The sequence below is a fragment of the Pezoporus occidentalis genome, unplaced genomic scaffold, assembly GCF_034315485.1.
Source record: "Pezoporus occidentalis ecotype Australia unplaced genomic scaffold, CSIRO_AGI_Poc_V1 ctg329, whole genome shotgun sequence".
NCBI classification, from domain to species: Eukaryota; Metazoa; Chordata; class Aves; order Psittaciformes; family Psittacidae; genus Pezoporus; species Pezoporus occidentalis.
The window spans coordinates 225,736-291,439 of record NW_026915257.1 but is presented as its reverse complement, the minus strand read 5'-3'; the positions used below and the strand labels follow the sequence as shown (position 1 = coordinate 291,439).

At 60.5% G+C, this 65,704-nt stretch overlaps 8 protein-coding genes across 13 annotated transcripts in view; 4 read left to right on the top strand and 4 right to left on the bottom strand.

Annotated features, from left to right (window-relative positions):
* Positions 1–5,454: 5,454 nt before the first annotated feature.
* On the bottom strand, positions 5,455–19,026 carry SENP1 (SUMO specific peptidase 1). Of its 4 annotated transcripts, none has more exons than XM_062629121.1 (16): positions 18,792–19,024; positions 17,234–17,306; positions 16,967–17,132; positions 16,005–16,164; positions 15,627–15,730; positions 15,304–15,551; positions 15,087–15,141; positions 14,856–14,894; positions 14,682–14,766; positions 14,238–14,390; positions 13,916–14,047; positions 13,303–13,506; positions 12,337–12,416; positions 7,015–7,099; positions 6,587–6,682; positions 5,455–5,723 (listed from the first exon to the last, which is right to left on the bottom strand). In XM_062629121.1, the coding sequence occupies exons 1-16, from the start codon at positions 18,885–18,887 to the stop codon at positions 5,661–5,663; spliced, it is 1,839 nt and encodes a 612-aa protein (XP_062485105.1). In that variant the 5' UTR covers positions 18,888–19,024; the 3' UTR covers positions 5,455–5,660. The 4 variants fall into 4 exon arrangements, 3 of the variants coding, with proteins under 3 accessions (XP_062485105.1, XP_062485106.1, XP_062485107.1); XR_009966710.1 differs by lacking the exon at positions 5,455–5,723 and adding an exon at positions 10,687–10,754 and having other exon boundaries at positions 6,619–6,682; positions 18,792–19,025; XM_062629123.1 differs by lacking the exons at positions 5,455–5,723; positions 6,587–6,682; positions 7,015–7,099 and adding exons at positions 7,193–7,334; positions 10,687–10,754 and having other exon boundaries at positions 18,792–19,025.
* A 1,215-nt stretch (positions 19,027–20,241) lies between these two features.
* On the top strand, positions 20,242–28,566 carry PFKM (phosphofructokinase, muscle). Its single transcript, XM_062629120.1, has 23 exons — positions 20,242–20,376; positions 21,855–21,953; positions 22,562–22,635; positions 22,739–22,816; positions 22,936–23,125; positions 23,320–23,485; positions 23,619–23,663; positions 23,748–23,856; positions 23,926–24,021; positions 24,124–24,216; positions 24,297–24,422; positions 25,933–25,997; positions 26,079–26,142; positions 26,220–26,366; positions 26,605–26,675; positions 26,759–26,846; positions 26,924–27,076; positions 27,161–27,325; positions 27,450–27,511; positions 27,598–27,709; positions 27,899–27,998; positions 28,173–28,278; positions 28,419–28,566. Exons 2-23 carry the CDS (start codon positions 21,863–21,865, stop codon positions 28,564–28,566), a joined length of 2,349 nt encoding a protein of 782 aa, XP_062485104.1. The 5' UTR covers positions 20,242–20,376; positions 21,855–21,862.
* Positions 28,567–30,110: 1,544 nt separating this feature from the next.
* On the bottom strand, positions 30,111–33,594 carry ASB8 (ankyrin repeat and SOCS box containing 8). The gene is made up of 3 exons (XM_062629138.1): positions 33,381–33,594; positions 31,714–31,818; positions 30,111–30,835 (listed from the first exon to the last, which is right to left on the bottom strand). Exons 1-3 carry the CDS (start codon positions 33,495–33,497, stop codon positions 30,203–30,205), a joined length of 855 nt encoding a protein of 284 aa, XP_062485122.1. The 5' UTR covers positions 33,498–33,594; the 3' UTR covers positions 30,111–30,202.
* A 3,033-nt stretch (positions 33,595–36,627) lies between these two features.
* Positions 36,628–37,191, top strand: LOC134168947 (zinc finger protein 853-like; the record flags this gene model as incomplete). Its single annotated transcript, XM_062629115.1, has 1 exon — positions 36,628–37,191. A coding segment is annotated over one exon (510 nt), but the record flags the coding sequence as incomplete, so codon positions are not given.
* Positions 37,192–41,965: 4,774 nt separating this feature from the next.
* On the top strand, positions 41,966–43,909 carry LOC134168961 (zinc finger protein 22-like). The gene is made up of 3 exons (XM_062629137.1): positions 41,966–41,974; positions 42,325–42,421; positions 42,997–43,909. The coding sequence occupies exons 2-3, from the start codon at positions 42,346–42,348 to the stop codon at positions 43,803–43,805; spliced, it is 885 nt and encodes a 294-aa protein (XP_062485121.1). The 5' UTR covers positions 41,966–41,974; positions 42,325–42,345; the 3' UTR covers positions 43,806–43,909.
* Positions 43,910–45,795: 1,886 nt separating this feature from the next.
* On the bottom strand, positions 45,796–49,134 carry PFDN5 (prefoldin subunit 5). The gene is made up of 6 exons (XM_062629141.1): positions 48,979–49,134; positions 47,085–47,187; positions 46,860–46,891; positions 46,614–46,688; positions 46,168–46,273; positions 45,796–46,079 (listed from the first exon to the last, which is right to left on the bottom strand). Exons 1-6 carry the CDS (start codon positions 49,048–49,050, stop codon positions 46,000–46,002), a joined length of 468 nt encoding a protein of 155 aa, XP_062485125.1. The 5' UTR covers positions 49,051–49,134; the 3' UTR covers positions 45,796–45,999.
* Positions 49,135–49,564: 430 nt separating this feature from the next.
* Positions 49,565–61,820, bottom strand: ESPL1 (extra spindle pole bodies like 1, separase). Of its 3 annotated transcripts, none has more exons than XM_062629116.1 (30): positions 61,711–61,820; positions 60,512–61,609; positions 59,910–60,014; positions 59,624–59,747; positions 59,260–59,396; positions 58,829–59,022; positions 57,825–58,067; positions 57,483–57,627; positions 57,140–57,284; positions 56,902–57,041; positions 56,662–56,796; positions 56,455–56,574; positions 55,649–55,820; positions 55,335–55,463; positions 55,065–55,221; positions 54,643–54,752; positions 53,262–54,361; positions 52,825–53,185; positions 52,559–52,702; positions 51,883–52,096; positions 51,593–51,777; positions 51,364–51,491; positions 51,168–51,290; positions 50,926–51,081; positions 50,677–50,847; positions 50,494–50,598; positions 50,286–50,398; positions 50,113–50,196; positions 49,863–50,027; positions 49,565–49,769 (listed from the first exon to the last, which is right to left on the bottom strand). In XM_062629116.1, exons 1-30 carry the CDS (start codon positions 61,789–61,791, stop codon positions 49,568–49,570), a joined length of 6,486 nt encoding a protein of 2,161 aa, XP_062485100.1. In that variant the 5' UTR covers positions 61,792–61,820; the 3' UTR covers positions 49,565–49,567. The 3 variants fall into 3 exon arrangements, with proteins under 3 accessions (XP_062485100.1, XP_062485101.1, XP_062485102.1); XM_062629117.1 differs by having other exon boundaries at positions 50,286–50,395; XM_062629118.1 differs by lacking the exon at positions 50,926–51,081.
* A 3,624-nt stretch (positions 61,821–65,444) lies between these two features.
* BCDIN3D (BCDIN3 domain containing RNA methyltransferase) overlaps positions 65,445–65,704 on the top strand; it is a 3,443-nt gene continuing 3,183 nt past the window's right edge. The window contains exon 1 of the mRNA XM_062629139.1: positions 65,445–65,641. Within this exon, the coding sequence (XP_062485123.1) occupies positions 65,450–65,641 (192 nt within the window). The 5' untranslated portion in view covers positions 65,445–65,449. The remainder of the gene's footprint in view (positions 65,642–65,704) is intronic.

Here is a 65,704-nt window from a genome sequence, read left to right as displayed (position 1 = left end):
TAATGTTGAGGGGTTGGAGGAATGAGCCCCAAACACCCCAAACTGAGCCATTCACCCCCCTTTTGAAGGGGCATCAGCCCCCCCAAAGTGTTTGGAGAAGCAAAGAAAAAGGGGTGAAGTGACACACACACACCCCCCCCCCCCCCAAGGCACAACCCTTATACAAGACATCAGAGAATCGCCAGGGTAAAACAAGCTTCAGGGCTGGGAGAAACCCCGATCCTGGGGTACAAAGAGCGCCCCAAACCCTTCCTGGGATGGGGGCAGAGGATTTTGCCCCCCTCCTCCCCCCCCCCCCAAAAAAAAAGGGGGAATAAAGCTGTGGGAAGTAGTGCCAATGGGGGGGGGGGGGCGGGCACCGGCACCGCTAATGAGAGCCGTGATTGTCCCACATTAATGAGGCTGGAAACAGGCCGCTGTCATCTGTGGGGCTGGGGGGGGGGGGGGGAGGTCTTGGGGTGTCGCAGGGGAGCGGGGGGGGGGGGGTTGGATAAAACCATCGGATCAAGCCCCTGCCCCTCCATTTTGGGGCCAAATCCCATAAGTTTGGGCCAGGTGATGGTAAAAAGAGCAATTTTAATGAGCCTCATTGGTGATGCGGCCTCGATGCTTTATTGGGGTGCAAATCAAAAGGGGGGGGGTGATTTGGGTGCTAGGGGTGCTCTGACACTGCTGTCCCCATCCCTGTCCCTGACACCGGAACCAAGAGCCCTAAGCCAGCGCAGGATGATGGCACCCCCCCCCTTGGGGGGGTTCAGCACCCCCAGAGGCAGAGCTCAGCAGTGGTGGTGGGGTTATGGGGCAGGATCCATCCCTGGAGGGGGCGGGGGGTGTTTCACGGGCTATAAATACCTCCCAGGTTAAACAAACCCCAAAGCTCATCCCTGCTGCAACAGCCCCACTGTTCTGCATTCCAGATCCCAAATTATCCATCCCAGATCCCAAATTATCCATTTTGAACCCCAATTTATCCATTTTGAACCCAAATTTATCCATCTTGAACCCAAAATTTATCCATCCCAACCCCCAAATTAACCCAATATTATCCCTCCCAAACCCAACATTATCCACCCCAACCGCTAAATTACCCATCCCAAACCCACCACTATCCATCCCAAGTCCACAAGGAGACCCCAAAAGCCACCCCAAATACGGTCAGGACACAGCCCTCATCTCGGTATCCGGGACCCCAAACCCACTCCAGCTCCGAACCTGGAGGTGCAGGAGGGAATTTCACCCCTTTGGAGCAAGGAGCAAGGAGCAAGGGAATAACGTGGGATTGAGCATCCTTTGATGCCGGGTTTCCCCCCCCCCCGCCTCCAAAGGCATCTATTTGGGGTGGCAGGGAGCCAGCACCCCGAGCGCTGCCCCGCGGCGCGCCGGGGCCGGGGCACAGAGCGCGGCTTTGTGCCGGGACGAGGATGCTGGAAAAAGCAAGGGGGGGGGGGAGGAAAAAAGCAGGAATTAAATAAATCAAGGCAAAAAACACCCAACCCCCCCCCCCCCCCCCCCCCGAAAGCGCCGTTTCGGCCGGGGCTGCAGCGAGGGTCCCGCGGCTTGAACGGAGACCGGGCTCGGGGCGGCTTGGGAAGGGAGAGGAACTGAAGCAGCGGGATCGCGAGGGCTAATGAGGGATTAACGGGTGAGGGGGGGCCCGGGGGGACCCTGCCTGGGGGCTGTCGTTAGCACCAATTACAATCAGGAGTGACCTGGACTGTGCAGCCCCCCCCCCCCCCGGCCTCGGCTGGTTTAGGGACCACAAACGGCTCCGCGATGGTGCCTGGGGGGAAGAGGGATGCAGAGGGATGAGATGGGGGGGGGTCCCGCCCCTCCCCAAGAGGGAAACTGAGTCACGGCGCATCCCAACCCGCAGCAGGGCTGGATCCTGCATCCCGGCCGGATCCGGTGGATGGGGTTGGGATTTAGAGCCCATGGGAATGGGGGTGTGGGGGGAGATTCCAAGTGATTCCAGCACCCCAAGAAAGCAAAGATGGGGGGGGGAAAGAGGGATTTGGGCATCACCTCCCTGCCAGGTCCCTAAATATCAAGAATTGGACCCAAAGCAGAGTGTGCGTCTGTCCCCCCCTCCAAAGCCCCCACAGTGGGGTGCGGAGGAGCCCAAAATCACCTGGAGCTCGGATGGAAACTCCTCCTCAGCCCATTGCAGGGCTCACAGTAGGCGTCGAGCCCTGGGTTTGGGACCTAGGGATGTTCATGTGTGTGCCCCCCCCCCGATCCCCCTGGCACAAGGGGCGTCTGTGTCCGCACACGCCGTAAATCCGGGCCTCGGCTGGGCAGCGCTTCCCCGACAATGCGGATGCCAATCCCAACACGCAGCCACAAAGGGCACTGCTGTCCCCAACGGCTGCCTTTTATCCCGTTCTTTTTCCCTTCCCGGCAGCTGCGATGGATGCGGCACCGAGCGGTGGGAGAGGGATCAGTGCTCATCCCCGTGTCCTTGTCAGCATGGGATCACAGCATGGGGTGGAAGGGACCTTGAAGATCATCAGGTGCTCTGCCAATGGGATCTGGGGTGATGGGATGTGCCGGGATACCCGGGGGTTCCAGTGAGGAGGTCCCATGGAGAGGAACATCCCCAGGCATGGTCCATGCATCCGGACTCCCACCGGTGCCTCCTCCCTGGTGCCTGCCCCTGAGCATTGTTGGTGATGTGACAATGGCATTGATGGTGCTGAGCTCTGAGATGAGCTCTGGGGCAGAAGCTCTTCCCTGGGAGGGTGCTGAGGCGCTGGCACAGGGTGCCCAGAGAAGCTGTGGCTGCCCCATCCCTGGCAGTGCTCAAGGCCAGGTTGGACACAGGGGCCTGGAGCACCCTGCTCCAGTGGAAGGGGTCCCTGGAGCTGGATTGGGGCTTTGAGGCCCTTTGAACCCAAACCTCTCTGGGCTTCAACCCCAGGCACAACCACTGAGGGTCTCGTAAGGACCCCTTGGGCTGGGTCCTGCCTTTTGCTTCAGGAGGGAAGGATGGAGATGGGTCCCCGGGGCAGGAGGAACGACCTCACCTGCAGAAGAGCAGCCCCAAGCCTGATCCTTTCCCATAATAAGCCATGGAGGCTGTGGCTGGTGCATTGCTCCAAACCACTGCAGCAGCATCCAGAGCAGCACCAGCTCCCGAGCCCTTTACCCGCCCCAATTCCCCAGGGATTTAACGGGAAGCCCCCCACGAGCCCCCTCCTTGGGAGATGCAAATCCCACCCTGAGGGCTCTAACAGCGCACGGAGCGGGACAGGCAATTCCCGACTTCCAGGCACAGCTCTGGGAGCAGATGAATGGAGCATTGAGGCCAGGCTGGGAGACAGCACCAGGGTGTTTACAGAAGCCACGTGTGTGTGCGTGTGTGAGGAATGTCAGAGCCGCTCACAACTGCTTCTTTGGGAGCAGCGGGCGAAGGCCTTGCTCATGTCTAGGAACAAGGATGCAGGAAGGAGGCAGAAGTCAATATGACCTGAAAATCCCCAGCCCGGGCCCGCTGATTGATGCTATTAATAAGCCAGGAGCAGGGGAGGGATCAATGCTCAATGCAGCTCCGGTGGCCGCAGAGGGAGGGTGGGAGCCTCGCCGGGGTCCCAGGCACAAACCGCCTTTGACGGGGCCGTTCGCTCCTCGGCTGCGCCGGGAGCTGGAGGCCAAGGCAAACAAGGGATGTGTTGATTCTGTCCTGGGACAGTGTAAGGGGCTCTTTCAGGCCCAGAACTGCTCCTGGAGTGAGGCAGTGGGGCTGGAAGCTCCAGCTCGGGGCGGGGGGTAAAGCACTAAAGCAGGTTACAGGGACAGGAGCCCCCGTTCCACCTCCCACAAGCAGCAGAATCAAGGGTGATAACACCCATACAGACCTTTCAACTGCATCTCACAGCAGCTCCCGCTCCCTCCTCCATCCCATTGGGCTGAAACCGCTGCCTGGAAGGGGATGGATGTGAACCAGGTGGTGAATTGGCACCAAGCAGCCTCCTCCATACAAGCGCTGCTCCCACCCCCTTGCGCAGGGAATCCAGCTCCTTTTACCCAGGCACCCACGAAGAGAACAGATCCGGGGCTGCTCTTTCGCTTCAGATCTTTACTTGCAGTCAAAGATAGAAAAAGAACTCGGTATAAAACACACGGAGGGGAGAGGGGAAGGGGCAGAACCCAGCCTACAAAGAACACAACCTGGCGGGAGCAACGGGGGAAGGGGAAAAGGGAGAGGTTTGGTACAAAACTACTGTTACAGGTAGAGAAAAACGTAGAAAATATCCTCCCTCTTGGAGACAAAAGTACAAAAGTGGGACCTTGGCTCCATCCTCCCTTCCACAGCGCAGGGAAGCAGCAGGTTCAGCATCGCTCCCTCTCACATGGCACCAGCTGAAAGCCTGAGCCCAACGCCAGGCCTGGAGGAGCGAGGGGCTCCGGGCAGGATGGGCACAAGCAGGGGGGCAGCCCCCCAAAATCCCACTTTTTGGAAGGGCTGAAGCACTTCCGAGTGGTTTGTGGCCCCCCCCACCCTGCTCCTGCTCCCGGGTGGACTCGGAGATACCTTTGGGAGCGCTTCGCAACCGAACTCGGTGGGGCTTTGCCTTCAAATGCAACCTCTGGGCGTGCATCAGCCTCGAGCCCCGGGCAAAACATGTGCAAAACATCATGGAGAGAAAGAGGAACCATTCAGCCCGCGCCACCACCCCAGATCCTGCTCCAACAGAGCCCAGATCCCATCCCAAGTGGCCCTCGCACCAGGCCAGAGGTGCCGGAGGCTGCTGCAGCCCCAGCTCCTGCGCGGAGGCGAAGGCAGGGGAGAAGTGAACCCAAGCAGCCCGACCCCAGCACCCTCAGACTTGGTTCTGTGGCTCCAGGGACGTTTGGCAACGCGCACAAAGCCAAGGGAACGGCTCTAGTTTTGTACCTGAATATCTGTAAACACTTGGAGGCTTCCAGACCTGGGAGATGAAGTCCTCAGGGAGGAAAACACCTCCGGCAAAAGCTGCTTTGACCAAGTTGCTTTCAAAGATCCCCCAAGTCCTGCCCTTGAGGGATGCCTGACCTGCCCCAGCCCTCTGAAACCCACCACCAGGTCCCAAGCACCAGAGGTACCAGGTTATCATCCAATGGGTGCTAAGGGGCAGAGCTGGTGATGGGTGGGAAAACCCTGGCTTTGAGGATGGAGGGGAGGTGATACAGGAGTAGAGAACCCACCAACCCCACATCCCTCTACAAGCAAATCCCTCCACATCCACCCCCAAACAGGCTTTTGCCCACCCCATTCAGTGCTCCCCCAGCACACCAAGAGCCCAGAGCCACCTCGAGTGCCTTCCCCTCCCCTGAAATCCAGCCAGAGTCACACCGTGACCCCAAAGCTGGCAGCGAGAGCTGCCAAAGGGAAAGATGAAAAGCTCCTTGGATGTTGAAGCTGCCCCCACAAAGTCTCAGCACCTGAAACTGCTCGTAAAAAAAAAACCAACAAAAAAAACCCAGGTCTGGAAATACAAAACCCAAAAGAGCAAAGGGAAAAGCAAGTGTGCTTCTGAACACTTGGGTTGGTCTGTGATGGCGCCTGATCAACGGCAGGATGCAGAGCTTGCTCGTGGGGGGCTTGGAAGCCCCAAGGGCAGGTCCATGCTCAGGGCACTTGGAGAGAACCTCGCAGGGAAGCGGCTTTGGGCTCGAGGGCATCAGAGGAGCTTGCGGTGGAGGATCTCCCAGGCCATGCGCTTGCGGAAGTACGGCATGTGTTGCTGTGGGGGGAGAAGGGAACACACATCAGCCTCTCCAACACGTCTGGAGCACGAACCAGGCTCCCCTAGAACCATGGCATGGGACCTTAAAGCGCCTCCAGCCCCAGTCCAGCTCCACGGACCCCTTCCACTGGAGCAGGGTGCTCCAAGCCCCTGTGTCCAACCTGGCCTTGAGCACTGCCAGGGATGGGGCAGCCACAGCTTCTCTGGGCACCCTGTGCCAGCGCCTCAGCACCCTCACAGGGAAGAGCTTCTGCCCCAGAGCTCATCTCAGTCTGCCCTCGGGCAGGTTGAAGCCATTCCCCTTGGCTTGTCCCTGCAGATCCCTGTCCAAAGCCCCTCTCCTGGGTGCAGCTTTGGAAGTGGTGCCTTTTCTTAGGGCAAAATATATGGAAAACAGGACAGTGGATGAGATCTGGGTAATAACAGAACTGATGATGTTCTCTAATCATCAGAAATAAAATATTCATGCATGGGATACTTCACAGAGGCCGACAATGTGAAGTAACACTGAAATTCCCCAAGATTTGGGCTACAACACCCCACTTCCCCAGGGAATTTCGGTGTTTATGGCTGTAAGTGGTGTTCATTATGGGTTTGAGCTTCCCCCAGTGGCATTAGTGACCTGCCCCATGGATTGGAGTACATGGGAGACCCGAGGATGGCTTGAGAGAAACCATCTGCATGATGCAAAGAGCTGCCCCAGTGCCTTGTGTCACCTCTGCTCCAAGAAGCTCCCCTATGATCCCCACATGGGCTGGGGGCACTTGAAACCCACAGGGAAGGAAAGAAAGGGCACTTGGAACATCAGAACATGGACCATCGCTCCCTGAGGATGAGGGACACATCGGGATGGGCTTTACCTGGGTGAAGTTGATGGGCTTGTCTTTGGTAATGCAGTCGGCGTATTTGCAGGCAAACATCCCACAGTCACTGCCATTCATCTGCTGCGGGATCTCCTGGGGGCAAAGGACACAAACCCAAACGTCATTCCCAGAGGAGCCGCTTTCCAGCTCCTAAGGATGAAGGGCTCCAAGCGAAGGACCTCTCTCCAATGAGTCCTCATGGGGCCAGTGTGAGCAAGGGGGGATGAAGACAAGAGGGTGAGCAGCAGGAATCGAGGTGGCACCAGAGCACCCGGCTCCCTGCTTCCATGTGGGGCTGATCTGCAGCAAAGCAGCCACTGAAGAGCTGGGATTTGTGAGGGACACCAGGAACGCATCCATTGGGAAAACCAGCCAGGAAAGGTGCAGCAGAGAGCCCAGGAGACCCTCTGCCTGCCCGCACCCACCTGACTCTTCTTGCTCAGCAGCGACCAGCCATTGGTGTCAAACTCCTTCCTCTTCTTGTCAAGGCTTTCCTGTTTTAGGTATTGCCTGTAGGAATAAGGGAACAAAGAGATGCTTACTTCGAGGAGAGGGGAAGGCAGCCAGTGGGCTCTGTGGCAGTTTACCCAGGACACCTCTGCCATGTTTGCAGAATTAATGCAATATGGAAGTCCAATATTTTCGTCTCGGTATTGGCCATTTCAAACAGGGCTCCACAGACCTGGGCTTTGAGGCAGGCAAAGCAGGACCAAGAAGGACTGCAGCCCTCATCCAAAACAAGTACCTGCCAAGCAGAGAGTCAAAACCACAAATAAACCAGCGAGAACAAACCTAATTCATCACAGGGTGACTCAGGGCAAGGAGAAGCTCAGCAGCCCCAGGGATGCCTCAACAGGCGCCTGCAATGGGAGAGCGGAGAGCTGGGCTCCAGCTCCAAGGGTGCCCTGCACACTGGTACCTCCTGAGGGTCTTGTGTAGCACAAAAGGGAGGCAAGAGAAAATGTGTCGGAGCTTTAACAGCATCCAGCAGCTCTGGAGCAGTCACTCCATGGGTAAAGCATCCCACGATGCTCCTCTCCAGGCTGGCAGTGGGGTTCAGCTCGCTGCTGATGATCTCCTGGAGCTCTTCTCTCACATTTCCCTTCCACTCCTCCTTGAGGACTTCTTGCCACCACAGAGGGCAGACAGCAAGGGCTTGCAAGGAGGAAAAGCAGAGAAGGTGACCCTGCTTTTCTCAATAAGGTGCAAGGCTTGGGGATGGAGGGAGGCAGCCCTGGGAAGAGCCACGCCACAGTCCTCTCCGAGATGCTTTTACAGGGATTGAGTCAAGCTGGGAGCACACACGGGAGAAGGAGCAGGGTGGGATGTCAAATACTTGCACAAGCCTTCAGCAGGGGCCTCAGAGCCAGTCCTATTGCAGCCCCTGGAGCTGGAGGATGAGGAAAGCTCACGGGTACTTCCCCACCTCCTCTGCTCAAGGAGGCTTCCACCAGTTTGGCCTAAATGAGGCCACGGAAGAACAGGGAAGTGTGGAGCTTTTCCTTCCTCCTTGATAAAGTTTAGGAACTCCACCAAGACCATCCCAAGCTGCTGCCACACTCTTCCCTGTGCAGGTATGAATATCCTGAACTATTCTGCTCACTGGGAAGTGCAGAAAGAGAAGCTCAGGAAGGACACAGACAAAGGTGGACTAGAAGGAGCCCAAGGAGATGAGGTGATGGGCCCAAGGTGTTGTTAATGGCCCTAAAGGAGCTCCTCTCTGTTGGCTGCTGGTGTTGTTAAGTGACATGCAGCTTCACAGGCACCTTCTGCTCAGGCTGGCTACCAGCAGGACCAGGAAGGTCTACAGAAACCAGCTCCTTCACGTTTGGCATCTTCGCAGAACAGCCCGAGGAGCTTTCTCACTCTCGCAGCTGCGATCAGAACACTTTGGAAAGGAAAAAGCAAGGGATTAGATGCTGTTGGCTCGAATGGAGGGGTCAAGAGAGCATCTGGCATGGAGAGGGAGGCGGGTTTGGCTGCCAGCATGGGGAGATGTGCCATCTTTCAGCAATCTGATCCACAAAGACTTGGCTAAATCACATCTTGCTGTTAGTAAACGCCGCGACGCGATGGGAGAAGGGGTGATGTGACCTGCAGACAAGCCCCATAGATGCAGGCTCAAACTTGCTGCCTTGGTGCCAGTCAGTGGGGTTTCTCTATCAGAACTCCAAAGAACTACTCAAAGAACTCTTCTGGGCCAAAGACTCCCTGCAACACCCAGAGGCCACTGAACAGAGCTCTCGAAGTGGCAGCAGAACAGCCCAGCAGCGCCTGAACATGAAACCAGCCCTGTCCTAGTGACGGTGCCTCTAGAAAACAGCCAGAAACAAACAGGTTTTGCTGGATATAGAAGTGTCAAGGAGGGGAGTTTCCTCCTGGCAGTCCCCTGAGAGCAGATCAGGTCTAGACAAGCGTTTTCTATCAGCCTTCATTAGCTGGATGCTCCCAGTATCCCGGCTCAGGGTCTGCTGGCTGCCAGCAACTGCTGTAATTGCTCTTGGGAAGCTTCTGCTTGGCTTTGACTTGGCTGCAGTTTGGACAAGATCAGCAGGGCGTAAATCTCAGTCCACAACCAACCCCAACCAACCTTTTACTGAGCATCAGAAGTCTCCATATCCCATCTCCACAAATAAAAACTAATGGGTGGGGAAGAACCTTCTTGCACCAGGTTGAGAATAAGGGCGAGCTGAGCCTCCAGCGCAGAGGAAAGCAGCAAGTTATCTGCACCACACTACAAACATTAACATATCAACAGCCTCACTGCAGTAATAATAAAGTCCTGGCAATCACTGCCTACTCCAGAAGCCACTTGAACCCTCAGCTAAAAAAAGAGCAGCAGCCCCCAGCCCCCTCTGTTCTGCACGATAAGAGACTGGGAGTGAAGCTGTGCTGATAAATACAAGGATGCATCACACAAGGAGCCTCCAAGCAACATCTCTACATGGACATATGGAGTGGAGGCAGAGAGGATCCAAGCGTGAGACTCGTCTGGCAGCCAGGGAAGAAGCCAGTGATGCTGAAATGATGCTGGAGCTTTGGTGGCTTCAGCACATCCATTTTCACCTGCAGCTCCCACAAGCCGCAGCTGCGATGCCGACACACGCAGAGCAAACAGGGAATTTGGAGTATTTCCTGGGAGAGGAAGGAATAACCAACTGTGTGCAGCTCATGTTAACTGTGCCCATCACCTGGGCCTTCTGGCTTCCCAAAAGCAGCCTCCAGCAATGGGCAAGGCGATCAGCAAGCATGAGATCACAGCATCAGTCCTGACTCGGAAACAGCCTAAACCCCCTTTGAGGAGGCTGAAAGCAAATGCCTTGACTTCAACTCATGAGACAACTTCACGAGGCAGAACTTAAGGGATGAACTTTGTCAGGACCTCAAGGGGAAGCAGCCTGACCTGGAATTCTGAAGTGGAATTACATGCCGAATCAAAGCCCAACATGCCTGAGATGCCCCAGCAATCACTGCAGGCTTTCCTATGCCTGAAAGGGATTCTGGCCCTCCACGGTGCTCACAGACACACACAAAAACCTGAGCAGGTGCCTCAGGGAGTTGCTGAAATCAGCTCCACAGCAGGCTGCTAAATGTCTGAGAGCCTTGAAGCAAAGGGCACATGAAGGGAAGCGCTTCAACCACAGCTGCTAGCAGGAGATAAGGAGATTTCGCAGGCATGAGGTGCTTTGTGAGCTCTGCTCCCTGAGCTCTCCTCCCATCTTCCTGCATGAGAATCAAGTTCTTCACTAATCTTAACAGGTTGGTCTATGTCTGCCCCAAAGCACAGCCCTTTCCAGCAGAGCTGAGCCACCGAGCACCGTGTTTCCCAGAGAGAAACCCCCAAAACCAGAGGCAGCTTCCCTAAAATCCTCTCCAGGTCTCACCCCCAAGCCCAGATGCTGAAACAAAGCAGGGCAGCCACCAAAGCGTGGCCACGTGGGGTCCCTACTCACCCCTAACCAGGCCAGGGGCCCTGGTATTTAATCAGTTGCCTTCCCTGGGCCTCAGTTTCCCTCCTCTGTAAAGTCTGGCCAACAGGACAACACTCACCACCTTTAGGAAGCTCTAAAGATTGAAAGCATGAAAGGGTCACTAACCATGAATAGGACCTCCGTCCCTTCTTCCCGGTGTGATCCTCCCACTGCATTCAACCAATAAAAGCCTCCTAAAAGGAAACAGAGGGAAAACAATTATGTCCAGGGCAACAGTGACCTGAAATCCTGGCTCTCTACCACTCGCCCTGCATGGCTGAAACACTCTGTATGCTCTGATATCCCCTAACACCACGCTGGGGACCTGCTTCCTTCTGTCAGAGCCCTCAACAAAGCACGGGAAGGAGTCCCTGACTTTCCTTGCACCTCTCAGGTGCTTCACTTCACTGGACATCCTCCAATCAGAGAAACTCAGGCTGAAAGGAACTGATTATTCCCCAGAGCATCCCTGCCCCAGGGCTCTGCCTGCCCCATTCTAATTGCAGGAGCCACACAGTGAACCTAAGAATTGCTGCCCCAAGCCATTTCCAAAGCCTTTAGGCTTTTCCCTTCCCTTTAGACCAACATCCCAGAGCAGGGTGGAAAAGGGAAAGAGCTGCTTTACAGTTCTTTACATTAACCCAGCACACGCAGGCTGCAGAGCACCTGAGCAGGAAGATAAAGGTGCTCAATGGACTGGAAACGGCATTTGCCTGCTCTTTCTCGTTATTCACATTCCTCAGCTGAATGAGTGACACCTCTGCTGCCAAACTCAGCCTCATGCCAGAAGAGCTGGGATCACATTCCCAAGTCAGCATGAAAGCGAAGCGGAGACGAGAACCAGAAGCGACGGCAGAGCTGGGGTCAGCGCCGGAGCCACGGAGCCGGCGACTGTGGCTCCTAAATCCCTCCTCAGTGTGATCTGTATCAAGCCTGACGGCCCTACGTGAGCAGGAGCCTTCACAAGGAGCCAAGGAGCAGCTCGGTTTTAATCTCACTCCATTCAGGAGCGGCTTCCAAGCATGGGAAACCAGTTCTGGATCTGAACCACCAGCACCTCCCTCGAAGAGCAGGCAGCTCCGCTCCATCCTGGAGCATCGCTCAGGATGGGAAAACCAAGACCTCCTCTGCAGTTTGAAGCCACTAGAACAGCTTTCACCCAGCTCTGGTTTGGGGGGCATGGCACAGCGTGTGACACCATGCTGGAGCTCAGTACAGAAGAGACCGTGCACACCTTTATCCACGGCCTGATGCAAGAGACATTCCCACATCCTACATCCACCATCGTGCTCTCCAGAGCCTCTTCAAAACAAAGGGCTCAGCTATGGAGTGGATCTTTGCCACAGGCAGGAAAAGCTCCCACCTGGAGGAAGGAGCCAGGAGGTGCCATTTCTTCAAGAGGTTGCAGGATAAGGGCAGGACCCTGACCCCTCAGGGTGTGAGAAGCTGTTTTCCTTCTAAAGATAACGCCCAAGATGATGCTCTAAGACTGACAAAGCCTCATGTGCTTAACAGAAAGGGTCTGAAACCTGCCTATACCCATGAAGGTAACCCCAGCCTCACTGAGGGATCTTCTGGGAAGAGATGAAGACAAGACATCAGCACAGGACACTCACAGACCACCTCTGTATCTGCAGACCGTGGTGACAACCAGGATGTTCCTCTGAATCTTCCTTTCAGGACCCAGAAAGGGACTGTCCCCACGGAAGGGTTGTGGCTTCCAGAGCAAAGAGGCTGTCCCGTTTTTAAACAGGCCCAACTCAAAGTGTTACTCACAACAGGATCCTGCAGGCTTCACTGTTTATTCCACCCATGGAGTCGTAGTAGGTGATGGTTTTCTTCCTGAAGTCTACAACCTACAGAGAGGGAGAGATCTGTTACCAACACAGAGCACAGGGAGCTCCCCCCTTTGCTGGCACACTCTGCTGATAAAAAGAAGTTAAGTTTAGAGCATTTCATAGCAGAGAAGGATTTCAGAGGGCTTCTAACAGCCTCGGTACTGCCCTCCCCACACCCCCCCTTGCTGCTGTGTTATGAAACCACTTGAATCGCCCCATCAGGCTCTCCTCACATCACCTCACATCACACAAGAGCACTCTGTTACCCTCATTGTTCACCGTTATCCTCATTGTCCAAGCCTCAGATAGGTTTACAGAGCCTTTGCTCCACCTGACGTGTGCACAGTGAAGCAGTTCAAGACACAAGTGTCCCCTCAAAGTGCTCTCTGAGGGCCCCATTTCCACCTCCCACCCATGTGAGCGCTGCCCTTGCGGGGAGTTCAACAGCCCTCAGAGGAGCTTTGAGCTAAGGAGGCTGAGCCAGGCTTCAAAGCCACGTGGGAGGTGTCACCACACAGTTGCCAGCAGCCAAGGGACAGAAGGAGATCAGGGGCAGGAGGGAGGGAAAGGTGCTCAGCATCTATCACCTACATCTCTGAACTGATCCCACGGCAACGTCTCTAAAGGTGAGTTTGTGGGAACTGGAAATGAGATCCTTCTCCAGAGAAGGACTTGGCCTAAGGTGACCTCCCCAGCTGCCTGCTCCTCCTTTAGAGACTGGAAACACACCCAGAAGTTATCCTTTTACTTGCTCTGCACCTCAATTTTGGCCACAAACACGGAACTTCCCCCCCACACCCTGCACCCACTGACATGAACCGGGAAGTTTTAGCCTCAGTCCAACATGAATTTGTAAGACTAGAAACTCCAGCTCTATCCCACTGGGAATAAGTGCAGCACTCACTGCTAGGCACCAATGCACTCCCAGATGGATGGGCACCAGGAGGAGATCCACAGAGAAGATATCCACTTTTTTAGTCCACCGCTTCACCGCCTGGTACCCCGCTGTTTTTAACTTGGTGAAGAAGAAAGTATTGAAGGCGTGAACGGCCGGCAGCCCCTTCTCCTTGCTCCTCTCCATCAGCAGGTTCATGTAGAAATTGATTATCTGGGGAAGAAAAAGCAGGCAGGACACATCAGAGCGTTGACACCTCTGTATAAGGCCAAAACCAGGTCAGGAATTGGGTTTGCCTCCATCCGGCCCTCTGAAGAGCTGTTCCTTGAAGGAACGGCTCCACAGCCTTCAAACCTTCACAATCCATGAAAATTTAGGGATGCAGCTTTCTATAGTGAAGGTTTACTTGGATTTTTGGCCCTGCTCATGCCCATGGGCAGTCCCACTCCTCCCAGTATTAGCTTTCTTGATCTATACAGCTGTTTCTCCACAGGTTATCTGCTCCAGAGCGGCAATCACAGCCCTCAGCTGCAATTCCTTCCCAGTTCTTTCAGCCCAGAGAGGGCAGAGCCCTTTGTTCACTTCAACTGAGTGGAATAAGAACACCTCAGCAGGTCCTCACCTCGTCGTTGAGCCAGTTCAGGTTGTTGAGGGTCTGGATGTCTTTCCGAGTGATTGTTAACCGGAAAGCTTCACTGAGGACCTCGTCCTGGTTCCCACCTCGGAACACGCTCTTGATTTCCTTTTCCATTTCCTACAGGGAGGACACAGCATCAGAAGGGAGAACTCCTGCTATTCCCATCACAAAGGCTGGATCCGAACCCAGCTTTAGTTCCATCTCAAAGGACAAACTTGCTACAAGATGTACACGCAGAAGGGAACAGCTCCCTGTTCCTGCGCATGGATGGCAGGAAATCATGGTTGGATTTAGATCCTGGACTTACCTCAGTGATTTCAGGGAACTCCTCTTCACCATCGGCTGACTTGGCATCCTCCTTCTCTTCTGGGACCACCGTGACAGGGATTTCCTTCTCCAAGGGGACTCGAAGATTCAAATCCACCCGATCCTGCACGGAGTGCTCCTGTTCCTGCAACCGCTGGAGGACAGACCTTCAGATTAAGGTGGTGTCCAAGGAAGTCACACCGCCAGGGCTTTAGAGGGAGCTACATGGGGTCAGTTCCCTCAGGAAATACAGACAGGGACATGGAGAGGAAGCATTTATCCTGGCAGTGACACTACTGAGAGCGCTGCCACGGGAAGGGGAAGCAACAAAGACCCATGAAGGAGTGGAATTTTGTCATTGTTCCCTTTCCAATTTGCTTTCTATTCTCTGGTTTGAAGTTCCAGCCCCACAAAGCCAGTTCCTGCAGCACCTGCCCCCTGTTACCTGGCTCTGCAGCTGTAAGGCCAAGGCTTTCTGCTCCTCTATTTGCCGCCACCTCTCCCGAGCTCGCGAGTCGTAGACGCTGGTCCTGAAATCACAGTTCACGTGAACACATCAGTGCCTTATCCCTGTAGGATATTCCATGGCAGGAAAAAGGAGCAGAAAACATGTACTTACAGTTCTTTGATCCATAGTTCTGCCTGGAAGAACGGGAGGCTGGAAAGGGGGCAAAAAAGAGAGGTGTAAGTGCTCTCCATGTGGGGAGAAAGGAGTTGTCTGGTTTGTATTAGCTGAGGACAGCCCCACTGCTAGAGCCAGAGCTGGTCACCTTCCCTCTGCATTGTCACCTCCATGGAACTACAAAAGCTCCATGTAACCGACCCCTTCCTCCATTCCACAGCCTCTTACCTCGGTGCTGGGGTTCTGGAATCCTTTACTTTGAGCAAAATGACAGAGTCCGACCCTAAAAAGAGCAAAGTTTAGGGAATATTGTTATCAGCACCATGACCATCCACTTCCCCAGTCCAAATACAGACGGGGAGGGAAAAAGTGGGTTTGACACATACATTTAAGTCCAACTGCCCGATTTTGGGTTTCATATTGGGTTTGCTTGGGGTTATTTTACCTTCAGACTGCGTGCTAGATGCTGGTGGGTTTTCTTGCTGCTGCTGGGCTCTGGAGTTACCGGACTCAAAGATGCTGGAGGAGTAGCTGGGGGCAGAGTAGAGCGATGGTTTGTGGGACGCCTGCTCCTGTGCTCTGAGGACGCTGGGTGCTGAAGTGGCTGGTGCAATGCTGTGAGCTTCAAAGAGCTTCGAGTTCTGGCTGGGAGCTTCTTTCACGACAGGTTTGCTGGAATTGGAACACCGGGACCTAGGAACAACAGAAAGTGAGATCCCAGTGGATGCACGTGGTGCTGTTGGCTGGGGAAGAGCACTGGACACTCACAGATGGAAGGGGAACAGTGAAGAGGGCTTGGACGTGGAAAACTGTTTTCCTGTGACCATCTGAAGCAACTGCCTGTAGATCTCCCGCTCTTCCTCTCGCACAGTCTGCAGGGGAACAAGCAGAGTCTCAGCAACACAGCTCCAACATGGACACTGTGATCCCCACGAAGCACATGAATACATCCAGGGGTACTGAAGAGTCCCAGCATCAGCCTGGCTCAGACCAACCGCAGCTGAAGGCTGCACACGGGCAGAGCGGAAGGCAGCACCTGCCTGGCGCAGGGAGCAAATCCAGCCCAGGAGAAGCACTCACAGCCACCTCAGGTGCTTCATGTTCCAAAAGAGGAACCCCCCCCGTCCCCACGGAGCAGCCCCTCACCTCCTCAGCCGTGCTGATGAACCGCCGCGGGGTTTTCTTGGGGCTGAGCAGGCTGCGGCGGCACGGGCCGCTCCACGAGGGGCTCTGAGCGGGTTTGATGGGGAAAGCGGACGCATGGCAGTGGTGGTTTGATTTGCCTACGAAACTGTTGGCTGTCCCACTGCGAGGAGACGGCAAACACCAGCTTTTAGTTGAGGCCAGGAGGCTTTCAGCCCCCAACTTCATCCTTTTCCAACCCAACTCAACCCAACCGCACGCAGGAATCGGTGGTTTAAGAGCCGTCTCCCGGCTCTGCCTCTCCCGCGGCTCCATCCTGCACCGCTCCCGAGGCCTGTGCGGCCACACAGATGCCACCAGATGGCACTGCGAGGCCGAGGAGCCCCAACCTGCAAAGCCCGGCCAGACCTTCCCGCCGGCTCCAGCTCCCGCTCCGGCTTCCATCCACGCACCACAAAATGGCTGAACCCTGCCTGGAGACACCCAGGAACAGCAGGGTCCCCCCCTCACCCTGCTTCTGCCCACCCCCAGGCTGGGAAAATACACATGGATCATGGAATGGCTTTAACCTGCCCGAGGGGAGACCGAGATGAGCTCTGGGGCAGAAGCTCTTCCCTGTGAGGGTGCTGAGGCGCTGGCACAGGGTGCCCAGAGAAGCTGTGGCTGCCCCATCCCTGGCAGTGTTCAAGGCCAGGTTGGACACAGGGGCTTGGAGCACCCTGCTCCAGTGGAAGGCGGCTGGAGCTGGAGGAGCTTTAAGCTCCCTCCCAACCCAAACCAAGCTGGGATTTCCCCAGGGAGGTTATAAACACCAAAATACATCAACCAACCTCCACCTACACTCCTGTGAACACACCCTGAGCTCACTCTGCATCGATACCAGAGGTCTGCGGGGGTAAAATCCAACACCCCCCCCCCCCCAGTGCTCCGTGGGGAGGGTTAAACCTGGAGGGAGCTGTACGTACCTGGGGCTCTTGCGAGCATCCAGGTAAGAGCCTCGGCTCACCCTCGGCTTCTGCGGCACAGAGGAGCCCAGCGCCGGGGCCAGGCCCCTCCACTGCCCGTTGCTGGCGTTGGGGCCGAAGGCTCGTGGCTCCCCCGGCGCCCGGTAGCTCTCAGGGCTGGGGACTTCTGCAGGGGAGAACCACAGCGGTCAAGGGAGAGCCCCAAGCTGCTTTTTTGGAGGGTGAGAGGCAGAAGCTGCTGCTGCAGGGCAGGAACCAGCGCCTTACCTGGGCTGTAATTGAGGGCACAGGAGGCGTTGCCAGCAGGACAGGTGAAACCGCTGATCTTGGTGGGTAAAAACTGCAGGAGAAGATGCAGGGGTTGATTAAAGCAGCCCAGCTCGACCTGAACCCCCGGGGTGACAAGCACAGGGGAAGGAGACAGGGACAGCTCCTCCCCGGTCACGTTGTGATCCATCAGGAATCACTGGTGCTGAACTACAACGCAGTCAAAGCAGCCCTGGCTCTCCCATTCCCCCCCTCCAAATCCTCTCTGCTGGGCATGAGGAGACTGAGGAGAAAGCAAACTTCACCTCACCTGTTGCAAGGCAAGGCACAGTCAGCATCACGGCGATGCTGGCCCTCGACTGCACTTGTGAAGCTGTAGGGCTGAGCACACCCAGGCATGGGTTTCCCATCCATCCACCCACAGCCAGAGCCCACACGGGGTTGGGGTGTTCCACGCCCACAGGAACAAGGGGCTCTCACAGCACCCCAAAGGACCTCAAGGGAGCCAAAGGAGAGGCAAAAGGGAGCCAAAGGAGAGGCAAAAGGGAGCCAAAGGAGAGGCAAAAGGGAGCCAAAGGAGAGGCAAAAGGGAGCCAAAGGAGAGGCAAAAGGGAGCCAAAGGAGAGGCAAAAGGGAGCCAAAGGAGAGGCAAAAGGGAGCCAAAGGAGAGGCAAAAGGGAGCCAAAGGAGAGGCAAAAGGGAGCCAAAGGAGAGGCAAAAGGGAGCCAAAGGAGAGGCAAAAGGGAGCCAAAGGAGAGGCAAAAGGGAGCCAAAGGAGAGGCAAAAGGGGCCCAAAGCAGAGGCAAAAGGGGCCCAAAGCAGAGGCAAAAGGGGCCCAAAGCAGAGGCAAAAGGGGCCCAAAGCAGAGGCAAAAGGGGCCCAAAGCAGAGGCAAAAGGGGCCCAAAGCAGGCAAAAGGGGCCCAAAGCAGAGGCAAAAGGGGCCCAAAGCAGAGGCAAAAGGGGCCCAAAGCAGAGGCAAAAGGGGCCCAAAGCAGAGGCAAAAGGGGCCCAAAGCAGAGGCAAAAGGGGCCCAAAGCAGAGGCAAAAGGGGCCCAAAGCAGAGGCAAAAGGGGCCCAAAGCAGAGGCAAAAGGGGCCCAAAGCAGAGGCAAAAGGGGCCCAAAGCAGAGGCAAAAGGGGCCCAAAGCAGAGGCAAAAGGGGCCCAAAGCAGAGGCAAAAGGGGCCCAAAGCAGAGGCAAAAGGGGCCCAAAGCAGAGGCAAAAGGGGCCCAAAGCAGAGGCAAAAGGGGCCCAAAGCAGAGGCAAAAGGGGCCCAAAGCAGAGGCAAAAGGGGCCCAAAGCAGAGGCAAAAGGGGCCCAAAGCAGAGGCAAAAGGGGCCCAAAGCAGAGGCAAGAGGGGCCCAAAGCAGAGGCAAGAGGGGCCCAAAGCAGAGGCAAAAGGGGCCCAAAGCAGAGGCAAAAGGGGCCCAAAGCAGAGGCAAAAGGGCCCAAAGCAGAGGCAAAAGGGAGCCAAAGGAGAGGCAAAAGGGGCCCAAAGCAGAGGCCAAAGGGAGCCAAAGGCGCCTCCCCCCCCAGCCCCGTCGGGGTCGACCCGCACCTTGCTCTCCGGCCGCGGGGCGGCCCGCGCGGGCAGGGGGAAGGCCTCGAACGCGGAGCCGGGGCCGGCGCGGCCTTCCCGGGCCTCCATCCTCATGGGCTCCGCGGCGGCATCCGAGGGGCCGGGCGGGAGGCGCTGGGGGTCGCGTCTGAAAGCGGAGGGAACCGAGCAGCGCCTCAGGGCAGCGGCGGCTCCGGGGCTGCCCCAGGCCCGGCCCCACCGGAAGCGGAAGTGCCCAACGGCCGCGCGCGCTTTTCCCGGGCCCGGTAGCGGCTGCCGGCAGCGAGGCGGACGGAAGCGGAAGTTGACACCAGGCGCGGCGCCGCCGGAAGTGACGCCAGAGAGGCCCTATAGGGTGGTGGGGGAATGTCACCCAATGGGGGTGTTACCCTATAGGGTGTCATCCTATGGGGGATGTTACACTATAGGTGGTGTCACCCTATAGGGGGTGTTACCCTATGGGAGGTGTCACACTATAGGAGGTGTGTCATATTATGGGGGTGTCCCACTATGGGCATTTTCACCCTATGGGGGGGTGTCACCCTGTGGGGGTGTTACCCTATGAGGGGTGTCACCCTATGGGAGTCATCTCTGGGAGGCTGTAGCCCCATGGGACAGCTGATTCCATTACAGCCAATTCCGTTATACTTGATCCCTACAGCAGATCCTGTTACAACCGATCCCATTACAGCTGATCCCACTATAGCCGATCCCATTCCAGTCGATCCCATTCCAGTTGATCCCATTACAGCTGGTCCCTACAGCTGATCCCATTCCAGCCAACGCCGCTACAGCCGATCCCATGACAACCGATCCCATTACAGCCAATTCCATAATAGCTGGTCCTTACAGCTGATCCCATTGCAGCCGATCCCATTGCAGCCGATCCCGTTACAGCCGATCCCATTACGGCCAATCCCATTCTAGCTGGTCCCTACAGCTGATCCCATTCCAGCCGATCCTGTTACAGCCGATCTCATCATAGCTTCTCCCTACAGCTGATCCCATTCCAGCCGATCCCGTTACAGCCGATCCCGTTATAGCTGGTCCCTACAGTTGATCCCATTCCAGCCGATCCCATTACTGCTGATCCCATTATAGCTGGTCCCTACAGCTGATCCTGTTACAGCCAATCCCATTCCAGCTGATCCCATTATAGCTGGTCCCTACAGCTGATCCTGTTACAGCCGATCCCATTCCAGCTGATCCCATTATAGCTGGTCCCTACAGCTGATCCCATTCCAGCCAATCCCGTTACAGCCGATCCCATTACGGCCGATCCCATTATAGCTGATCCCTACAGCTGATCCCATTACAGCCGATCCCATTATAGCTGGTCCCTACAGCTGATCCCATTCCAGCTGATCCCGTTACAGCCGATCCCGTTACAGCCGCTTCCATCCCAGCCAATCCGGTTGCAGCAGCCTCCGGTGCCGGTGCCGGGCTATGGTGGCCGTCCCCATCCCCGTCCCCGAGCTGTCCCCCGAGGCCTCCCGGCTCCTGGTCTCGGCGCTCCTGGCCCTCGCCGCCGGCCTCCTCCTCCTCAGCTTCCTCCCGCCCGCCCCGAGGGGGGGGCCCCCGCCAGGTCAGTGCCCGCCGGTACCCCCAGGGGGGGCACTGGGACCAGTAACGCCCATAGACTGGTACCGGTAACACCCATAGACTGGGACCAATAACGCTCATAGACTGGTGCCGGTAACGCCCATAGACTGGTACCGGTAACGCCCATAGACTGGTACCGGTAACATCCATAGAGTGGGACCGATAACGCCCATAGACTGGTGCCGGTAACATCCATAGACTGGTGCCGGTAACGCCCATAGACTGGGACCAGTAACGCCCATAGACTGGGACCAGGGACGCCCATAGACTGGTGCCGGTGACGCCCATAGACTGGGACCAGTAACGCCCATAGACTGGGACCAGTGACGCCCATAGACTGGCGCCGGTAACGCTCATAGACTGGGACCAGTAACGCCCGTAGACTGGTGCCAGTGTGGAGTGCAGTCTGGTACCAGTAAGGAGGGCAGACCAGTAATTACAGGGAATACAGACTGATACCAACAGGGAATATAGACTTGAACCAGTAAGGGGCACAGATTGGCCCCACTAAGGAGCACAGACTGGCTCCAGTAAGGAGGATAGACTGGCCCCAGTAAGGGGCACAGGCTGGTACCAGTAAGGAGCACAGACTGGCTCCAGTAAGTAGGATAGACTGGCCCCAGTAAGGAGGATACACTGGCCCCAGTAAGGGGCACAGACTGGTACCAGTAAGGGGCACAGACTGGTACCAGTAAGGGGCACAGACTGGAACCAGTAAGGAGCACAGGCTGGCCCCAGTAGGAAGCACAGATTGGCCCCAGTAGGGAGCACAGACTGGCCCCAGTAAGGATCACAGACTGGCCCCAGTAAGGAGCACAGATTGGCCCCAGTAGGGAGCACAGATTGGCCCCAGCAGGGAGCACAGATTGGCCCCAGTAGGGAGCACAGACTGGCCCCAGTAAGGAGCATAGACTGGCCCCAGTAAGGTGCAGAGACTGGTACCAATAAGGAGCACAGACTGGTCCCAGTAAGGAGCACAGACTGGTACCAATAATGGAACAGACTGGCTCCAGTAAGGAGACAGACTGGCCCCAGTAGGGAGCACAGACTGGTACCAGTAAGGGGCACAGGCTGGTACCAGTAAGGGGCACAGACTGGCACCAATAAGGAGCACAGACTGGTACCAGTAAGGAGACAGACTAGTACCAATAAGTGGACAGACTGGCCCAGTAACGAAACCAGTAATGAAACAGACTGGCCCCAGTAAGCAGCACAAACTGGCCCCAGTAAGGACACACCAGTCCCCTCAGGGCCGTCCCCCCCTTGCCGGGGAGGGGACACCCCCCCCACCAGCGGGTCCGTCCCTCCCCCTGGGCCCATGTAGGGGCCGGTGCCAGTCGGGGGGAGCAGTCGGTGGGTACCAGCGGTGGGTACCAGCGGTGGGCGCAGTCGATGGGTGCAGCCGGGGGCACCTCGCTCCTTCCACCCTCTCAGTTTTGCCCAATCCCCCTCTTTTTCCAGCCAAGAAGATGGCTCAGAACCCGTCAGGACATGGACACGCCGAGAACATGGGCATCGGCAAAGCCATTGCCGTGCTCACGTCCGGGGGGGACGCGCAGGGTAAGGGACACCCCAAAACCCAGGACCGGGCCCCTGCTTTGGGGAGAAATGGGGTGAAATTGGGGTTTTGGTGGCCGGATCCTGAGCTGGGTTTGGTGCTTGGGTGCTTTTCTCTGGGTGGTGGTTTTGGGGGTGACCTTGGAGGGGACAAAGCCATGGGGAGAGTCAAGGGGGAGTTTTGGGGTGCAGGGGGGGGTGCATGTGCCCCATGGAGGTTAAAGGGACATCAGCAGCATTCGGGCACCAAACCAATGCTGGGGTTTCCCAAAAGTGCAATAATTCAGCCCAGAACTTGTCCTCCATCCAAGTGGCCTCAGTGGGGGGGCACTGCAATGGAAGGTGTGGGGGGGATTCCAGCCCATGGGGGTCTCTCCCTATCTCTCCCCCCCCCCCCCCCCCCCCCCCCATGGTGCTGTCACCCCGTGTCATGCGGCACCGCTGGTAAATGTCACCGGGGCAAAAATAACCCAGGCAGCTGCAGGGCCGGAGCTGGGGGGGGGGGAACACGATTTGGGGGGGCTGAGGTGGGTGTACGATGACTTTGGGGGTCCCTTGGGTGATGGGGGGGTCCCAGAGTGACGCTGTCCCTGTTCCCCCCCCCGCCCCAGGCATGAACGCAGCCGTCCGTGCCGTGGTGCGGGTCGGCATCTACACCGGCGCCAAGGTCTACTTTGTGCATGAGGTTGGTGCTGACCCCCCCCTCTATTCCCAACGCACCAAAGAGCTGGAAGGGGGGGTTCCTGACACCAGGATGCGTGTGTCCGTGTGTGTCCCCCCCCTCCCAGGGCTACCAAGGGCTGGTGGACGGTGGGGACAACATCAAGGAGGCCACGTGGGAGAGCGTGTCCATGATGCTGCAACTGGTGAGCGTGGTGGTGGAGGCGGCTCGGTGCCACCCGGCGCCTGGCATAACCCACCCCGGAGCTGGGAGCGGGGTGGGAAGGGATGAGCAGACGGATGCAGGGCTGCTGGGGTCCCGCAGGGGGGCACGGTCATCGGCAGCGCCCGCTGCCAGGACTTCCGCACGCGCGAGGGACGCCTCAAAGCCGCCCGGAACCTGGTGAAGCGCGGCATCACCAACCTCTGCGTCATCGGCGGCGACGGCAGCCTCACCGGTGCCGACACCTTCCGCGCCGAGTGGAGCAGCCTCCTGGATGAGCTGGTCAAAACGGGTACGTGTGTGAGCCCCACAAGTGCTTCTGTGGGGTGAGAAAGGGGGTTTGGAACCAAAACGTGCGGGTTTCATGCGCAAAACATGGAGTTTTCACACACAAAATGCGGGGGTTTCTTCCCATTTTGGAGGTTTGGCCCCAGGGGATGTTCGAGGGGGGATGCAGAGGGAAAAGGGGGTGTCCCAACATTGCAGGAGGGATCACGGTGGAGGAGGCGAAGAAGTCGAGTTACCTCAACATCGTGGGCATGGTGGGCTCCATTGACAACGACTTCTGCGGCACCGACATGACCATCGGCACTGACTCGGCGCTGCACCGCATCATGGAGATCGTGGATGCCATCACCACCACGGCGCAGAGGTGATGGGGACCCCCCTGTGTCCCCCATGCCAGGGGGGACCCCAATGTGGTCCAATGCATCGCATCCCAAGTCCAATCCATCCCAAGACCCATGGGTCTGTGGGATGAAGGATGAAACCCGTGTCTCCCGCAGCCACCAGCGGACCTTTGTGCTGGAGGTGATGGGGCGCCACTGCGGGTACGTCCCTGTGCTGCCACCCGGAGCACCCATCAAAAACTGGGGTAAACCCCCCCCCAAACCACCTCTTTCCCCCCATTGCAGGTACCTGGCGCTCATCACTGCCCTGGCCTGCGGTGCCGACTGGGTCTTCATCCCCGAGTCCCCCCCTGAGGATGACTGGGAGGATCACTTGTGCCGGAGGCTGACAGAGGTAGGATGGGCTCCAGTGGGTGCCTTGTCCCCATCCCTGTCCCCGTTGTCACCCCCGGCTTCCCCCTAGACCCGCCTGGGTGGCTCGAGGCTGAACATCATCATCGTGGCTGAAGGCGCCATCGACAAGCACGGCAAAGCCATCACCGCTGATGACATCAAGACGGTGAGCAGGGGCGGGGGGAGGTGTTCCTTTTGGTCCATCCCCATCCCAGCCCTTTCCCGGTGCTGCTGTGGGGCCGGATTCAGGCGCACCTGTGTCCTGCAGCTGGTGGTGAAGCGTTTGGAATACGACACCCGGGTCACCATCCTGGGCCATGTGCAGCGCGGTGGGACACCCTCTGCCTTCGACCGCATCCTGGTAGGCAGCTCCCAACCCCCAGCCCTTTGGGATCGGGGTCTGGGGGGTCTGGGGGTAACATCCCAGCCCTGTCCCTGCAGGGGAGCCGCATGGGGGTTGAAGCTGTCATGGCACTGCTGGAGGCGACCCCCGAAACCCCCGCCTGCGTCGTCAGCCTCTCGGGCAACCAAGCCGTGCGCCTGCCCCTGATGGAGTGTGTGCAGGTGGTGAGTAGGGGATGGGGCCTCCAGGGGGGTCAAACCCAATGTGGAAACCCACCCAATGCCATATAAAGCCATCCAATACCATGAAAACCCACCCAGTGCTGTGCAAACCCATCCAACGTGGTGCAAACCCATCCAATGCAATTCAAACCCATCCAGTGTAATTTAAACCCATCTAATGCAACCCAACCCCACCCGGTCCTGTGCAAACCCACCTAACAGGGTGCAAACACACTCAATCCAACCCAAACCCACTCAACCAAACCAATCCAAGCCAACCCAAACCCAAACCCACCCAACCCAACCCAAACTCAAACTCAAACCCACCCAACCCAACCCAAACCCAAACCCAAACCCACCCAACCCAAACCCAAACCCACCCAACCCAACCCCAAACCCAAACCCACCCAACCCAAGCCAAACTCAAACCCAACCCCAAACCCAACCCCACCCAACACAACCCAAACCCACCCAACACAACCCAACCCAACTCAATCCAACCCAACCCCACCCAACACAACCCAAACCCACCCAACACAACCCAAACCAACTCAATCCAACCCAAACCTACCCAATTCATCCCAACCCAACCCAAACCTACCCAATTCATCCCAACCCAACTCAACCCAACCCAAACACACTCAACCCAACCCAAACCCAACCAACGCAATCCAAACTCAACCAACACAATCCAAACCCATCCAACCCAACCCAAACCCACCCAAACCCATCCAATCCAACCCAAACCCACCCAACCAAACCCACTCAACTCAACCCAACCCAATCAAACCCAACTCAATACAGCCCAAACCCACCCAACCCAACTCACTCAACACAATCCAACCCAACTCAATCCAACCCAAACTCACCCAATCCAAACCAATCCAACCCATCCCAATCCAACCCAACTCAATCCCACCCAACCGAACCCACTCAACACAATCCAACCCAAACCTGCCCAACCCAACCCAACCCAACCCAACTCAATCCAACCCAAACCCACCCAACCCAACACAAACCAATCCAACCTAACCCAATCCAACTCAACTCAATCCCACCCAAATCCACCCAACCAAACCCACTCAACACAATCCAACCCAACTCAATCCAACCCAAACCCGCCCAATCCAACCCAACCCAACCCAATCCAACCCAACCCACACCCACCCAACCCAACCCAACTCAACCCCACCCAAACCCACCCAACCAAACCCACTCAACACAACACAACCCAAACCTGCCCAACCCAACCCAATCCAACCCAACTCAATCCAACTCAAACCCACCCAACCCAACCCAACCCAATCCACACCCACCCAACCCAACTCAATCCCACCCAAACCACCCAACCAAACCCACTCAACACAATCCAACCCAAAGCCACCTAACCCAACAAAACCCAATCCAACCCAACCCAAACCCACCCGACCCAACCCAACACAACCCAATCCAATCCAACCCAAACCCACCCAACCCAATCCAACCCAACCCAAATGCCATTTGCTCCCCACAGACCAAAGACGTGACGACAGCGATGAACGAGGGCCGCTTTGAGGATGCCCTGAAGCTGCGGGGCCGGTGAGCACCCACACCCCGACCCCACAGAGCACCCTGAGCCGTGGCCACCCCAGGGTCCCTCACACGCCTCCCCCATTGCAGGAGCTTCCAGAACAACTGGAACGTTTACAAGCTGCTGGCGCACATCCGCCCACCCTCCACCAAGGTACGGCCACAGGGATGGGGTAACGGGGACCCCCCCCGAGCCCCACAGATCCCCCACACCGGCTCTGTCCCCCACAGAGCGGTTACACACTGGCTGTGCTCAACGTGGGTGCCCCGGCTGCTGGCATGAACGCCGCTGTCAGGTCAACCGTGCGCATCGGGCTCATCCATGGGCACCGCATGCTGGCCGTGCACGATGGCTTCGAGGGGCTCGCTGAGGGCAAGGTGGGAGCCTTGGGAATGGGGGGGGGGGCAGAGGTCAGGGAATGGCCCCCCAAACCAGCAGACACGGCCTCATAGGGAAAGGGGATCCCCTAGGATGGGGAGGTTCAACCCCAGCCCCACCATGGTTCATCCTGCTGATGGTCCTGGCATGGGGAGCACTGGGTTACCCCAGTAACACTTTGATACGGACCCCCAAATCCTCCTCCTGTACCCCTTTATCATGCTGCTTTACCCCCAGATAGAAGAGATCAGCTGGGAGCGCGTTGGCAGCTGGATAGGGCTGGGAGGATCCAAACTGGGGACAAAGAGGTAATGTGGAGGGGGGGGTCCCCAGGTTGAGCCCCCCACCCCGGGCAGGATCAGCCACAGATGCTTCTCCCCCCCCCCCCCAGGACCTTGCCCAAGAAATACTTTGAGGAAATCAGCATCAACATCAGCAACTTTGGCATCCATGGACTGATCATCATCGGCGGCTTTGAGGTGAATGGGGTGGTGGGTGCAGGCAGCGCCGGCACTGCACCAGCACCAGAGCAGCACCAACACCCCATGTCCCCCAGGCTTTCACGGGCAGCCTGGAGCTGATGGAGGGAAGAGCCAAGTTCGAGGAGCTCTGCATCCCGCTCTGCGTCATCCCCGCCACCGTCTCCAACAACGTCCCCGGCTCCGACTTCAGCATCGGCGCCGACACCGCGCTCAACACCATCACCACGGTGCGGCCCCGCGCCCCCCTCCCCGTGTAACAGCAGCATTCACCTAAATCCCTTTATTCCACCCCAATTCCTGCACCTCTGCAGACCTGCGACCGCATCAAGCAGTCGGCAGCGGGGACCAAGCGCCGCGTCTTCATCATCGAGACCATGGGCGGCTTCTGCGGCTACTTGGCCACCATGGCGGGGCTGGCGGGCGGTGCTGACGCTGCCTACATCTATGAGGAACGCTTTAACATCCATGACTTGCAGGTTGGGGACCCCCCCTCACGCTGGGTGCCCCCATTCCGGGCAGTGCCGCAGCCCCATGGCGGTAGGAGCTGTATTAATTCCCATTTTCCAAGCGCTCCCAATGCCTGTTTCCTGCTCTACGTAGGTCAACGTGGAGCATTTAACTGAGAAGATGAAGACGACGGTGAAGAGGGGGCTGGTGCTCAGGTCCGTGCCTGTGTTGGGATGGGGGGGAGCTGAGACCTGTCATGCTCATGTCACCCCCATGAGCCCATCTCCCTTCCTTGGTGCAGGAATGAGCGGTGCAACGAGAACTACACCACGGACTTCATCTACAACCTCTACTCAGAGGAAGGGAAGGGCATCTTCGACTGCAGGAAGAACGTGCTGGGGCACATGCAGCAGGTAGGGAACCACCCAGGCAACAGGAAGGTGGTCCCCGGGGAAGGGGGACCTGTGCACCAGGGACTGGAGATGCTCAAGGCCAGGTTGGATGGGGCTTGGAGCAAGCTGCTCTAGTGGTTGGAACTGGAGGAGCTTTAAGGTCCCTTCCCACCCAGCCCATTCCATGATTCCATGATTTTTCCGGCACAGGGCGGCACCCCGACCCCCTTCGACAGGAACTTTGGCACCAAAATGGGTGCCAAGGCTGTGGCCTGGATCACTGGGAAGATCAAGGAGTGCACCCGGCACGGTGGGTGCTGTGCTAAGGGGGGTTTCTCTGCCTTACTTCCCCACTGCCATGGGTGGGGGGGGGTATTGCCAAAAGCACCCCCCAGCTCCCACACCTCAATGTAAAGGCCCCATGCAGATGTAGGGGTGCTTCCCCCTCCTGAGCCTGCTCCTTCCCTCCCTCCCTCCCTCCCAGGCCGGATCTTCGCCAACACGAAGGACTCGGCCTGCCTGTTGGGAATGCGCAAGCGCAGCCTCGTCTTCCAGCCCCTCACCGAGCTCAAGGAGGAGACGGACTTCGAGTAGGTGCCCCCTTGCTCCCTTGCTCCTGAGGCTGAGCTCCAGCCCCAGGAAGGATCAGTGCAGGCTGGGAATGCTGCCCTCGGGTGATGCACTTGGTCCCCATGCAGGACCATCACGTTGCTGTCTGTCTCCCGCCCAGGCACCGCATCCCGAAGGAGCAGTGGTGGCTGAAGCTTCGCCCCATCCTGAAGATCCTGGCCAAGTACAACATCGAGCTGGACACCTCGGAGACAGCCCACCTGGAGCACATCACACGCAAAGGGATCTCACTTGAGTCCAATAACTGAGAGGCTTCCCCTGCCCCAGCCAGGGCAGCAGCCCTGCACCCCAAGGGCACCCGCTGCTGTGCCACAAAGCTGCTTTTCCCCAATCACAGGGCTTCCTAAGGGTAAATTTGGGGTTGGTTTAGGTATTTTATGGGCTTTTAAAGGAGAAAAGCAGTTCCCCACGTGTAGGTGGGATGTCACAATGAGCTGAGAGCAAGAGCCCCAGGGACACCACTTTAGTCTTAACAATTCACAGTGAAGATGCTTCAATAAACCCCTCACTCACTCGTGGTGGCAAACGTGGATCAGGCTCCAGCCTCCGCTGCTCATCCCATGGGAAGGTGAATATGGCTCCTGCACACACCCCTGGGCCCACTGGCTTTGTCTCCCAGGATAACAGGGAGGAATCCAACGTCTCCAATCTGAGTTCCCCCCCCTCCAAGTTTCAAGCAATGATCAAAGTTGAGGCACCTGATGTCACCTTCCCTGAGCATGGGCAGCTCTCCCGGAGGATCCCAGGGTGAGGAATGCACACATGGGAGGATGATGCATCCCAAACCCTTCCCCAAGCCAAGGGGTAAAGGGTGGATCAGAGGGTTCAGGCTGTGCTCAGAGGTTAAACCCATGCAGAGCTCAGAGGGATGAGTGTTTGCCAAGGCACAACCATGGATGGGGCCTGTGTCAGGTGCCAAACCCAAGCACAGGAACGGGACCACCAGCAGCAGCACCCCCAAACCCCACCCTGAGGCACCCTCCCTGCTTCAGTGAGGACCCCAAAGGAGTGGGACTGATCCCCAGCCTCGAGTGGGTGACACACATGCACTTTCCAAAGTTTATTTCCATGGATACATGACGGAGCAAAGGGAGAATGGGTGCTGCCCGCAGGGGTCCTGCCCGGTGCCCCCTGCCAGCACATCCTCACTCCTCCTCCTGAAGTCCATACACACACACACACACCTAAAATCAACAACAGTGAGTTAATGGTGAAAACCAAAGCTAAGGAGGGGCTTGGAGGGGTTATGGTGTTGGCAGATGGGGGGAGAACCCCTGCTCAGGTGCATGGAGCATCCCGAGCTCCGAGTGGAGCTACTCTGGAGCAGGAAGCCAAGTGTTGGCTTTTGGGGTGCTCCCACCCTCTTCCCCTCTCCAGCAGTGACACATCTTAGAGATAAGAAGGGAAAAACACATTTCCAGGCATTGAGGGGATGAGGACATACAAGCTCTTCCCATCTGCAGGGCGTTGTTGCCATGTGTGGGTCCAAGCGGTGAGCGAAGGTGCTGGCTGCACACAGGTTCACTACACACATTTAAGGCGGCTTAATCCACGTCCCACAGGATTCTGTGGGCCTGAGAACACCTTCTCTTGTGTTCCTGCCTCCAAAGGAGGCTCTCCCTGCTCTCCTCGTGCCTAGAAAGCTTTCCTTTCCCCAGGGCAAAAAAAAACAGAGGGGAAAAACCAGGTTAATTCATCAGCTGGGGTGTAATCTGCTATGAAAAGGGGTCAGTTCATCTCAAGAAGGGAGAGCGTGGCAGGAGCCGCCGAGCAGGCGCTGAGGGCACAGAGCAGGCTGACCATCAGTGAGTGGGGAGGGGAATGCAGCACCCACGAATCCCAAACCATCCTCGTCCTTCATCCTCCTGGCGCCCCGTCCTTGGCTTAGCTGAGCAGCAGCACGTACTCCTTGAGGCAGGTGGGCAGAGGCAGCTGCTTCACGGCCTCCGGCAGGAACCGCACGCCCAGGCTGCGGCGCACGGCGTAACGCGACAGCGTCTGCAGTGTCCCCGGGGCCGAGCAGAGCAGGGTGAGCTTCTGGCAGAGCTGCTGGTCCCTGGTCACCTCCCAGGGCATGCTCCCGTTCTTCCTCAGCTCAAAGTGTCCGATGGCGCGATGGAGAAGATCGAAGCAGGAATCCTCCCGCTCCGTCCCCAAGCCCCGCACCAGCAACGCCACCAGACGGGAGATGGGGCTTTGCCCTTTGAGGTTGACCACGCGCACCTCGGCGCCGAAGTCGAGCAGGACACTGACGCTCTCCAGGTTGCCCTTCATGGCGGCCCAGCTCAGGGGGGTGTCGTTGTTGTAGTCACGGGCGTTGACCAGGGCGCCGTTCTCCAGCAGCGCCCGCACGCACTCCGCGTTGTTCTTGAAGGCCGCCCAGTGCAGGGGGGTGTCCTTGTTCCCGTCCAGGGCGTTGGGGTTGGCGCCGTATTCCAAGAGGATTTCCACGCACGTTTCGTCCTTCTCCGCCGCGTAGTGAAGGGCTGTGCGGTTGTAGCCATCCAGAGCGTTCACCTGCAGGATGAGCGGAGGGAGGAGAATGGGTTCAGGGCTCCTGAGGGCATCAAGGGAAGCTCCATGGTGTGAAAGCATTCCCACGTCCCAAGTTTAGTGGGTGGGAAGATGAGGCGGGGGGACGACGGGGGACAACGGGACCTGAAGAGCAGCCAGAAGGAAGTGCCACAAATGAGGCACCATAGAGGTTTCACCTCCTTCAGGATTCCATCTCCCAGATGAAAGGGCACCCCAAGACCTCAGGCACAAACACCGCACTCCCTGGTGGGATGAGAAACCTTCACCTGGGTTCATTTTACCTTCCAAGGGGCACGAAACCATAGAGTCATGGAATGTGTCAGGTGGGAAGGGACCTTAAAGCTCCTCCAGCTCCAACCTCCTGCCATGGGCAGGGACCCCTTCCACTGGAGGAGGGTGCTCCAAGCCCCTGTGTCCAACCTGGCCTTGAGCACTGCCAGGGATGGGGCAGCCACAGCTTCGCTGGGCACCCTGTGCCAGTGCCTCAGCACCCTCCCAGGGAAGCGCTTCTGCCCCAGAGCTCATCTCAGTCTCCCCTCGGGCAGGTTCAAGCCATTCCCCTTGGCCTGTCTCTCCATCCCTTCTGCAAAGCCCCTCTCCAGGTTTCTTGTAGCCCCTTTAGGCACTGGAGCTGCTCTAAGGTCTCCCAAGCCTGTGTCCATGTTGATTGCCCCGACCCAGAGGCAGGACCTTGCCCTTGGCCTCATTGAGCCCCATGAGGTTCACACTGGCCTCCACCAACACAAAAACAGTACCACATAATCCCACGGGCTCCAGCCCCAGCCTCCCAACTCCCCAGCCCCCTGTTTCAAAGGGCCCTTTATCTTTTTACCGTGCTTTTATAGTTTCAAGGCCTTTACCTCTGCTCCCTTCTGCAGCAGGAGCTCGACGCAGTCAGCATCAGCCACCATGCAGGCACAGTGCAGCGGCTTCAGCGTCCCGTGCATGCAGTTCACATCTGCACCCTGGAGAGCACAGCAAAGCCCAGCTGGGACCAGCAAACAGGCCCAGCCTGGCCCTTCCAACCCAAACAGCACCTCCAGCCCCCCCCACCAGAGGTTTGTTAATGGAGAAGCGTCATTACCCCTCCTGCACAGCTTGGGGGCTTGCTTCAGGGCTTGCACGGAGCTCCCCGAGGGGCAGGAGCTCATGCATTGCTCCAGGCTTTGGGTTTAGTTCATTTATCATCACTAAATGATGCCTGAAGACATCGAGCGCTGCAGGAGGTTGGTGTAACCCATGGAGGTGGTTATCCTCCGTGTGCCGACTCTCTGCTCCAGAGAGATCTTAAGGAATGGCTGGTGTGAGGCTGGATGGGCCCAGAGGAGGGGTTGGAAAGGGAATTGGGGTCTCTGGCTCACCAGCAGTGGTTCAGAAGCCACCGGTGAGGCTCTGGCATGGCATGGGAGCATCCCTGGTGGGACACAGCCCTGAGCTGAACCCGGGGGCTCGGGGGCTTTCTAAGGGTGTCTCCAAGGAGGTTTATGATGCTTTGCAGTGGCCTCACCACCCAAAATAGCTCAGCAGCTGCCTGGAGCCGTCAGGCGCAGCCAGGGCTCTCCAGTGCCCACAGGAGTGATCCGGGCTGAGGTGAATCATGGAATAGCTTGGGTTGGGAGGGACCCTAAAGCTCATCTAGGCCAATTCCCCCTCAATAAGCTGGGACACCTTCAACTAGATCAGGTAGCCCAGAACCACATCCAGCCTGGCCTGGAATGCCTCCAGGAATGGGGCATCCACCACCTCTCTGGGCAGTCTGTTCCAGTCTGTACCACCCTTATTGCAAAGGATTGCTTCCCCACATTCAGACTGAATCTCCTTTTCTGGTTTAAAACCATCACCCCTCATCTTGTCACAACAGGCCAGGCTGAAAAGTCTCTCTCCATCTTTCTTACAGGCCCCTTTTAAGAACTAAAAGGCCACGATAAGGTCTCCCCTTCAGGAGCCTTCTCTTCTCCAGGCTGACCCAGCCCAGCTCTCTCAGCCTGGCTCCAGAGCAGAGCTGCTCCAGCCTTTGTAGCATCCCCTTGGCCTCCCTCCAGCAGCTCCACGTCCCTCTTGTGCTGCTGCCCCAGAGCTGGGTCAGGACTGCAGGGGGGGGGGGGTGTCTCTCCAGAGCACAGCAGAGGGTCAGGATCCCCTCCCTGAGCTGCTGCTCACACTCTGGGGGTGCAACCAGCACACGGGGGGGTTCTGGGCTCAAGTGCCCACTGAAGCCAGGTCACGGGGAGCCTCTCCTCACCCAACACCCCAAGTCCTTCCCCTCAGGGTTACTCTCAACCCCTCCATCCCCAGCCTGTGCTGGTACCCGTGGTTGCCCCGACCTAGGCAAAGCTCCAGATCCACCCTCCGTGGGGGCAAGGACGGGCTCCAGCCCCACCAGCCCCTCACCCTCCCGGGTGTTCTAACAGCGGGGACCCATACCCGCGGCCCGACCCGCAGCTCCGGGGCACCGGACGGGGCGTCCCACCGCGGAGCCCTCCCCTAAGCCCCAGTGCGAGCGCTGCGGGCCTGGCTGGGGTCTCACCCTGCCTATGAGATCCTCCACGTTGTCCCGCGGGAAGGAGCGGATGGCGGCGATGGTGCGGATGAGCCGCTCCGACAGCGAGTACTTGCTCTGGATGCTCTGCATGATGTACCACATAGTGCGGGGCCGACGGCAGCATGCCCCGGGCGGCCCCGACGAGCCCCCGGCCACAGGCCCTCAGCGGCTCCCCCTCCGGGGCGGCGGGCAGGGGCGGGGGGGGTCCCGGTGTTAACGGAGGTCCCGTGGGGGGGTCCCGGTGCTAACGGGGGTCCCGGGGAAGGGTCCCGTGGGGGAGTCCCGGTGTTAACGGGGGTCCCGTGGGGGGAGTCCCGGTGCTAACGGGGGTCCCGTGGGGGGGTCCCGTGGGGGCGGTCCCGTGGGGGGGTCCCGGTGCTAACGGGGGTCCCGGTGCTAACGGGGGTCCCGGTGCTAACTGGGGTCCCGTGGGGGGGGTCCCGGGGGTTCGCGCAGCCCCAGCGCGGCCGCTCCAGGCCCAGAGACAGACGGAAGCCGCCGCCACCCGGAAGTGACGCCTCAGCGCATGCGCAAGCAGACGCCACGCCCCTTCCCCGCCACCTCTCCACCAATCCGACTCCCGGCGTCCCTCGAGGCTCCGCCTCTTCCCCGCCTTCAGCGGTGTCTCGCGCCCGCCCCCGCTCTTTGCTCTCCTCCAATCGCCTCCCGTACCCGCCCGCAAGCCCCGCCTCTCTCCTCTCTCTCCACCAATCCGCTCTCTCCCTGAGGACCCCCTGGGTTCCACGGCCCCAACCTGGAGCCATGGCGGGGGGTACCCCGCTCCCGGTGTCACCATGGCAACGAGGCCTAGTGCCCCCAGACCCACCATGGGGGGGGGGCACCCCCAAATCCCCCCCCAAACCCACCATGGTGGGGGGCGGGGGGGGCAAACACCCCAAATACCCCCCCCCCCACACACACACCCCATAGAAGGGGGGCACAGCCCCGGGGCCCCGCGGCCTCGCCATGCGGCAGCCGAGGGCGGCCATGAGGAGAGCCCGCTCCGCCGCGGCCCCGCTCCCCCCCGGGCCGGCCCGGCTGCAGCGGTGAGTGGGGCCGGGCCCCCCCCCCCCCCCCCCCCAAAAAAAGAGGCAGAACAGGGGACACCCCCCCTGCCCCTTTTCCCCCTTCCCGTGATGATGGCGATGCTCGGGGGGAGCGCGGCCCCTTCCCCAGATTGGGGGGTGGTGTCAGGAGGGGAAGGGGGGGTTCGCGATGGGGATGCCTCAAACCGCAACCCATGGGCTTGGTGCCCCCCCCCCCCAGTATCAGGAGCTGGGGCATGGACACCCCCCCCCCCCACGCGTCACCCCATCTCTTTGCCCCCCCATCCCGGTCAGGATCGCCCCGTCTGAGCGTGCTGGGATGGCAGCGATGGATGCGGAGGGGCAAGCGCCCACCCGGGACCCACAGGAGGTGCCAGAGGGGACCCCCGCAGGTGAGACACATCCCCCCCCCCTCCCAAAAGCAGCTCCTGGCCATGGTGAGGGGCTGTGGTGTGTCCCTGTGAGGTGCTGAGTTCTTATGGGGGGTTCTCCCGTTCCCATTGTGTGGGGCTGCTCTGATTCCTGCTATGTGGGTGCTCCAGGGATGGGGGATGTCCTGTTCCCATGGCATGGGGGCACCCCCATGTCACAGCACAGGGGTATCGCAGCTCCATTCCCATGGCACAAGGATACCCCAAAGTATGGGGCTACAACGATCCCACAGCACAGAGGTATCCCAGCCCTGGCCTGCAGGGATGTGCCATTCCCGTTGCATGGGATACCCTGTTCCTGGGGTATGGGGTGTGTCATAAGGGATCCAGGGATGTCCATTCCCATGGCAAGGGGTTACCCTGATTACAGGGTATGGGGGTGCCCCCATCCCTTGGTGTGGGGTTGCCCTGGTTACAGAAGGAGGGGATGCTCCAGTCCTGGGGTGCAGGTACCCAGGTCCAGTGGCATGGGGGTACCCCAACCCTGCAGCACAGCTATGTCCCGGTGCATGGTGAGGGGATGCTCTGATCTGCGGTTAGCGGATGTCCCATGCCTGTGGGGCAATCCCAATCCTGGGGTGCAGGGGTTCCCCATGGCATCCAGATACCTCAATCTCACAGTGCAGGGATGTCCCAGCCCCACAGCACAGGGATGTTCCAGTCCCAGGGCGCAGGGATGTCCCTGCTGTGTGGTGTGGGGAGGCCTCAGTTTAGGGATGCAGGGATCCCCCATCACTGTGGCACGGGGACACTGATCCCAGGATGCAGGGATGTCCCAGTACCACATCGTGGGGATGTCCCCGTCCTATGGCATGCTGATGAGCTGATCTCGGGTACCTTGCCCCCACACCATGGGAATGTCCCAGTTCTGGGGTGCAGGGACGTCCTGATCCCATGGTGTGGGCATGTTCCGATCCCACTTCATGACAATGCCCTGATCCCGGGGTACAGGGATGTCCCAATCCCATGGCATGGGGATGATCTGATCCCGGGGTGCAGGACATGCAGCAGGGGCTGCACCAGGAGTTCAGCCTGGGCTTGGGAGTGGGACAGGGGTGTCACTGCTGTCCCCAAACCGGAGAGGGGATGGGGAAGGTGGAGAGGGGATGAAGAAGGAGGAGAGGGGATGGAGAAGGGACAGAGGGATAGGTAAGGTGGAAAAGGGGATGGAGAAGGGAGGAAGGGATGGAGAAGGGGAAGAGGGAACGGGGAAGAGGGGATAGAGAAAGGGAAGATGAGTTGGAGAAGGTGGAAAAGGGATGGAGAAGGGGAAGAGGGCATGGAGGAGGGACAGAGGGATGGAAAAGGTGGAAAAGGGGATGAAGAAGGGAACAAGGGATGGAGAAGGGGAGGAGGGGATGGGAAAGGTGGAAAAGAGGATGAAGAAGGGGAAGAGGGAAGGGGGAAGAGGGGATAGAGAAAGGGAAGATGGGTTGGAGAAGGTGGAAAAGGGATGGAGAAGGTGAAAAAGGGATGGAGAAGGGGAAGAGGGCATGGAGTTAGAAAAGGGATGGAGAAATAATGATGGAGAAAGGGGAAGAGGAGGTGGGGAAGGGGCAGAACAAATGGGGAAGGGGAAGCGGGGATGGAGAAGGTGAAGCGGGGATAGAAAAGGTGGAAAAGGGATGGAGAAGAGGACAGAGGGGACGGCACAGGGGGGACACAACCCCTCGGTGCCACCCATGCCAGTGCGTCCTGCTGGTGCCCAGCTCTCCTCTCCCCACAGCCCACCCCATCCCGCCGGCCTCGGGCAGGCGACGGAAGGCACCGGCCCGTGGAGCAGCCAAGGCACCGGGACAAGCGGGGGGCCTGGGGCTGCTGGGGGGGCTGCGGGGGGGCCGCCTGCGCCCCACCATCTGCAGCGAGTGCGGGAAGGGCTTCAGCCGCAGCTCGGACCTGGCGCGGCACCAGATCACCCACACGGGCGAGAAGCCCTTCAGGTGCGGCGCCTGCGGCAAAGGCTTCAGCCAGAACTCCAACCTGGTGACGCACCGGCGCATCCACACCGGCGAGAAGCCCTACGGCTGCGGCGCCTGCGGGAAGCGCTTCAGCGAGAGCTCGGCGCTCATCCAGCACCAGCGGACCCACACCGGGGAGCGGCCCTACGGCTGCGGGGAGTGCGGGAAGCGCTTCAGCGTCAGCTCCAACCTCATCCGGCACCGGCGCACCCACACCGGCGAGCGGCCCCACGTCTGCGCCGACTGCGGGGATGGCTTCCGGCACAAGGCCCAGCTCCGCCGGCACCAGAAGCTTCACGCCGTGTGATGGGGACATTGGGATGGGGATGAAGGGATGGGGACATCGGGATGGGGATGCTGGGATGGGAACATCAGGAAAGGGACATTGGGATGGGGACAGCGGGATGGGGACACAAGGATGGGGATGGGGACATCAGGATGGGGATGGGGACATCAGGATGGGGATGGAGAGTCCAAGATGGGGACACTGGGATGGGGATGGAGGCACCAGCATGGGGACATTGGGATGGCGATGAAGGGATGGGGACACCAGGATGGGGATGGAGTGTACAAGATGGGGACACTGGGATGGGGACACTGGGTTGGGGGTGTAGGCATCAGCATGGGGACATTGGGATGGCGATGAAGGGATGGGGACACCAGGATGGGGACACTGGGATGAGGACATCAGGATGGGGATGGAGAGTCCAAGATGGGGACACTGGGATGTGGACACTGGGCTGGGGACACTGGAATGGGGATGGGAGCATTAGGATGGGGATGGGGACATCAGGATGGGGATGGGGAGTCCAAGATGAGGACACTGGGATGGAGATGGAGGCACCAGCATGGGGACATTGGGATGGCAATGAAGGGATGGGGACATCGGGATGGGGACACTGGGATGAGGACATCAGGATGAAGATGCCAGGATGGGGACACTGGGATGGGGACACCAAGGTGGGGGTGCTGGGATGGGGATGAAGGGATGGGGTTGGGGACATCAGGATGGGGACACCGGAATGAGGAGGCCAGGATGATGATGCTAGGATGGAGCTACTGGGATGGGGATGGGGACATCAGGATGGGAACATTGGGGTGGGGATGAAGGGATGGAGATGCTGGGATGGGGACACCAGGATGGCGACGCTAGAATGAGGATGCCAGGATGGGGATGGGGACACCAGAAATCGGACACCGAGATGGGGATGCTGGGATGGGGACACTCCAGGTTGGGGATATTGGAATGGGGATGTTGGAATGGAGACACTGATATGGGGACAAGGATTCCAGGGCTGGGATGCTGGAATGGGGCCACCGAGGTGGGGAAAAGGATGCTGGGATGGGGATAGGGACGCTGGGATGGGGAGAGGGACACTGGGATGGGGATGAGGACACTGGGATGGGGAGAGGGACACTGGGATGGGGATGAGAACACTGGGATGGGGATAGGGACACTGGGATGGGGATAGGGACACTGGGATGGGGAGAGGGACACTGGGATGGGGATGAGGACACTGGGATGGGGATAGGGACACTGGGATGGGGATAGGGACACTGGGATGGGGATAGGGACACTGGGATGGGGAGAGGGACACTGGGATGGGGATGAGGACACTGGGATGGGGATGCAGGGGACACCGGGATGAGTGCCCCAGGAAGGAGATGCCTTTGGGGTGCATCCCCACCAGTGGGCACCGGCATCGCTGGGCCGGGGGCCGCGTCGGGCAGGAGCGGGGCCGAGGCTCAGCCCCCCCCCCCCAAACCGGGGACCTCAATAAACGGCTCCCGAGCAGCGGCGCTCCCCGGGCATCACCGCAGGGATCCGGATCCCCCCGGGGCCGGGGCGGCGGCCGCGGCAATGGCGCGATCCCGGCGCCGCCATGGGCAGGCTTTTTCCGTCAGCCGATCCCGGTGCCCGCGGGGCCGGATCCCGCAGCGGCCCGGGGGGGGGGGAATCCCCCCTTGCACCCCCCATTGCACCCCTATAACACTCGGGGTGCTGGGGCCGATCCCGCGCTCCCGTTCCGGCCTCCTTGCACCATTCCCAACCATTTTCCTTCGCCGGGGGGGGCGGAAAACGAGGGGCTGGAGCCGGAACCGTTACACAAAGCGATGGGGGGGCGGGGGGGATAAAGGGGGGATCCGGCCGCTCATTTCCCTCCGTTGCCCCCCCCCCCAAACCCATCCCCCCTCCCAATCCCCCTCCGGAACGTTTCCCAAGCGGAGCGGTCATAAAAACACCCCGAATCCCGGTTGAATCCCGGTTGAATCCCGGATTTCCCGTCACCAGGAGGACCTCCCCCCCCCCCCATCTCTCTCTGTGGGGTTTGGGGGTGTCGAGGGCTGCCCCCCCCCCCCCCCCCCGTTTTTTCCGTGCTCCGAGTGGGAAAAGCGCATCCGGCGGCAGCGGGGCCGGGGAATGGGATGAGGCTGGGACCTTCCTGTTCCCGGCCTCCCCCCGCAGCAGCCTCGAGCTCCGCGCATCGTCCCCCCCCCCCCAACCCCTACCCGGACCCTTCACCAGAGCCCCCCCTCCCCGCTCCGAGCCCTGCGCCCGTTCCCATCGCGGATCCCCGCGCTCCAGCCCCGCAGAGGTGAGTGGGGGCCCGGCGGGTTTGGGGGGGACACACACATGGATGAGCCGCTGCCCTTGGGGGTGATGGTGATGGAGGGGGGGGGGGATGCAGGAGGATGGGGACCCCCCCTCCCCCCCCATCTGGTGCCGGGGCTGCGGAGCCGCTGTGGGAGCGGTGCTGGAATGGGGGGGGGGGGGGGTCCCCGGGGCTTCCCGGTTCCTTTGTGCCCCTCGGCCCCCGCGGCGCGCCCCCCCCCCCCGGGCATCAACGGGGGGGGGAAACTGAGGCAGGGAGAGGGGAAAGAGTGGGGGGGGAATGGGGAGGGTTTGGGGGGGCAAAAGCCCTGCAGCGCCCGTGCCCCCCCCCGCGCGATGCTCCGAGACCCCTTGTGCCCCCCCCATTGAAGTGTTGGGGGCTCAGCTCGGTCCCCCCCCCAGCCCCCCAATAAAGGGAACGGCTCCATGACCCCCCCCCCCCATAGGGGGGGCCTCCCGTTTAGGGTCAGTGGACACGCGGGGGGTTTGGGGGGTGTCAATGCCTCAGTTTCCCCCCTCGGGTGCAGCGCAGGGGTGGGGATTGGGCTGCTTTAGCCCCCAATAACCACAGACCCCCCTAAAACAGCCCGGAGATGGGGGGCATCGAGTGTGTGTGTGTGGAGCGCCTGGGAGGGCACCTGGCACCCCCCCCATACCCTGCACTGGGCAGCTCTGGGGGGGCACTGGAAGACCTGGAGGTGCTCTGGGGAGCTTTGGGGTGCGTTGGGTGCATTGAGCAGCTTGGGAGGGGCACAATCCTGGGCACCCCAAGGGGGGACTGTGGGCACCTTTGGGGTGCACAGGGCACGCTGGGGGGTATGTAGCATCTTTGGGGTGCTCTGAGCATCTTTGGGGTGGTACAGGCACTGCTGGGGGACTGCGGGTGGTGGGGTGCAGGCACCTTTGGGGTGCATCAGGCACCATGGGGAAGGGATACAGGCATCTTTGGGGTGCAATGGGCATCCTGGGAGGGATTTAGCACCTGTGGGGTGCACTGAGCATCTTTGGGGTGGTACAGGCACTGCTGGGGGACCACGGGTTTGGGGGGTACGGGTGTCTTTGGTGTGCATCAGTCACTAAGGAAAAGGGATACAGGCACCTTTGGGGTGCAATGGGCATCCTGGGAGGGATGCAGGCACTTTTGGGGTGCATGATGCACCCCAGGGGACCAGCAAGGGCACCTTTGGGATGCACTGGGAATCCTGGGAGGGGGTGAAGGTGTTTTGGGGCGCACCAGGCAACCTGGGAGGGGGGTACAAGCACCTTGGGGTACACTGGGAATCCTCAGGGGGAAGGGATGCAGACACTGTTGGGGTGCTCCAGTCACCCAATGAGTGGGGTACAGACACCCCTGGGGGAGCTCCAGGCACCCTGAGGGGGGAGTTAAGGCTCTTTCGGGGTGCTGCAAGCACCATGGAGAGGGGTACAGGCACCTTTTAGGGAGCACCAGGCACCCTGGGGGGGGGGGGGTGTACAGGAGCATTTGGGGTGCTGCAGGCACCATGGATGGGGATGCAGGCACTTTTGGGGTGCACAAAGCATTACAGGGGGGAGGTACAGGCACCTATTGGGGTGCACCAGGTACCCTGGGGGGTGTTAAGGCCCTTTTGGGGTGCTCCAGGCACTATGGATAGGGATGCAGGCACTTTTGGGGTGCACAAAGCATTACACGAGGGAGGTACAGGCACCTATTGGGGTGCACCAGGTACCCTGGGGGGTGTTAAGGCCTTTTTGGGGTGCTCCAGGCACCATGGATGGGGACGCAGGCACTTTTGGGGTGCACAAAGCATTACACGAGGGAGGTACAGGCACCTATTGGGGTGCATCAGGCACCCGGGGGGGGGGTTAAGGCCCTTTTGGGGTGCTCCAGGCACCATGGTGAGGGGTACAGGGAGCATCAGGCCCCCCAGGAGGGGGGGACAAGCATTTTGGGGTGCAGTGGGCACCCCTGTGGGTACCAAGGTTCTTTTGGGGTGCTGCAGGGTGCACAGAGCATCCCAATAGGGGGTGCAGGCACCTCGGGGTGCTCCGGCCTTGCTGCGGGCGCAGCCCCGCGCCCGGGGGCGGTACCGGGGGTGGTACCGGGGGTCCCCCCCCCTCCAGCCCCCCTCGGGGGCCGGGCCCGTGGAGCCACCGCCCCCTCGGGCCGGGCAAGCGGCGGAAGCGGCGGAGCCGCCGCAACGGGGCCGGTGAGCGGGGGGGGGCACGGGGGGAACCGGGACCAGAACCGGGGATGCTCGGGGGGGTCCCGGAGCCCCCCCGCACCGAGGCCTCTCCCCTCCGGCACCGGGACCCCCCAGGGACGGATTCACCCCCCCCACTGCTGAAGGACCCGAACGGGGGGGTACGGGGGGGGGTTACAGCCTCCCTATGGGGGGTGAATGGGGGGGCAGGTCCATGGGGTGGGGAACAAGTGAATCCTCCCCCCGCGGGGTTGTAACCTCCTGTGTGTGTTTTGGGGTCCAGCGCCAGGGCAGAGCCGTGGGGAGCAGCAGCAGGAGGAACCCCCCGAGACCCCCCCTGGGCACAGGTAATGGGGGGTGATGGGGGGGGGTTGGGGTGCACACAGGGATTTGGGGTGCATGAAGGGATTGGGGGGGGCACAAAGGGATAGGGGAATCCCACAGAGGAGTTGAGGGGGGGATGAAGGGATGTGATGCAGGACAAAGGGATTTGGGGTGCATGAGGGGATTTGGGGGGGGCACAGGGGGACCATTCGCCCCCCACTCCTCCCACTGGTTCAGGCCAGGCTCCGACTCAACCTGAGCTAAAGGGGATGTGGGAGGAGCTGGGGATGGGGTTTGGGAGCCTGGGGGCGGGGGGGTGTGTGTGTGTCCCTGTGTGATGTGGGGGGTGCTGAGGGCTCCCCCTGCCCCACAGCGCCCCCCGGCGGCCGCCCCCATGGAGCAGGAGGAGCCCTGCGTGGTGGAGCTGCACGACTCGGACGAGGGGGACGTGGTCCGGAGGGTTTACATTGGTGAGGAGGGGGCGAGGGGGGGCTGGGGGGCGTCCTGTCCCCATGGACCGATGGGAAGCTCCCCATGAGCCGGCTTCAGGGAGCGCTGGAGCCCAGAACCCCCCCCCCAGTGCGGGGCTGCACCCCCAGAGTGGGAGCAGCAGCTCCGGGAGGGGATCCTGCCCCTCTGCTGCGGGAAGGGGAGACCTGAGAGCAGCTCCAGGGCCTGAAGGGGCTGCAGGGAACCTGGAGAGGGGCTTGGGACAAGGGATGGAGGGACAGGGCAAGGGGAATGGCTTGAACCTGCCAGAGGGGAGACTGAGATGAGCTCTGGAGCAGAAGCTCTTCCCTTGGAGTGTGCTGAGGCGCTGGCACAGGGTGTCCAGAGAAGCTGTGGCTGCCCCATCCCTGGCAGTGCTCAAGGCCAGGTTGGACACAGGGGCTTGGAGCACCCTGCTCCAGTGGAAGGGGTCCCTGGAGCTGGGTTGGAGCTGGGGGAGCTTTAAGGCCCCTTGAACCCAATCCAGGCTGGGGTTCTGTGGTTCTGTGGGGGGTGTCAGCCCTATCCCCAGCCTCTCTCTCTCCCCTCCCCGCAGCCGACGACGGCATCGTGAGTGACTGCGAGGACGAGGTCCTGCCCCACGAGATCATCCAGACCGTGATCCCGCACAGCCCCCTGCCCCCCAAAGCCAAGAAACGGGGGGCACAACCCAGCTCCGGCGCCGCCACGTCGGCGGGGGGCTACGGCGAGGAGGAGGAGGAGGAGGAAGCGGGGGGGACGCGGCACCGGGGCGGGCGCCAGCGCCCCTTCATCTGCAACGAGTGCGGGAAGAGCTTCAGCCACTGGTCCAAGCTGCTGCGGCACCAGCGGACTCACACCGGGGAGCGGCCCAGCACGTGCGGGGAGTGCGGGAAGAGCTTCAGCCAGAACTCGCACCTGGTGCAGCACCGCCGGACCCACACCGGGGAGAAGCCGTATCGGTGCGGGGACTGCGGCAAGAGCTTCAGCTGGAGCTCCAACCTCATCCAGCACCAGCGCATCCACACCGGCGAGAAGCCCTACAGCTGCGGGCAGTGCGGGAAGAGCTTCACGCAGAGCAAGAACCTCATCAAGCACCAGCGCACGCACTCGGGCGCGCGGCCCCACCGGTGCGCGCAGTGCGGCCGCGGCTTCGCCCAGAGCACCAACCTGCTCAAGCACCAGCGCGTCCACGCCGCCCGCGGCCAGGCCCCCGCCTGCCCCGAGTGCGGGCAGAGCTGCCGCGACGGCGCCGAGCTGGAGCGGCACCGGGCGCAGGCGCACGGGCACGAGCCCTTCATCTGCGTGGAGTGCGGGGAGAGCTTCGCCCGCAGCGCCACGCTCAACCGCCACAAGCGCGTCCACAAGCCCCTCTTCGTGCCCTGAGCGCGGCACCGAGGCGCGGGGACTGGGCCGTGGGCAGGGGCGAGGTGACGCGGAGCTGGGGACACAGGGACTGAGCTGCGGGCACGGGAGTGAGGTGACACCGTAATGGGACACAGGGACTGAGCTGTGGGTACCAGGATGAGGTGACACCGTAACGGGACACAGGGACTGAGCTGCGGGCAGGGGAACGAGGTGACACCGTAACAAGGGACACAGGGACTGAGCTGTGGGTACCAGGATGAGGTGACACCGTAACAGGGGACACAGGGACTGAGCTGCGGGCAGGGGGACGAGGTGACACCGTAACAAGGGACACAGGGACTGAGCTGTGGGTACCAGGATGAGGTGACACCGTAACGGGACACAGGGACTGAGCTGTGGGTACCAGGATGAGGTGACACCGTAACGGGACACAGGGACTGAGCTGTGGGTACTAGGACGAGGTGACACAGTAACAAGGGACACAGGGACTGAGCTGTAGGTACCAGGATGAGGTGACACCGTAATGGGACACAGGGACTGAGCTGCGGGTACCAGGATGAGGTGACACCGTAACAGGGGACACAGGGACTGAGCTGTGGGCACAGGAGTGAGGTGACATCATAACGGGACACAGGGACTGAGTTGTGGGTACCAGGATGAGGTGACACCGTAACGGGACACAGGGACTGAGCTGCGGGTACCAGGATGAGGTGACACCACAACAGGGGACCCATGGACTGAACTATGGGCAGGGAGATGAGGTGTCACCTCAACACACAGGGACTGAAATGGGCAGGGGGACAAGGTTACACCTCAGCTGGGGACATGGACTGACTGGTGGGTAGGGGGATGAGGTGACACCTGAACAAAGGACACAGGGACTGAGGTATGGGCAGGGGGATGAGGTGAAACCTCAACTGAGGACATAGGGACAGCCACAGGCAGGGGGATGAGGTGACATGGAGCTGGGGGACACAGGGACTGAGCTATGGGCATAGGAACGAGGTTGTCACCTCAGCAGGAACACATGGACTGAGCTATGGGCAAGGGGACAAGGTTGTCACCTCAACAGGAACACATGGACTGAGCTATGGGCAAGGGGACAAGGTTGTCACCTCAACAGGAACACATGGACTGAGCTATGGGCGGGGGGATGAGGCTGTCACCTCAACAGGGACACATGGACTGAGCTATGGGCAGGGGGGCGAGGTTGTCACCTCAACAGGGACACATGGACTGAGCTATGGGCAGGGGGATGAGGTTGTCACCAACAGGGACACATGGACTGAGCTATGGGCAGGGGGACGAGGCTGTCACCTTAACAGGAACACATGGACTGAGCTATGGGCAGGGGGACAAGGCTGTCACCTCAACAGGGACACATGGACTGAGCTATGGGCAAGGGGACAAGGTTGTCACCTCAACAGGAACACATGGACTGAGCTATGGGCAGGGGGATGAGGCTGTCACCTCAACAGGAACACATGGACTGAGCTATGGGCAGGGGGATGAGGTTGTCACCAACAGGGACACATGGACTGAGCTATGGGCAGGGGGACGAGGCTGTCACCTCAACAGGGACACATGGACTGAGCTATGGGCAGGGGGACGAGGCTGTCACCTCAACAGGGACACATGGACTGAGCTATGGGCAGGGGGACGAGGCTGTCACCTCAACAGGGACACATGGACTGAGCTATGGGCAGGGGGATGAGGTTGTCACCTCAACAGGGACACATGGACTGCCACAGGCAGGGGCCAAGGTGCCTCAAGCCCCACCAGACCCCAGTGCCCTCCTGCGTGTGAGCCCCAGTGGCCCTGGACTGGACCTCGGTGCCCCCCCCTGCAATGGGGTGGCCCCATGGATGTAGATACTGGGGGGAGGGACAGGGGTGGGAGCCACAGGGGGGTCCCTGTGCCAGTGGAGCGGGGCTGGATGGGGCCTTGGCTGGGAATAAAGTTCTTCTGTTTGGGGGCACATGGAGTGTGTTTAGGGGAAGGGGCGCACTCCCGGGATGAGGCTGCTCCAAGTGGTGTGGCCACAGAGCCCCCCTGTTGAGAAGTCCCGTTTATTCCATGCTGCCTACAAAAACAGGGGTCCAGTGCTGCTGGGAAGAGCCAGCAGGGAATGGGGAGAGGTAGGGAAAGGGGAGCAGTGCCCCACAGCCCCCCCCCCCCGAGCCTCTGCTGCATCCCAGGGTGAGGGTGGAGGCTACGCCTTGGTGGTGGCTCCTTGTGCTGCTCCCAGGGCTGTGAGCTGCTGGATTTTCTGGCTCATCACTTCCACCACGGCTGGGGGGGGAGAGCAGGGGGTCAGGAGGGGGGTGCTGGCTCCCCCATGGCAGGGAGAGAGGGAGGGAGGGAAGGGGGGGGGTCTCACCCTGCTTCATGGCGTGTTTCTCCTGCAGCGCCGGCTGGATCTTCTCCATCTGCTTGGTCAGGAAGTCGATTTTCCGCTTGAAGAAGTCCCGGGCATCGTCGGCTGACTGGGATGGGGGGGAATGGGGAAAGGGGGGGTGAGAGGAGGGAGAAGAGGGGGAAAAGGGAAAGAGGAGGAAAAAGGGGGGTGAAGGGAAAGGTTTCTCCCCTGTCCCCTCCTTTCCTCAGACAGGGAAGGCAACGTGGGGGAAGATGGGAAGGAGGAGGAAAGGGCAGGGAGAAGTTTCCCCTTTTTCCCCTCACTCTCTATTTCCCTCCCCTTCACTCCCATTTCCCTCTTTTTCCTGGGTGAGGAAAAGGGGGAAAAGGGAGTGAGGAGGAGCATAAAGAGGGTGATGGGGAACTCCAAGCCCCAAACCCGACAGCATCCCCCTGCCATCCCCTCACCTTCTCCACGTAGTAACCAGTGCCGATGTCAATGAGGACTCGTTCCACGTCCGAGAGCTTTCCAGGAACGTACATCTGGGAAGGGGGTCAGGGAAAGCAGGGAATGGGAGCTGGGAGGAGTACGTGGCTCCCATGGGAAAGCCGGGATGGAGCCGGGATGTGCCGGGTACCGGCAGCACCGTGGGATGCCAAAGGTTTGGCACAGAGAGCCCGGAGGGGTGGGAATTGGGAGCAGGAAAAGGATACGGAGCTGGTGAGCGGCACCAGCAGGTCCTTCCCTGGGGGAAGGCAAGAGGAGAGTGAGGGGAGCCCAGAACGACATCAGGGCCCCCCCAGCTTCCCTGCCGGCACCAAGAGGGGGCAGATGGGGCTTGGGGGGGGGGGCTCAGAGCAGGAAGAAGCAGTTTTAGGGTGCAAAGGCAGGGAGGGGGGTCCCAGCCTCGGGGTGGGGGGGACACAGACCCCACTTGCCTTCGTTGCTCTTGGTGAGCACATTGAGGCAGTCCTTGGCTTCCACGTACTTGGTCTGCACCACCTTGAGCTGGGCGATGGAGGACGAGAGGAACTCCACCTCCTGGAGACGGGAAGGGGGGAACAGGGGTGTCCCCAGGCCCGTGTCACGCATGGGGACATGGGGATGAGGCAGCCCCCCCTCCCCGTTCCCACTCCAGTATCCCCTGGGGCCCAACAGCCCAGCCAGGCCCCACACATCAACCCCAGCCCCATACATCAGCGCCAGCACAGCCCCCCCATGCCCATCCCCACACATTCCCGCTAAACCGCACAGCCCAGTTTAACCCAGTATAGCCCAGTACAGCCCCCCTCCCTGCCCAGCCAGGCCCCACACATCAGCCCCAGTGCCACACATCTTCTCCAACCTCCGTAGCCCTGTATAGCCCCCCCACAGCCTCCCCATCACCACACATCAATCCCAGCACCCATAGCCCAGTTTAGCCCAGTTCAGCCCAGTACAGTTCCCCCTGCCCAGTCAGGCTCCATGTACCAACCCCATCCCCACACAGCCCAGTTTAACCCAGTACAGCCCAGTACATCCCCTCCCATCCAGTCAGGCCCTACACATCAACCCGAGACCCATCCCCACGCATCCCCTCCAACCCCCACAGCCCAGTATAGCCCCCATACGGCCTCCCCATCCCCATCCATCCCCTCCAACTTCCACAGCCCAGTTTAACCCAGTATAGCCCAGTACATCTCCTCCCATCCAGTCAGACCCCACACATCAACCCCAGCCCCCATAGCCCAGTTCAGCCCAATATAGGCCCCCCCGCCCAGCCAGGCCCCACACATCAGCCCCAGCCCCACACATCCCCTCCAACCTCCATAGCCCTGTATAACCCCCCCCCCCATCACCACACATCAACCGCAGCCCCCATAGCTCAGTTGAACCCAGTTTAGCCCAGTTCAACCCAGTACAGTTCCCCCTGCCCAGTCAGGCCCCATGTCTCAATGGCCCCATAGCCCAGTTTAACCCAGTACATCCCCTCCCACCCACTCAGGCCCCACACATCAACCCCAGCCCCCATAGCCCAGTTTAGCCCAGTTCAACCCAGTACAGTTACCCCTGCCCAGTCAGGCCCCATGTATCAATGGCCCCATAGCCCCATCGCCCCACAGCCCAGTTGAACCCAGTTTAGCCCAGTTCAACCCAGTACAGTTCCCCCTGCCCAGTCAGGCCCCATGTCTCAATGGCCCCACAGCCCAGTTTAACCCAGTACATCCCCTCCCACCCACTCAGGCCCCACACATCAACCCCAGCCCCCATAGCCCAGTTTAACCCAGTTCAGCCCAACACAGCCCCCCCCCGCCCAGCCAGGCCCCACACATCCCCTCCAACCTCCATAGCCCAGTATAGCCCCCCCATAGCCTCCCCACCACCACACATCAATCCCAGCCCCCACAGCCCAGTTGAACCCAGTTTAGCCCAGTTCAACCCAGCCCCATGCCCAGTTAGCCCAGTTTAACCCAGTACATCCCCTCCCACCCACTCAGGCCCCACACATCAACCCCAGCCCCCATAGCCCAGTTTAGCCCAATTCAACCCAGTACAGTTACCCCTGCCCAGTCAGGCCCCATGTATCAATGGCCCCAGTTCAGCCCAGTACATCCCCTCCTACCCACTCAGGCCCCACACATCAACCCCAGCCCCATAGCCCAGTTTAACCCAGTTCAGCCCAATACAGGCCCCCCCCCACCCCAGTCAGGCCCCACACATCCGCCCCAGGCCCACAGCCCACGCTAGACCCACGCATGCCCCCTTCCCAACCGAGCCCCCCATCAACCCCAATGACCCCCGCCCAGCAGGTCCCCCCCGCCCCTCAGAGCCCATCGCAGCCCCCCCCCGGACCTGGTCCAGCTGCCCCTTGAGCAGCTCCAGCTGCGGCAGCGGCAGCTCCCCCGCCGGTACCGGCTGCGCCATCTTGGGCCGGCCGCGACGCTCCGGCGCCGCCCGCGCCTCTCGCTGCTCCGCCCCACAGCGCCCCCTGGCGGCTGGAGGAAGGAGGCAGCAGCCGCCCCACGTTGGGGGGTTGTGGATGGGGGGGGGGGCACATTCCAGCATCCCAAGAACCGTGTCCATCCCATGGGAGCGACATCCAAGGTGTCCCCCCCCCAAGCAGTGCCATGGGGACAGGGGCCCTAAGCAGACCTCCCCCCAACCCAACAAGGGATGGGGGGCAAGAGTGGGGGGCTCTGGGTCCCATTCAGCAGCAGAGGAGGGGGGGAAGGAGCCTCAGTGACCTTCCCTGGGGGGGGGGGGGGGGGGGTCAGCCCTAGGGACTGAGGGGAAATGGGAACACACATGGGGGGGGGCAGAGGTGAAAGAGCAGCAGCTTTATTGGTACAGAACAAACGCCTAAAAGCACTTCTGTTAAAATAAATAAGACAGAAAACACCCCCCCCGCCGGCACCCCAAAGGGCCTCAGCATCCCCCGCCCTCACTGCAGGCAGACAGGCAGCCCATAGGCAACAGGGGCTGCCCCAATGAGGTACTTGAGTTTGGGGGCTTGGCGTGCCTGGGCCATGTAGTCAAGGAGAGGGGCCCCCGAGCCCCCCCTGAGCCAGCCCTCCAGCAGTGCCTGTGCGTAGCGATCCATGTCTCGGTCCGTCACATCCCACAGGTTCCCCAGGACGAAGGGGCTGCAAGGGAAAAGGGCCTTAGATCCCACACTGGGCATGAACACACACACCCCCCCCCCATCAGCCTCACAGAGAGACCCCCCCCTAACTCACCAACCGGCCATGATGTACTTGAGGATGATGCCGGAGCCCTCCAGGCTGCCTCTGACGACGAGCAGGGCGCTGCTGCAGCCGAAGAGCAGGGTGACAGCACGGCATTCCAGCCGGGAGATGGTCTGCCCGTCCAGGAAGCGGGCGCCTGCTCCATGCCCGGCATAGCTACAGGGAGAAAGCACCCCTGGGTGAGCCCTGGTGTCACCTCCTACCCTGCAGGGTGGCCCCAAGCAGCCCCAGGGATGCTCACATGTAGAGGTCATGCTCCAGGAGGGCTGCCTGCATCTGCTCCGGGCTTGGGACTGCTCCTGTCACCCCCTTCCAGCCGGGCTCACTGTGGGAATGCTGGTGAGAACAGGGTGGGGGGGCACAGACCACCCCCCCCCCTCAACCCCTGCAGCCCCCCCGGAGCTGTTCACCCACCTCTCAAACCAGCCCCGGAACCGCTCCTCGGTGCCCTTGAGGTTGCTGTGCGGGTTGAGGACATAGAAGGTGCTGCTGGGGTTCACGCCACGGCTCAGCACAGACCCTGCCTGCTGCAGGAGGGGGCACACGACGTCAAGGGCAAGGTTTGGGGGATCCCTCCCACCCCAGGGCTGGGCTACGTGGGGTCCCCCCCACATCCTCTCACCTTCTGTGCCAGGGAGTAGCTGAGCAGGAAGCGCAGGGAAGGGAGCCTGGTGACGGGCACAGCCTTGAGGCACCCCATGCTCTCCCAGGGCAGCTTCTGGAGGTGCTGGGAGAGGAGGAGGAGGAAGGTTTGAGCAGAAGGGAGGCAGCAGCAGGAGGAGGTGATGCAGGGCAGGGCTCTCACCTTATCCAGAACCAGGACGAGGGAGCTGCTGCTTTGCTTGGCGCAGGCTTTCCTCTTCTCCACTGCCTCCTGCAAGAGTTGCTGAGCCTGACGGGGCTGTGCTGAGCAGAGGCTGAAGGCCACAGTTTGAACATCACAGGGGGAGAGGAGGGGAGCAGCGTTCAGCAGTGCCTGCAGGGAGGAAGAAGAGGGTGAGAGCAGAGGCCAGGTAAGGGCTCAGCTCCCTGGACTCCTGCCCAAGCCCAGCACCTTGAGCAGGGTGGGATCCGTGTCCCTCCAGCCACACTGGAGGAGCTGGGGGTGCAACCGGGTGGCTTCCTCTGCCAGGGTGGGCTCAGGGCTGGTGGGGAGCAGGACCCCTCTCCAGCAGCCCAGGACCTGCAGCTCCAGGGTCTCAATGAGGCTCTGCAAGAGGTCAGAGAGTCACTGGGGGGGGGGCTGGACCCCAAACCCTGTTCAAAATACACCCCACAGGGTGGTTTCCCCCCCACCTTCATCCTGTGGTCCAGCTCGAAGCGGCGCAGCCACCAGTCCTGCTTGTCCGTGCAGGCGTTGGCTTCCTTCTGCTCCTTCTGGATGGTGTCAAAGTCCCTCAGCACCGAGCGCAGTGGGGTCTGGAGGAGGAAGGGAGCAGTGACCTGAGCCCCTGGCATGGCAGGGCTGCCCCTGTCCCATCCCTACCCTCACCTTGGTGAGCGCCGTGGGGATGCGGATGTTCACAGGGGTGCTGCCCTTCTCCAGCCGTGTCAGCAGCAGCGTGTCCCCTACGGAGCCAGGCTGGGTGCTGGTGAGGGTCAGCATGCACACAGTCACCCCTGAAAGTCACACCAAGAGCATAAGGACAGCACCCAAATGTCACCCAGCGCCCTCCTGGGCAATGGGCTGCCTGCGTTACTGGACTCCCACTGGCTCTTACCGCTGGGGATCTGTTGCAGCTGCATCCCAAACCTGTCCCGTTCCTCAGGCCCCAGCCCCGTGGAGCTGAACATGAAGAGCCTCTCGAGCTCAGCAAGGTGCTGGCTGCGCTGGGCAGTGCTCCCCTCCTGCAGGCAGAGCCCCTTGAGCTGCTCGGTCACGTCCCCCACTGACTTCTTCCCTTTGCTGCAGAGAAAAAGGCACTCAGGAGGGGAATAAGCACCCCAAAAGGGCAAGCCCCTTCTCTGTGATGCTCTGGGGGTGAAGGGGGGGGGACACGGAGGGACGCACTGGATCTTCCTGTGGATGACATCAAGCAGTTGGTGGCGGGTGGTGATGGAGAGGGACTCGGAGAGCAGGTACGCGGTGGAGAGGGGGTCCCGGCTGCCCGTGGCCAGAGCCAGGAGCTGGCAGAGCTGGCTGTGCAGGGTGCTGGGAGGGCAGTGGCTGATGCAGTTAAAAGCATCCTTCAGGAGCTTGAGGACTGTGTCCAGGGAGGAGACATCTGGAAGGGACAAAGCAGGAAGAGCCCAGGGCAAGATCAGTGACGGAGCCCTGAGCAACGCACGCCAAGTGGTGCTGAGGGGAGCAGAGGGGACAGACGTGGTGTCCCCAGCACAGCCACCAGCTCCCAGCTGAAGACCAGCATCCCACGTGCAGGAAGCTCACAGGGCAGCCCCATGCTCCCCTTGGTGAGCAGCCTGATGCCCCCCCAGACACTCACCCACTTCCCTTCCTCAGGAAATGGTGAGGAACTGGGATGAAAACCCCACTGTGGGTCAAGATAAAGACACAAAAGGGGAGCAGCCCCTCTCACGCTTCCTCCTCAGCTCTTTTACCCTCTGCCTGCAGTTTTTACCCGTTTTAAGTATGGTTTTGCAGAGTTGCCACCAATTGCCACAGGCTCAGCTTCAGCTTCCCACTCCCAGCACCCAAACCTCCCCATCACACTGTGCTGGGTGCTCACCACCAGCTGCAGGCAGGGTCCCCTCCGGGTGCAGCGTGTCCCTGCTGCCCAGGCACTGCACTGCCAGGACATCCTCACCAGCCTCCTGCTGCTTGTGCTTCTTGCCTGCACCTTCCTGCTTGCACTGAGCCTGCTGCCTGCTGACTGTGGGGAGGGACAGAGATGTCTAGTGCCTGGGACTGACAGGGACAACCCCCTGCAAGTGCATATGGGGCCATGAAAGCAACAGCCCCCCCCCCACCAAATCCTGGGGCAGCCCAGCTCACCTGGGGCTTTGGCTTCTTCCTCAGAGTCCTGCAACACCTCAAAGCTGATCTGAAGCTCTTCTTCCATCTTCTCCTCTGCCTTCGTGGCCCTGGGAAGCTCGCACTCCTCCTCTGCTCTCTTGTTGGCAGCCCTGCGGGGCGCTCGCTCCCTCTTCTCCTCTGCAGCCCCGGCCCTGTGGGTGCCCGGCCGCCCTCTGCGAGGCTGGGCACAGCTCCTGCGGGTGCCGAGCCCCTGCGAGCTCCCCTTGGACCTCGTGGGCCGGGGGGACCGAGCTCTCTGGGTGCAGGAGGGCTTGCGGGAAGCTGTGGGGGTCCCCCCCGCTGCAGGAGCCTCCAGGTCACTGTCATCGCTGAATGTCACCTGGAGCAGAGGGACAGCGGGTGCTGGGGCTGGTGCTGGGCACACCGAGCTGCCCCTCACCTCCCTCCCCACTCACCTGCAGGCGAGTCTTGACTCTCCCCAGCGCTCTGGGTGCTCGCAGGAGCTGGGCCTTGCTGCTTGGGGGGGAGGACTCGCTGAAGATGGTGAAGGGGGTCCTGGGGCCCGGGGCTGCGCGGGCCTTAGAGGGGAGACGCGGTCTCTGGTGTGGGGTGCAGGGCACCGTCACCGGACGGATGACAATGGGGGGCACCTCCGTGTCCAGGTCACTCAGAGCAAACACGTCCTCGGTGCTTGGCACAGCCGAGGGCTTTGTTCTTTGGCCCTTCTTCACTCTGGGCTTAGGCACGGCCACAGCCAAGGTTGGCTTCTTGCTCCTTTGGGGTTGAGCCTTGGCTGTCTTGAGGGCCTGGGGCGCAGCCACCGCTTCAGGCTCTGCCGGAGTCGGTGTGGGCAGCTGCTGGCTCCAAGAGCTGGCAAAGATGGCATCCATGGAGTCACCGTGGCCAAAGGTGGCTGTGGCTTTGGCGAGTAGCAGCGTGGCCCTGGAGACCTCCAGGCTGGGCACGTGGGGCCTGCAGGACGCCAAGAACTTCAACCCTGGCTCCAGCTCCTCTGCCAGGTGTGGGCTGGCCAGGCTCTGCAGGGCCAGGGTGGCGTAGCAAGAGGCCAGCAGCTCGTGCAGCAGCTCCAGTGCCGGCGGGTCCTGGCTGGTGGAGGTGTCCCTCAGCTTGTCCTGCAGCACGGCAGCGAAGCGGGTGGCCACGGCGGTGCAGCGCGGCACCACGGCACGGAGCAGAGCCAGCCCCTTGGCCGTGCTGCCTGCTGCCAGCTCAGCCTGGGCACAGGAGAGGAGCCAGCGCAGGCAGAGAGCAGAGAGGCAGAGGTCGGAGCAGAGGCAGCAGGGGCAGGCTGTGGGGTGGCTGAGGAAGGCCGGCCTCTTCCTCCTCGCAGGCTTCAGCTCCGGGGAGGCAGTGAGGGCATCCGCCTTCCCTGGCTCACTCACAGTGGCCACAAATGCCAGCGTGGGACCCTTCAGGAAACCCTCTTCTTCTCCAGGGGGCTCGGAGATGGAGTCCTGCTTCTTCCTGCCCTCCAGTTTGCCCTTCCTGGGCAGGATCTTCATGTAGCCTTGCTGCTCTTTGCTGGTTTTCAACTCTGCAGGTGGAGAGGATGGCTCTTTGGGTCCTCCCTGCTCAGCCCTGACCCCTGCAGCCCGAGGAGGGGTGCAGAAACCAGAGCCAAAGATGCTGCTTTCCCCACCTACACCTTGAGTGGCTGGAGGAGTCACTTGAGGAGCCAAAACATGGCTCAGTCACCTCCCACCTCTGCACCCATGATGATGGGGAGCACCTGCACAAGGCAGATCTTTCTGGAGCTGCCCAGGCTTGGGGCTCACCTCCTCCATTGCCCTCCTCCAGCCCCGAGCAGGGACTCACCACTGTCGGGCTCCAGGATGAAGAGAGCTTGCTGCAGGTCCAAGTGGCTCAGCTCCAGCTCACTCTGCTGCAGCTCCAGCTGGGATTTCAGCACCAAGAAGGAAGTAGACCTAGAGGGGAAAAACAGCCCTCAAAGGACCACCCCACAGCAGCTCTCACTCCATCCCTAGGGCAGTGTGGGAGGGAAGCTGATGGGCAGCGAGGAATGAGCCCACATCTGACCTGACAAGATGAACTCATGGAATAACGTTCCCCAAAGGAGATGCTTGCTCCAGACCAAGCTGAGAAAGTGCCAAACCCTCCCACCAGGGCCAGTCCCCCACTGAAGGGACACAGACACCAACATCCCCTGTGGGCATAAGGGCAGCTCATCCCTAACCAAGCCTAGGGCCAGGCTGTTTTCCCCTCCACAGTGAACTCACCACCGTGTGGCCTGCAGTTTCATGGCCAGCTTGACAGCCTCCAAGCAGAAGGCTTTGGCTTTACACACCACCTCCAACCTGCTGAGGAGAGCCACGAGGTGCTCCGAGCAGGCCAGCACATCAGCCAGCACTTGCCACTTCAGCAGCAGGTTGTCCCCTGCAAGGCAGGACAGGAAGGTGACCAGAGCTGCTCCTCACAGAGGCAGGGAAGGAGCCCAACTCTTCGTGGAGGAGCAGGGGGACTGTGGTCCACAGGAGTGACCAACTCACCATAATCCACAAAGTGGCCATCAGATGCTGTTGACTGACATCCCAGCACGCTGCTGCCCATCAGCAGGAGGATGATGCTGCGGAAGAGCTTCTGGGCTTCAACAAGAGCTGTCTCGGGTGTCTTCCACCCTGTGTGAGGGCAGCTCTGGGTATCAGCACCAAGACCCTCCCCAGCCCCAGCAAATCCCCTCTCCTCACCCCAAACAGGCTGGTCTGGAGAAGCCCAGAGATAAAACATGTGCATGGAGCTTTGCCCATGGTCCCTGTCAGCCTGGTGCTCAGCAGGAGGCTTTTAATATCCCCCAGGAGCTCACCTTGCTCAAAGATCTGCTGCCGGAGCTCCAGTGAGAGGCGAGCAAGGGGGAGGCTCAGGTAGGTGGCCACGAGCTGCAGGACCTGGGCTCGCAGCAGGTACCAGACCTTGGTGACTTTTTGCAGAGCCATGTTCTGGAGCACCTTCAGCAACAGGGAGAGACCCTCTTCAATCTGCAGGGAGAGCAAGAGTCACCATTTGCAGGCCAGGGTGTCTCCATGCCCAAAGTCCCTACCCACAGTATTGAAATGGAGCTCAGAGAAACACAGAATAGTTTGGGTTGGAAGCAACTTTAAGATCATCCAGTTCCAACCCCCTGCCACTGGCAGGGACCCCTTCTTCCACTGGAGCAGGGTGCTCCAACCTCCTGTGTCCAACCTGGCCTTGAACACTGCCAGGGATGGGGCAGCCACAGCTTCTCTGGGCACCCTGTGCCAGTGCCTCAGCACCCTCACAGGGAAGAGCTTCTGCCTTATCTCCAACCTGAACTCCCCCTGTTCCAGTCTGAACCCATCACCCCTTGTCCTATCACTCAGTCCCTGATGCAGGTCCCTCTCCAGCATCCTCATAGCCCCCTTCAGACACTGGAAGCTGCTCTGAGGTCTCCACGCAGCTTCTCTTCTCCAGCCCCAATGTTCTCAGCCTGGCTCCTATGGGAGCTGCTCCAGCCCCTGATCCCCCCCGTGGCTTCCTCTAGACTTGCTCCAACAGCTACATGTCCTTATGTTGAGGACACAGCAGCTGCTGCAGCCTCCTCTTGGCCTCCAACACTGCTCCTGATGCAGAGGAGGCCTTGCAGGAGCTCACCTGCTGGGTGACACAGCACAGGTGGCTGCGCAGCAGGAGGCAGCTCTGCTGCAGCACCACGTAGGAACTGTCACTGCTGTCGGCTTTCTGCAGGCAGGACTCTGTCTCCTCCAGGAAGAGCTGGAAAACACCACAGCAGCATGAGGGCTGCAGCCACAGCTAAGGCTGGGCTCAACCCATGGCCCCTTCCCTCCCTGCCAGCCTTACTTGGGCATAGCTGGGGCATTCCAGCTGGAAGAGCAGCTTGGTGACCTGGCACAGGGCACTGGCCGTGCCCAGGCTATCTCCAAGTGTGCTGCACAGGGCTTTGACCAGGAGGTAGCTCTCCAGGGCTTGCAAGGGCTGTGGGCAGAGAACACCCCCAGTTACACTCAGAGACCACCTCAGAGGGGCTCTGTGAGCCCAGGGAGGCTGATGACGCATCAGCCTCCTCCCCAGCAGCGTTACCTTGGCCATCAGCTTGTAAAGAGCTGCCAGAAGGCGCAGGGAGGCCACAGTCTGCTCAGGGCTGCGCACAGCTGGGATGCCTGGTGCTGCCAGGAGCTGCTTCCACAAGGCAAAGGCCTCATCCAGGTTTTTGGACAGAGCTGAGGACACACCACGGGTCTGAGACACCCTGATCTCAAACCCGGTGCTTCCAGACAAAGCCTCTTCACAAAGGGCCCAAACCTGCCAGTGTCCTCACCAGTCTCTGTCTCCAGGTTGAAGGAGATCCCATCATACAGAAACTCTTGCTCCAGCAGCCTGCCTTCATAGTTGAGATCATTGGGCTCAAAGTCTTCTGTGTGCCTCAGCCCCTGAGCTTTGGCTCTTTGCTCCCTCTCTATGTTCTGCAGAGGAAGAGAAGGCAGCATGTTAGGAGACACCAACAGGCTTTCCAGTGGGGTCTGAGTGGCTTTTGGTGGTCCTGGTGCAGAGCTGAGCATTGCCAGCAAGGCTGAGGAGAGCACCTCACACATCTATGGAGCCCCAAGGCATTTCCAGATCTGGATCCGGACCCATTTCGGCATCCCACAGCCCCCACCCACCTTCTCCAGCTTGGACTCCAGGGTGCAGATGTAGAGCCAGAGCAGAGCCTGTGCCCGATCATCGATGAGCTGGTCCCGGTTCTGGGTGCTCCTGGGCACCAGCTCCAGCAGCCTCAAGGCTTCCTGGATAGAGTCCAGGGAGGAGCTGCCAGAGAGAGGGGTTAGAAACTGCCTTCAGCCCACAGAACCCCTGGAGCATTGGAGGGCAGGGAGCCCAAACAGTGCAGAGCCAGAGCAGTACCACTCCAGCTCCTTAAAACTCCCCTTGAGGGCCCTCAAATGCTCCTTGGGGGGCTCTGAGGGACCCTGGGAGACGATCCCAGTATTCCGGTGTGTACCCACCAGTCTGTCTGCTGGGAGTAGCTGTGGTAGCACAACACTTGGGCCAGCTCTGTGAGGCCAACGGCTCGCTCGTGCAGGCGGCCGCTCTCCTCCGAGCACAGCTCCAGCAGGTCGCACAGCACGTTGTAGCGCTCCTGCCCCGTGTCAGCGCGCACGCTTTTGTAGGCCTTCAGCTCCGCAAAGAGAACGGTCACCAAGGTCTCCGTGTCCAGGCTGTGCCCCTTCAAGCCGTCCTTCAGGGTCCTAGGGGAAATGGAAGCTGGAGGTGGGTGTGGGGATGAGGCCCGAGGCCTTGGGAGATGTGCTGAAGGGAGCAGTGAGTGCAGGAGCCTGATGTGGGTGGCCTCAGCAGGGTGGAAGAGGGTGTGATGCTGATGTGTCATGGTCCTGTTATGCCCCTGGGTGCCAGGGATGCAGCCGAGACTCTCATTATCTCCCATTTACACACCAAATACAGCAGGATGAGAAAGCAGCTGCCCCCCTCCCCATGACCACAGCCAGGAGTTTGACTCCAGCTTCACCTCCACTTCTCCAAGTATAAATTGGGCATTTGAGCTTCCTGATGAGGATATGACCCCAACAAGTCCAGGGGCTTGATCCTCTCTCCTCCCCAGAGCAGGGGCACTTTTTAGGCGAGATTTATGCCTCAACTATGTGGGATGGCACCCAATGAAACTAATTTCAATGAACCACAACGTGGCCTAACTTGTTTTTCTGTTCAATTACTTGTTGGCTAGCTTGAATTTTAGCTCTAATGCAGTTAAGCGAGTCTATCAATGGCAATTCCAAATCCGTATTCCTGTCGCTTCCACAAACAGTACCGTGCATCCATAATCATGAGGGGATTTAGAGTGCTGAACTGGTTACAATGAGACATGAAGCCCTCAACCCCTCAGACTCCTGGGACTGGCTGGGGCTCTGCACACTGCAGTGGTCTCACAGGGAGAGGCACCACCACAGTCCCAGCATGGGGACAGCTCGGGACACCCAGCCCAGGTCTATACCTTAAGCGCAGCTCCTCGTGCCCCTGCTTCCCAGCCTCAGATTTGACTCGGACCCAGAGGGAGATGGGCTCTGCCAGCAGGTCCCCAGCATGGCCCTGCAGCGCCAGCAGCCACTGCCCCACACAGGCCAGGGCCCTCTCCAGCCAGCCCAGCTTGCGGTGGCTCTCGACCTGCAGCCTGAAGCACTTGTGCAGCTGCAGGGAGAGCAGAGGGAACAGGATTCAGCCTCCCACAGGAGCAAACTCACTGCGTTCCGTGTCCCATCCTCCAATTCCCTTCTAGGCAAAGGGAAGAGTTCAGAGGCAGAGGAGAGAAGTGGAACTGTTCCATGAGCAAAAGCTGGTGCCGTCCCCTCCCCTGCTCCCCTGGCACTGGGACCAGAGTGCCCAGTTCAGCCCTGTTACTCCTGGAAGCATCAAGCAAGCACTTACCCTCTCTGCAGGTATCTCTGGACATGCATAGGCATCCAGTGCCTGCAGCCCCTTGCAGAGGGGCTCACAGATGGAGCTGGCCTCCTCGTGAAGATTCTGGCTGTAGAAGATGTACGCCAGCTTGAAGGTGCACGACACTGCACAGGGGAAACCCAGCCATTAGAGATGTGCTGGAGAGAGAAGGACCCTCTCCTTGTCCAACCAGGGACTGTCACCCCCTGCCCAACCCCACCAGCCACGTCCTGTGCGTGGCAGAGAACCCCCTTGTCACTCCCTGGGGACACAGACACAGAGTTCTGTGACTGTGGCTGACCCAAACCATGGCCAAGGAGCCAGGTTTGGTGCCACCCCCCACAGCACTGACCAGTGACATCCAGGTACTTGGCTTGCTCGCTCTCAGGGAGCTCCTCCAGTGCTTCCAGCATCCACTCCACGCTCCTCCTGCAGCCCGCTGGGAGCTGCTCCAGGCCTGGCCAGCCCTGCAATGGCTGTGGGGAGAAGGGACTGGCAAGAGGCTGCCAAGGACCCACAGCCCACACAGAAGCCCCTTCCAATCCCACCAAGGTTCCCTCTGAAGGCAGAAGCTACCCAGTACTACAAAGGTCTCACCCATCCCCAGTGCCAGAGACTGTCCCCTCCATCCCCCGTACCTGGGAGCACTGGAGGGCATCGTAGGCCACATTGGCAAAGAGCTGGAGGCTGCGGTATAGGAGCTGCTTCACCATCAGCTTCTGTTTGACACCCTCAGGAGGAACCTGTGGCAGGCAGGGAATCAGAGACTGGGTTGGGTTGGAAAGGATCTTAAGATCATCCAGTTCCAACCCCTGCCACGGGCAGGGACCCCTTCCACTGGAGCAGGGTGCTCCAACCTCCTGTGTCCAACCTGGCCTTGAGCACTGCCAGGGATGGGGCAGCCACAGCTTCTCTGGGCACCCTGTGCCAGCACCTCAGCACCCTCACAGGGAAGGGGCTTCTGCCTTATCTCCAACCTGAATTCCCCTGTTAAAGTCTGAACCCATCAACCCTTTTGCTCCAGTCCCTGATGAAGGCCCCTTTCCAGCCTCCTCATAGCCCCCTTCAGACACTGGAAGGAGCAAAGCAGCATCTATGGAGCCTGGACAGCACCAAGCACTGTTGCTCAGAACGGGGGTGCTGGAGAAACCCCACTGATAGATTAAGGGGAGCATCAAGCCTGGAGCAGGCACTCACAGAGGCTCTGATGGACCATGCTATGTGGTCACCCCAGCCTTACCCTCTCCAGCAGCCTGCGCAGGACACGGCAGCTCCCCTCGGTGAAGGCACAGAGGTCGAGCACATCTCCCCAGCCGAAGGGCTGCTGCTTGCTCCTCTTCATGCACTCGCTGAGGGTGGAGCTGACAAACTGGCAGCTCTCAGCCAGCACCAGGAGGAACCGCTCGGAGACCGCTGCCACATCCCTGAGAGCTGCTGCAGCCTGGGAGAAGAGCGGCTCTGCCGGGCAAGCATCATCAGCCAGAGCCTGGCTCAGCTGCACCCCGGTCTCCAGCAGGGCCAGGGGGGCACCAAAGGACTTTGAGCTGCTGCTGGCCCCCAGGAAGCTCCTTGCTTCCTTCACTGCCTTCTTGGCCTCCCTGTAGCAGCTGCCCCTGCAGAGGTGCCGGCACTGCTCCTGGGTGAGCTCGAAGAAGCAGAGGCATTGCTGGAGGCTTGGGGGCTCCGCTGCTTCCTTCCTCAGCACTGCGAGCAAGCAGTCCCCAAGCTGCTGGGCAAGGAAAGCTGAGGATGGCTCCCGCTGGGCCTCATACAAGGCAGCGGCAGCAGCAGCCTGCTGGGCTGTCTGGGAGGTGAAGAAGGGAGGCTGCAGCGGGGACAACGTCTCCCCATCCTCCTCCAGCAGCAGGAGGAAGCGCAGGGCTCGCAGGCGGACCAAGAGGACAGCTTGAGCCTCCTCCTGCGGCCAGTGGGGCTCGGCCAGGGAGGAGCCCCCTCTCCAGAGCAAGCCGAAGCTGCTGTAGGCGATGGCCTTGAAGTCCTTGGAAGGTTCTTGGCCCGGGCGGGAGGCCAGGAGCCGGGCTCGGAGGAGCTCGGCCGCCCTCCAGCAGGCCCCGCCGGCCCGGCCGGCCGTGTTCCGCAGGAGGTGGTACAGGATCTTCTCCAGGTAGAGGGGCGCAGGCTGCGGCACGGCGCTCACGTAGCCCCGGCACGCGGCCTCGGCCACGCTCAGCAGCCTGCCCGTGCTGCCCGGGCTGCCGCCGGCCTTGCCCATCTGCTCCACGCACGCCCGCAGCACCCGGTCGCAGGCCTGGCTCCGCCGCAGCCACGAGGCCGGCCTGGCACCGGAGGCATCGCCCAGGGCTGGCGAGAGGCATTCCTAGGGATGGGGATGGGGTCAGAGCCCAGCACAGGGCAGCCCCAGGGAGGGTTCTCCCCTCCACAGCTCCAGCAGCAGAGCACCCCGGCCCCCCGGCTCACCCAGAGCTGGGCCAGCAGCTCCTCGATGCCCTCCCAGTCGTCCCTCGGGGCAGCAGCATCAGCTCCTTTGAGGTGCTTCATTCCTGACACCAGGCCGGCGGCTCGGGGGTGGGGCTGGAGAAGGACAGGCAGGGAAAGGAGTAGGACCCCCATGACTCTCGGACCCCCCCGCCCCAGGAAAGCCCAGCCCCACTCCCCAGTGCTTGCAGCCTTCTTTCCCCATTCTCTGGCCCCCATGGAGCAACCAGCCCCTTGGGGGGGGGGGGCTCAGCTCCCCCCAGCCCTGTTCACAGACCTTTGGGGGTGCTCAGCTCTCCCCCACCCCCTCTCAGACCCCCTTGGGAAAGCTCAGCTCCCCCCAGCCCCACCCACAGCCCTTTGGGGGGGGGTGTGAGCTCAGATCCCTCCATCCCCTCTCACAGCCCCTTGGGGGGTCCCCAGCCCCATTCACAGCCCCTTGGGGGGGGCTCAGCTCCCTCCCCCACCCCCTTGGGGACCTCAGATCCCCCCAGCCGCACTCACAGCCCTTGGGGGGGGGGGGGAGCTCAGATCCCACCATCCCCTCTCACAGTCCCTTGGGGGTGCTCAGCTCCCCCAGCCCCATTCACAGATCTTTGGGGGGGCTCAGCTCCCCCCCAGCCCCTCTCAAATCTCCCTGGGGACCCTCAGCTCTCCCCCCAGCCCCATTCACAGCCCTTTGGGGGGGCTCAGCTCCCCCCCAGCCCCTCTCAAATCGCCCTGGGGACCCTCAGCTCTCCCCAGCCCCACTCACAGACCCTTGGGGGCAGGGGCTCAGGTCCCCCCCAGCCCCTTTCAAACCACTTTGGGGACCTCAGGTTCCCCCAGCCCCATTCACAGCCCCTTGGGGGTCCTCAGCTCATCCTCAGCCCCTCTCAAAACCCCTTGGGGAAGCTCAGCTCCCCCCAGCCCTTTGGGGGGGGACACACACACACAAATCCCTCCATCCCCTCTCACAGCCCCTTGACGGGTCCTCAGCTCCCCCCAGCCCCATTCACAGACACTTGGGGGGGCTCAGCTGCCCCCCAGCCCCTCTCAAGCCCCCTTAGGGGTCCTCAGCTCCCCCCAGCCCCATTCACAGCCCTTTGGGGGCCCTCAGCTCCCCCATTCACAGCCCTCTGGGGGCCCTCCCCCCAGCCCCGTTCACAGCCATCTGGGGGCCCCAGCCCCAGCCCCATTCACAGCCCTTTGGGGGCCCTCAGCTCCCCCAGCCCCATTCACAGCCCTTTGGGGGCCCTCAGCTCCCCCCAGCCCCGTTCACAGCCCTTTGGGGGCCCTCAGCTCCCCCCAGCCCCATTTACAGCCCTTTGGGGGCCCTCAGCTCCCCCCAGCCCCATTCACAGCCTTTTGGGGGTCCTCAGCTGCCTTCATCCCCTCTCACAGCCCCTTGGGGGGCGGGGGCTGAGCTCCCCCCAGCCCCTCTCAAACCCCCTTTGGGGGCCCTCAGCTCCCCCCAGCCCCATTCACAGCCCTTTGGGGGCCCTCAGCTGCCTTCATCCCCTCTCACAGCCCCTTGGGGGGCGGGGGCTCAGCTCCCCCCAGCTCCTCTCAAACCCCCTTGGGGGCCCTCAGCTCCCTCCCCCCCTTCTCAAACCCCCTTTGGGGGGGCTCAGCTCCCTCCCAGTCCCTCAGGGGGCGCCGCAGCTCCCCCCCCCAGGCCCGGGCCCTCACCCGCTCCCGCTCCGCCGCCGCCGGGTGTAGGCCGCGCCGCGCGCCCTGTTCAAACCACGGCCGCAGCCAATCAGCGCGCGGCTCTCCGCGCGGGGCGCGCTGGGAGTTGTAGTCCGGGCTCGGGCTCACGCACGTGGCGCCGTCGGGTACATGGGGGGGGGGGGGGGGGCGAGGGACAGGAGGACCCCGGGGAGACCCCAGGGTGCTGGGGGAGGGTGTTGGGGGTGTCTTGGGGCTGGGGGGGGGGGGCTCAGGATGGGGTGGGGGGGCCGGATGGGGAGGGTGAAGTCCTCAGGTCAGGGAGTGGGGCTGGGGGGGGGCATTTGGGGATATTTGGGGATATTTGGGGTGTTTTTAGGGTCATGGTATAATTTGGGTTGGAAACGACTTTTAAGATCAGTCCTTAAGAGATTTAAGGCTCCTGGAAGACCTTAGAGCAGCTCCAGAGCCTAAAGGGGCTGCAGGAAACCTGGAGAGGGGCTTTGGACAAGGGCCTGTTGGGATAGGCCAAGGGGAATGGCTTGAACCTGCCAGAGGGGAGGCTGAGATGAGCTCTTAGGCAGAAGCTCTTCCCTGTGGGGGAAGGGTTATGAACTGCCAAGAGAAGCTGTGGCTGCCCCATCCCTGGCAGGGTTCAAGGCCAGGTTGGACATGGGCTTGGAGCAAGCTGCTCCAGTGGAAGGGGTCCCTGCCCATGGCAGGGGGTGGAACTGGGTGAGCTTTGAGGTCCCTTCAGCCCAAACCAGTCTGGGATCCTATGATCTCCCCAAGCCTGCACCCCTATTCTGCGCCGCAGTGTCCCCATGGCAACTCTGGGCAAAGGTGACTCCTGCGTGGTTGGACCCATCCCTGGTGTGATGAGACCGTTTTTTTTTACACCAAATCACTCAGAATCCATCTTTTCACTCAAAAGGACCCAGGAGGACTGTAGCTGGGGCACTTGGGCTGTGCTGGTCCCATGGCAGCTGCTCCTTGTCCCCATCACTGAACTGTCAGCCCACCAAGGCTGCAGCCTGCCATTGCCCTGTCATTGTCCCACCATTGCTCCATTATTGCCCTGTTACTGCCCCTCCATTGCCCTCTTATTGCTCCGCTATTGCCCCACCATTGCCCTATTATTGCCCCACCATTGCCCCATTATTGCCTTGTTATTGCTCTGCTATTGCCCCCTTACTGCCCCACCATTGTCCTGCCATTGCCCTGCTATTGGCCCACAATTGCCCCATTATTGCCCTGCCATTGCCCCACAATTGCCCCATTATTGCCCTGCCATTGCTCCATTAGTGCTTGAGCATTGCCCTGCTATTGCCCCTCTGTTGCCCCATTGCCCTGCTATTGCCCCATCATTGCTCCACCATTACCCTGATATTGCCCTGCTGCTGCCCCATTATTGCTCTGCCATTGTCCCTTCATTGCCCCATTATTGCCCCATCTTTGCCCTCCATTGAGACGCTATTGCCCCTCCCTTGCATCACTATTGCTCCTCTATTGCCCCACTGTTGTACTTCTATTGCCTCACTATTGCTCCTCCATTGCCACGCTATTTCCCCACTATTGCCCCACCACTGCCCTGCTATTGCCCCTTCATTGCCACCCCATTGTCCTGCTATTGCCCCTCCTTTGCCTCTATTGCCCCACTGTTGTACTTCTATTGCCCCACTATTGCTCCTCCATTGCCACGCTATTTCCCACTATTGCCCCTCCATTGCCCCACCACTGCCCTGCTATTGCCCCTTCATTGCCACCCCATTGTCTCCTCCATTGCCCCACTGTATTTCCCCCCACTATTGCTCCTCCATTGCCCCACCACTGCCCCTCCATTGCCCCACCACTGCCCTGCTATTGCCCCTTCATTGCCACCCCATTGTCCTGCTATTGCCCCTCTTTTGCCCCACTATTGCCCCTTCATCACCCCTTTATTGCCCCTCCATTGCCCCACTACAGATCGGCGCATGCGCGATCGGTCCCCCCCCCCGGAACCTTCCTTCCGCGGAACGCTTGTTCTCGCGTCCGGTGCTCGCCCGGGGTCCGCGGGAGGAGCAGCTCGAAGATGGCGGCGCCCATAGGCGAGGGCTCTCCCGGCCCGGAGCCCGGCGCTGCTCCCTACGGCAACTTCCCCAACTACTCCCGGTTCCACCCGCCCGAGGGCCGCGTCCGCCTCCTGCCCCGCGGCCTCCTGCGGAGCCTCTTCCCCGCGCCCAAGCGCCCGCTGCTGGGGCTCGATGTGGGCTGCAACTCGGGGGTAAGGGGCCGGCGGCGGGCGGGTGGGCCGCGGCCGTGGGGCTGGGGGGAGAGCGGGAAGGGA

Coding starts and splice junctions, on each gene's coding strand:
- SENP1 (XM_062629121.1), bottom strand. CDS start 18,887: ATGAGGATGGAGGCCCGGGAAGGCCGCGCCGGCCCCGGCTCCGCGTTC. Junction 16,165..16,966: donor GATGCTCGCAAGAGCCCCAG/GTACGTACAGCT, acceptor GTCTCCTCGCAG/TGGGACAGCCAACAGTTTCG. Junction 5,724..6,586: donor AGCCCATCAACTTCACCCAG/GTAAAGCCCATC, acceptor CTCCCCCCACAG/CAACACATGCCGTACTTCCG.
- PFKM (XM_062629120.1), top strand. CDS start 21,863: ATGGCTCAGAACCCGTCAGGACATGGACACGCCGAGAACATGGGCATC. Junction 24,423..25,932: donor TGATGGAGTGTGTGCAGGTG/GTGAGTAGGGGA, acceptor TGCTCCCCACAG/ACCAAAGACGTGACGACAGC. Junction 27,710..27,898: donor TGCTGGGGCACATGCAGCAG/GTAGGGAACCAC, acceptor TTTCCGGCACAG/GGCGGCACCCCGACCCCCTT.
- ASB8 (XM_062629138.1), bottom strand. CDS start 33,497: ATGTGGTACATCATGCAGAGCATCCAGAGCAAGTACTCGCTGTCGGAG. Junction 31,819..33,380: donor TGGAGGATCTCATAGGCAGG/GTGAGACCCCAG, acceptor TGTGCTCTCCAG/GGTGCAGATGTGAACTGCAT. Junction 30,836..31,713: donor TGCTGCAGAAGGGAGCAGAG/GTAAAGGCCTTG, acceptor CTCATCCTGCAG/GTGAACGCTCTGGATGGCTA.
- LOC134168961 (XM_062629137.1), top strand. CDS start 42,346: ATGGAGCAGGAGGAGCCCTGCGTGGTGGAGCTGCACGACTCGGACGAG. Junction 42,422..42,996: donor GGTCCGGAGGGTTTACATTG/GTGAGGAGGGGG, acceptor CCCTCCCCGCAG/CCGACGACGGCATCGTGAGT.
- PFDN5 (XM_062629141.1), bottom strand. CDS start 49,050: ATGGCGCAGCCGGTACCGGCGGGGGAGCTGCCGCTGCCGCAGCTGGAG. Junction 46,689..46,859: donor TGGTGCCGCTCACCAGCTCC/GTATCCTTTTCC, acceptor CCCCCTTCCCAG/ATGTACGTTCCTGGAAAGCT. Junction 46,274..46,613: donor CTGGTTACTACGTGGAGAAG/GTGAGGGGATGG, acceptor CCCCCATCCCAG/TCAGCCGACGATGCCCGGGA.
- ESPL1 (XM_062629116.1), bottom strand. CDS start 61,791: ATGAAGCACCTCAAAGGAGCTGATGCTGCTGCCCCGAGGGACGACTGG. Junction 57,285..57,482: donor TGGAGTCCAAGCTGGAGAAG/GTGGGTGGGGGC, acceptor CTTCCTCTGCAG/AACATAGAGAGGGAGCAAAG. Junction 49,770..49,862: donor AAGTACATCATGGCCGGTTG/GTGAGTTAGGGG, acceptor TTTCCCTTGCAG/CCCCTTCGTCCTGGGGAACC.